Genomic DNA, 60,885 nt, shown 5'->3' with positions numbered 1-60,885 from the left:
GTACATTGTTAGGGATAATTTTTCATGCTGAAATTATAATTTGGAAATAATAAATTTAGTGTGTCATGATAATCTTAGATGTGTTCTAGAAATTAATATTACATATATTTTTATTGATTATTTTAATTATGTCACATTATATAATTTAATAAAAAATAATATGATAATTTTGTTGTAATAAAAGAAAAATTAATCTCAAGAGAGCAATATTTCCCCCTTTCTCATAAGAAAGTTTTCATGAGAAATTAGTTAAAAAAACATTCCCAAAAAACATCATTTCCCAAAAACCTAAAATTTCCAATCTATGATTCTTGAAAAAACAAAAGCTTCTTTTCTACCAAATATCCTCTAGAGGTTAATGGTCACTAAAGGTTTAAGGTTTACACAATAACCTTCGATCTCATTAAATGTTTGGTGCACACTTGGTAGTTTATATTATTAATTGATAATATAGTATAGTTCTTTAAATTCAAATCTTAAACCTCATAACTCAAAAAATTGACGTAATGATATAAAATTTTGTTATATTCACGTAAATGTAAATGTTTCATTAAAAAAAACATATATTTAATTTTTATTGTGTGTAAAATTTTTTTCGACTAGTAACAATTATATACAATAATATTATTTTCTCATCCAATAGGTTGATGAATACCTGATCTCTCTCACCTAGAAAAAAAATCTCAAGCAACGTGTTATGAATATATCGTTTTTTTCACAGGGTGAATATAGCATATTTTAACATAATGAAATTTCTGCCGGGACTTAATATTATTTCTAAGTAAACAAATAATATTTTGTCATTGTATAACTAAACGTAATATCTTAATTAATAGGACACGTTTGTTGAATCTGACCATTCATTCAGACAGAAGAAACCATGAAAAATACTACACCTTCCAAAAGGGCCCCCCAAATATTAATGATAGGAAATAGAGGGCAAAGTTGCCTATTGCTATTTGGGAATTAAATTATGTCTCAGTTGTTGACCGTCATTTTCTGTGGTCTCCTCCTTGACCTTAAGAACAAGCACACGAGCGGAATAGTATGCATAACAGCATAAGCATACTGGTTCAGTTGTTTTTATTTTGTTCATAAACTGATTTAGTTGCATACGCGCATTCTGGTTTAGTTGTTGCTAGTATTGTCTTTAGACTCTGTATAAATAAAAATAATTAATTTTATATTAGTTAAATTTTTTAATTAATATCAATTAATTTTTTAAATCTCAAATAAAAAAATAACATTATTTTTAAAAATGGCTTTTAGAAATTGATGTTATGAATAAAAAAGTTATTGAAAATAAAATATAGTTAAATGAAGAATATTTTAAGAATAATAATATTTAATAAACAAAAATCAAATAAATATTTAAGTCTAATATATAACATTATTATTTTTGTTTATATATGAGTTTAGACGAAATATTTAGTAAAAGCATGTGCATAGAAAAAACCACGCAACCATTAGGCCTTTGATTTATTATTAAAAATATATTTTAATTTAAATAATATATGGATAATTTTTATGTTTATGAATATTTTTAAGAAAATTTAAAATATTATTTATTTTAAAATTTAAATAAAAGCATTTGAAAGATCATAATAAGACTTTTTAATTTATTTTTTGTTTCCTTATTATACTTTAAAATAAAAACACTGTAAATAATAGTAGTAGATAAGAAGAAATTCAATTTTTTTGTAATAATAAGAAATATTCTATTACTTTAATATATTTTAAATAAATAAAAAAATCACAAGGATAACATTAGATAAGGATAAATTTAAAATTTTTATTGATTAAAAAATAATTTATCAATCTAATTTTTGTTACAACTTTTATAATTTTAAATTAAATTAAAATAAAACAAATAATGTAGAATTAAAAAAAAAGATATTCTTTAGAGTACATTACACTTATATTTCTTAATTTTTTTTAACTACACACAACATAGGTCTTTTTTTCAATAATCCTTTTTAATATTTAAAATATTACACCGACATCTTATATACTATACTAATCCTGGTAATTATTTAAAAAATATGACATTTATATTCTTATAAGAGATGTTGTTGTAAATATTAAATAATGAGATATCTAATTCGAAAAAATCTCAAGATTATTAATGTAATTTGGTGTAATGCTGTATTCTTTAACTACAACACTTTTATAATCATATAAACTTATAGTGACTGTTTCTTATCCTCAATTAAAATAATACAATGAAGTTGAAGGAATTATACATACATAAATAAAAATAATACCCGCAAAGTTTTTGAGTTTTAAAAATAAATTTGGGAATAAATGTCAATAAATTATTATTAAATAAACAAAATTAAATAAAGATAAAATAAGCAACTTTATATAAAGATGTTTGTGCAGTCGTATGTCAGTATATAATTTAATTTTAATATACTTATTAGTATCAAAATGGTTTAATGGCCATAAAAGAGAGAGAGAGAAAGAAACTTTGTTCACGCAAGTAAAATGACCACATGCTTTTCATTATTGTATTTGTAAAATATTTATACACTTGAAGGAGAGAGAAAGCAGTGTTTAGTTAGTCGTTATACCAGAAAACTAATTGCTAACCGTATGTAACAGCTGTGCCTAACTAACTCATGATACTAACTCACTAACTCGTACAACTCACTCGTGCAACTCACTCACTAATATTCGTTAAGAGCCCCCCGCAAGCTGGGAATGGATATTCATCATTCCCAACTTGGAACAGAGACCGTGAAATAGAGATGGCGAGAGTGGCTTCGTGAGGATGTCAGCGAGCTGCATGTGGGAAGAAGCAGTTTGAGTAGTCCTTGATTGACCTTGTCTCGCACGATATGACAATCAATTTCGATGTGTTTAGTACGCTCATGGAAGACAGGGTTAGAAGCTATTTGGATAGCGGACTGGTTGTCGCAGTAAAGGGTCGCAGGCTGAATGAAGGAGACCCTAAAATCATGGAGAAGATACGTGATAACTGCTAAATAATTGTATTTTGATAGTAGAAAATTAGTCAAATATTGGCTTGAAATTAATTATTTAGCAGTTATTTGTGATTAAAAGTTAGAAAATTAATTAAATTGAATTTTTGGGTGCAGATATAAAAATTGGAGGTGTAACAAGCAAAAAGGGCAGAAAAATTGAAGAAAAGAAGAAAATTTGAAGAAGGCCCAACCCAATACGCGCGCTCAGCGCGCATCACGAGCTAAGCGGGCCAGGAAGTACATGCGCTAAGCGCGGGGTGTCGCGCTAAGCGCGCCTACGAAGGCCCAAAGCCCACTTCAGCAACTATAAATAGAGAGTCAATCCAAGGGACATAGACACCACGACAGACCCCCCTCCTAGGGGTTTCATTTACTCCCTTTCTTTCTTTCACCCCCCTTCTCATGTAAAGCCTCAATGGCCATGAGTGGCTAAACCCCCTTAGTTAGGGTCTGGCAGGCCTAGAAGCCAATGCGATGTATGATGTACTCTTCACTATTTATCAATGCAATACCAGGTTTTTCTTTCCTATTTTCTTTTCTATTTTTACCTTGCATACTCATCTTTATATTCTGTTAGGGGTTAGATGCTCGGAAGAGGGTAACTTCTAAATAAGATTTAAAGAAGATATGCATGCATTAGTTTTAGGGGTTAGACGCTCGGGAGAGGATAACTTCTAATAGAACAAGAAGAAAAGATATCATAATAAAATCATTGTTAGGCATAGAGTGATTGCATTATGCCCATGCGTCAAAGCAAACATCTAGAATTAGAACTTCATGCATTTTATCTATTGAGTCTTTGCAAAGGCATTTGGGGGATAGATAGGTAAAATAGGCTTGTCATCGTGAGGCATCAGGGGCAAGTAAATGAATAGATGTGGGTGGGATAAAATCACCTGAATTGGTAAAGAAAAAAATCATAAACTCATACATCCTAGGCAGACAAGGCAAGTCAGTTCCTAATATTATTTTATCTAAATCTTTTATCTTTTTTATCTTTTATCTTTTTCTTTATCTTTTAATTTTATCTTTAATTCTTTCATCTTCTAATTTTATCTTTAAATCTTTTATCTTTTCTTTACCTTATCTTCTATCTTTTTTTATCTTTTATTTTAAATTCTTATCTCTTGCTTTTAAATTGGATTTGCATTAATCTAAGTACAAACAAAGTCCCTGTGGATTCGACACTCGGACTTCCGAGAACTTTACTACTTGTGACGATTTGGTACACTTGCCAACGAGTCAACAATACGTGAGCCACTGAAGTTCACATGTGGTCGATGCTAAGGCTCGATATTCTGCCTCAGAAGAGCTTCGAGAAACTGTGGATTGTTTCTTTGAACGCCAGGAAATTAGGGAGGGACCGAGATATACCAAGAATTCGATGATGGAAGGTTGTGTATCGCGACAACCCGCCCAATCGGAGTCACTGAAAGCCTTGAGTTGTAGGGTACCGTGAGCAGCGAGGAATATACCAGAACCAGGTGATCCTTTGAGGTATCGCAAGATGCGAAAAGCTGCTTGTGAATGGGCAGAGGTTGGGTGAGCCATATATTGGCTAAGTTGTTGAACAACATGAGTGATGTCGGGACGAGTATTGGTGAGGTAAATGAGTCGTCCAATCAAACGTCGATATGAGGAAGAAGAAGTCTCTGATAAAGGGGTGCCCGTCGAAGCTGTTAATCGTGTGGAATAGTCCATAGGAGTGGAAGCTGGTCGAGAAGCAAGCATGCCTGAGTCAGACAATATGTCCAAAACGTACTTGCGTTGAGATAAGTGGATACCATGGCTAGTCCGAGCAACCTCAAGACCGAGAAAGAATTTCAACGTGCCAAGGTCTTTGATGCTGAAAGCTTGATCAAGGAGCTTGGTGATATGCACAATAGTGTCGAGGTTGTTACCTGCCAAAATGATGTCATCAACATAAACAAGAACAGTGATATCATTATTATGGAAGTGCAGAAAAAAGGGAATGATCAGCTGAAGACTGTCGGAAGTCGTGGGAGATGAGGAATGAAGAGAGTCGAGTGAACCATTGACGGCTAGCTTGTTTGAGTCCATATAATGAATGTTGAAGACGACAAATAAGGTTAGGATCATGTACATTAAGTCCTGGAGGAAGAGTCATGTAGACCTCTTTGTCAAGATCCCCATGAAGAAAGGCGTTGTTTACGTCGAGTTGCCTGAGGTGCCAGTTGTGAAGGGCAGCAAGAGCAAGAAGTAATCTTACAGTAGTGAGCTTAGCCACGGGAGAAAAAGTATCGAGGAAGTCCAACCCTTCTAATTGTGTGTACCCTTTTGCTACGAGGCGTGCCTTGTATCATTCAACAGTGCCATCAACTTTGTATTTGATCTTGTAGACCCATCGACAACCAATAGCTGTCTTATGTGGTGGTAGCGGTGTAAGAGTCTAGGTTTGGTTCTGATGAAGAGCTTGTATTTCAGCCTGCATTGCCTTAATCCAATAGTCAAACTTAGAAGCCTCAGCATAAGAGTTGGGTTCAGTGTTTACCGATATTGACATAACAAAGTGTCGATGTGAGGGAGAAAGGCGGGAATAAGATAGGACAGAGTGTAAAGGATACCGAACATTACTTGCGGTGGTATCAGCTTGAGAAGTGAGTGCACTGTGGTAATCTTGGAGGTTGGTGGGTGCTTGTTTTGGTCTCATGGAGCGGCGTAGGGAAGGGTAAGTGGTGTGAGGGGTGATGGATTGACACTAGGTGGGATGGGAGAGTCAAATTTATCGGGGTTACTTGAGAAAGGAATTGGTGATATATAAGAATGAAGGGTGGGTAAGGTTTGGTTATCAGGAAAAAGTGGGAAGTGGTCTTCATAGAAGACAATGTTACGAGATGTAGTGATGCTATGGGAATGAAGGTCATATACAAGATATCCTTTGGTGTGTGGTTTGAAACCAATGAAGATGCATGGGTGGGCACGAGGGTCAAGCTTTTGTCTGTGGGATTTGAGGGTACTCACGTAACACACGTAACCAAAGACTCGAAGATTGGAGATGTCACATGGATGCGCATATAACTTCTCGTAAGGAGATTTTTTATTTAAAAAGGGAGTAGGAATGCAATTAATCAAGTATGCTGCATGAGGTAATGCAAAACACCAAAAATTAAGGGGAAGATTTGCTTGAAATAAGAGAGATCGTGTAACATTCAAGAGGTGTTGGTGCTTACGTTCAACAATGCCGTTTTGCTTGGGAGTTTCAACACAAGTGGTTTGATGGATGATTCCCTTTTGAGCATAAAAATCATGTATAAGAAATTCAGCACCATTATCACTACGTATAGTTTTTACTTTTTCATTAAATTGCGTTTCAATACATGTAACAAAGTCAATAATGATCTTGCGAGCCTCAGCTTTTGTTTGCATTAAGTAAATCCATGTAAAACGAGAGTGGTCGTCCACGATAGTTAAAAAATAGCGATGCCCATGCATAGAAACTTTTGAACATGGTCCCCATATGTCTACATGTATAAGATCAAAGATGTTAAATGCGTGTGAAATGCTTGAAGAAAAAGATGATCGTTTATGCTTTTCATAGTGACATGTAGTACATACAAAATTCTTATTATTATGCAAAGAAGGATAGTAAGATTGCATAACTTGCAGTCTTTCATAAGAGGGATGACCCATACGAAAATGCCATAAGTCTATAGGAATGACATTACATTTTGGATGAACAATGGTGGAACATATGGTATGTGAGTTGGGTAGTTTTAAGGTGAACTGATAAAGGCCATGACTCACTTCAACTGTACCAATCTTCGCTTTGGTGTTGGTATCCTGCAAAACACAAGTATTAGAAGAAAAGATTAGTTCGCAATTAGTTGAAGACACGAGTTTGGATATGGAGATGAGGTTAAAAGTAAAGGACGGTATGTATAGAACATCATTCAAGATAATGGAAGGGGTAAGGTGCATTGTTCCTGAGTGGGTAGCGTGAACGTGTTGTTCGTTTGGTAGTTTAACCATGATGGGACTGACTTGGTGATATGAATGAAAGTTGGTCAAGGAAGAGGAGACGTGGTCAGTTGCTCCTGAATCTAATATCCAGGAGATGGAATCTGCTGTTTCAAAAAAGAGAAGTGTACCTGTTGTGGTGTTAGTGGAGCATGAAGAGATGGAGGCAATCTGTGATTGGGTAGAGGCTGAGCTTCCTGAAGATGGCTGTTGTATTAAAGCGAGCAATGCTTGGTACTGCTCTGGTGAAAAGCGAACCAAATCTTGAGACTCATGGCGCTTCATTTGGTCACTCGTGGCTTTTCCTTCTACTGCCACAATGTTATTTGCTACCACTTTGCCATTGCCGAACTTGTATCCTGGAGGAAATCCGTGCTTCTTATGGCATACATCTATGGTATGTCCTATTTTCCCGCAGTGAGTACATGTTTTTCCGTTTCTTGTATTGTAACTTTTGCTTCTTCCTTCATAGTTTGAAGGCACACCGTGTTTCTTGTAACAAACACTCTCGGTATGGCCAATTCGTCCGCAAAATTCGCAAACAATCTTGACAGCATTGATCGAAGCGCTTTCTTTTGATTCAAGGTTGAAGTTTGGGAGGGAATTAGTACCTGATAGCTGACGTTCTTGTTGAGCTACATAAGAGAAAATCTTTGGTATTGTGGGCATGGGTTCCATGAGCAACACATGAGATCGTACGTTGCTATATTGTTCGTTTAATCCTCGTAAAAATTGCGGCTCGATCTTCTAACTTTCGTTGAGCAATGGTAGTGAGGACTGAGCAAGTACATTTAATGGTGCATGAACAAGTGGGATCGGGTCTGAAATTTTCAATTTCATCCCATATGATGCGAAGCTTCGTAAAGTATTTTGTGACAGAGAAGGTACCTTGTTTCATTGATGAAGCTTCCTGTTGAAGGTCAGAGATTCTCAAGAGATCTTCTTGCGCGTATCGAGATTTCAGATCATCCCATATTTCCTCAGCTTTGTTCATCCACAGAATACTTTGTCTTATCGCAACTGATACTGAGTGCACTATCCACGATACCACCATGTTGATGCAACGACTCCATGCTCCATAGGTCCTATCGGTTTTTAGTGGTTCCGGCGCATTCCCGTTTATAAATTCCACTGTATTTTTGGCGCTCAGTGCTTTTACCATGGACCTGCTCCATGAGTGATAATTGCTTGAATCCAAAGCTGGCGAGACAAGGGCTACAACTGGGTTTTCGCTTGGATGAAGGTAGAGATAACTCTTTGTGTTTGGTGTTAATTCGTTCATGGTGAATGGAGTCAAGAAGAAGAGAAACTGAAATGTGAATTTGAGTGCACAGCAGAACTCTTCATGAGAGGAGCTCTGATACCACATCAAAATGGTTTAATGGCCATAAAGGAGAGAAAGAAAGAAACGTTGTTCACGTAGTGACCAAATGATTGCATGATTTTCATTATTATATTCGTAAAATATTTATACACTTGAAGGAAAGAGAAAATAGTGTTTAGTTAATCGTTATACCAGAAAACTAATTGCTAACCGTATGTAATAGCTCTGCCTAACTAACTCATGATACTAACTCACTAATTCGTGCAACTCACTCACTAAATATTCGTTAAGAATTAGTCTATTTTTATTGTCAATTAATTAAAAAATATTCTGAATATAGCTTTCAATATAATTACTATGAAAGATAAATAATATTATGATTTTCCGTTGTTAATTCTTAAATAAAATTCATAAGCAGATCTCTAATTAATTTCAAAACTTTATTTAAGTGTGGTTGGTGGTGCCGTTGTTTATTTATTTTTGTTAAACACTGCCGTGGTTCTTTTTGAAAGGAACACTGTCGTTGTTAATTATCGTTTTATATGCCTAATAATCAACAACTGTGTCTGATCCATTACCATTATTAAGATGCTTTCTCAGAGATCACAAGGAGCAGGCATGATGGACGTATGGAAATGACTGGTAGCGTCTGGTGATGTTTAGAACCAAAAAGAACCCAAGACGATAACGAATTAATTTAAAAAATAAAAAATTTAAATTTGGAAAAAGTATTGTAAATCAGTTTTATGGTTAAATTTGTCAGATTTTTTTCGTTTAATTATTATATTTAAAAATTAATTTATTAATAATTTATATTTTTATAAATTAATTTAATATTAAATTACAAAATTTAAGCATTAAGTTGTTATTAAATTATTCATATGATTAGTTTATCATATTTTTTTCTACATTGGTTAACTAAATTTGACTTTTATTTTATTTTCAGAAACTAACTTATCACTCCACACACATTTAGAGATGAAAATTAATATTTATCTAAAATCGAAATATGTCATAATTTCATATTCCTTTTACGAGTTTAATTAGTCAATTTGAAAAGGATTATTTGTTAAGCAAAAAGTACAAAGGAACAAGTAAAATAGAATTAAAAATAAATTAATAAAGAAGAGCTTTGGTCCATAGGAGAGGTACTATAGTTGTTGTGCCATCAAATCAACTTGGAGACTCTGATAATAAAATGTCTTTTAATTTTAAAGCGCAATATATGTTTTCTGCTTCAAACTCAGCCGAATTATAGCTTCAGTTCAGAACCCATGTCCCCATCTCTGAAAAGAAGAAAACCACCCATCAACCTATTATTCAAGTTTTTTTTATTAAAAAAAATCATTCACAATTCAATTAATTCTAAAATCAATATATATATATATATATATATATATATATATATATATATATATATATATATATATATATATATTGAGGAAGCACGTTTTAACCTCCAAGTGATCGACTCCATACTCCAAAATTGAATAAAAAAATAAATATCAAAGCATAGGAGGAATGTAAAAAAGAAAATGAAATTCATTGCTCAACAAGATCAAGATCAATATACAAGGAGAAAAAAAAAAAGTACAAATTTAAACATAAATCAAATCCATTTACATGAAAACCTTGGTCAAAACTCAAAATTCAACAAGGGAACAAAAGCTTGTGATACAAAGATGTTGATGGAGAATTAAAGATTTAGAGAGAGAGAGAGAGAGAGGGAACAAGAAAGCATGATTTAGTGGTATATTTCTGTCTCAATGTCCAAAATCTAGCCAGAGGGGGGTTATATGTAGAATATAATTAAAATGAAGAGAACAATAATAGTATCATTAATATGTATAATAATAATAATAATAATAATTAGAAGTAGTTGTTGTTTAATAATACAATTCTAAACGTCTAGCACATGAAGTACAAAAAAACTTCCTCTTGATCTTGAAGCACATGGGCAAGAAGCAAAGTCTCCACTGGATCTCAACATCCATGGCCTCAACCTTGCCTTGGCAATAAGGGCATGATCCTGGTGCTTGTTGCCTACCCAGTTCCTTCTTTTCCTCATCAAACACATACATGAACCACATTTTTCTCCTGCTAGGTTTTGATCCAAAGCTTCTCTTTCTCTTGCTCTTGATGTTGGACTCTGCTTCAGCACCTTTTGGGCTTGAACTTGAAGAATAGTTTGGCCTGATGGAGGTGGAAGAAGAGGTGTTGATTGTGAGAGGGCCAAGCATTGGGGTCGAGGGAAAGGTCCCTCTTCGCCTATTTATACAACGTTGGGGACTTGGGGTTGTTGGGTAGACAGAATATTCCCTAATATGACCAATTTCAATGCTTTTTTTTTTGGTATTTTCTTTTTTTACTTCTCTTTTTTCATTTGTATTTTTCAATGTGATTTTCGTGGATTTTACTGTTTTGCCCATGAAAGAACCACAACCCAAATTAGTTTGCCTTTTTAGTGTAGTAAATATTTGTTCTGATAAATGTCAGAGACAATTTGTTGAAAACGTATTGCATTATTAATTAACTAATAAGAGAAATTTAAAATAAAAATGTTAATATATCAGAATTCAACACAATATAAAAATTTATTAAAGATTTAAAATAAAAATCTTTAATTTATTATGAACCTCGAACATATTTAAAAAAAATAAACTAAATATATTTTAATAAAATACACTCTATTAAATATTTTAAATTACTTTAAAAACAAGTATTATTTAAAAAATGTCATATGATAAATGTTTTATTTTTAACATTTTATTAAAAAAAAATTGACTTCTTATAATAAACTTACAGATACATACTAAAAAAATTATATTTTATACCCATTTCGTACTTTTCATATATATATATATATATATATTTATTCATTATATATATATATATATATATATATATATATATATATATATATATATATATATTTACTCATTATATTTATTAATTACATTTTTTTCTTATCTCTCTTTTATTCTGAAAGAATATAATTAGTTATAAAAAATACTCATAAATTAAAAAAATAATTGTCTAGAATTGTTATATTTTAATTTTTTACGGAAGAAATAGAAAAAGAAATAAACACAAGTTATTTTAAGCTGGAATAAATACACATATATCTTATCACTTATCAATATTACAAGCTTTCCTGTCAAGACAGTATGTTTGATTCCCACAGGATAAAAAAAAATCGCAAGCTTTTTCCAAAGTTAATTTATTAACAGTAGTTAACTGATTGAAATTTATTATAAAGGCCAAAAAAAATATTATATAAAAAAATGTATGATTAAATCAGCATTAAAAAAAGATTAAAATATAACTTTGACTCCTCTATTTTTTTCTAATCCACAATTTTGATTAACCTATTTTAAAATAAGGATATTTTACTACCTGTTTGATTCACTTTTCAGCTTTTAGTTCTAAAAACTAATTTCTAAAACAATTTTATGCTACTCATTATTTACATTTTTCATCCAAAATCTATTTAGTGTAAAAAATTAGTTTAAAAAACAAGTCTTTTAAAAAGAAAAAAATATAGAAACTATTGAAAAATGTTTCCCTATTTTCTTTTCTATATATTTTTTTTATTTGAGGTTAGTATATGACACTACACACCCACACCGTGAGTGAGGCTGGTAGCCTGGTATATACTGGAGGTTGGTATATGAGTGCATTTCAGAGCTTTCAGAATTTATATAAGAAAGATTTTGGATTGAGTATTTAGATAATAAAATATGATTGAAAAAAAAATTAAAAATAATCAATCAGATTTTTTTTGACAGAAATTAATGAATACATATAAACAAGTTTAAAAAAATTCATATAAACATGTGATGCAGGAGCTGATATATGTGAAATTTGGAAGGTTGTAATCTGCACAGAACCCAAAGGTTGTTATCAAACTTGTTTTTATAGAAAACTGGTATATGCATATCTGACAGAGATTACAGCGTTGATTTCACTACGGATGCAGGACATATCATGCATCAAACAAGTTTTTTTAATTAAAACTAAAAACAGTTTTAAAAAAGTGAAATAAAACAGGTCCTTAGTCTCAGTTAAAAAAAACAACTTTTGTATAATTATCAATTTTACTTACATTTATTTTTTTTTCTTATATTTTAATTAATTAAATAATTTTTTTACGATATCTTAAATGAATATGTTAGGATTAAGATTCGATTAGATCTAATATAAATAAAATAAACATATGTAAAATTAGACATTGTACCAAAATTGCTAAATTTTAAAATTTGTGAGAATTTTAAAATGAATGGACCAAAATCACATATTCGGTAAAATAGAGGATCAAAATTATATTTTAACCTAAATTTTTTTATATTCTCATTTGTTTAAATTAAATTCATATACAATCATTTTCCAAATCAAAATTATTACTAAAGAGAATGAAATTTCCTATGATGTAGCAGGGAACAACCTAGCATATAAGCTACATCTATTTGTTCTTATTTACTTAAAAATATTGCACAATGAAATTTCCAGAGGCAAAATTATATCGGTGAATGAATTGTGAGAAGAAGGGTACAAATATTTTGATTTCAAAATCAGACTTGGAGGAGTCATATATTACTCAAGCTGTGATAATTTTCAGGGGGCATATGGAAGTAAGTGGAGTTATGCTTTTTTAGTTTCTTAGTTAAGTCTAGCAGCTTGGTTTTCTGTAATTAGTTTGTGTACTGTGGAAGTTGTTGCGGGGGACTTAATGAAGGGTTTAAATGTGTGATGTATTAGGAGAACACACTTAGAGAGGTACAAGAAGGGTAGTTTTCTTTTGGAGGTTAGAGTTTATTTATAAACAAACTGTTTTTTGGTATAAATAATAAATTTTAACCTCTGCATTCCTTTGCTCCTATAATGCTACACTATGTACGTTTTACCTTTAGGTACCTCTGGTACCATTTATTTTATAATATTTGATTGGTTGATTAAAAAAAAACATAAAAATATTGCACATTATATGACTATAATCTGATTTACATAATTTAAGGTGAGTGATTAACAATGACAAAGAATAAGTGAAAGTGATAAAAAAAATGATATTACCTATTTTTTAATTATATATATGAAAGATTAATTAAGATTAGGAGGGAAAATAGGTGTAAACTGAATTAGGTTTACTAGATTTGAGTTAGTCTTGGTGAAAAATTCAAGGCCTGAATTTGACTGAATACTGATATTTACCCATTTATAAGTTTTTAAAGATATATATGCTCTGACCAACAAGCCTGTTTAAGAACCTGATTTATCTTGCCAAAATGTATTGCTTGCTAGTAACATAAATGTCCAAGTGAGTAAGAGGGCAACGGTTTCATGTCTAACAAATTACGAAAAGTGTTTTGCATTGATCCATAATTAGTTGCATATTGCATATATATTGAAGTTGTTTCCATTCCATTTCTTCTTTTGCGTCTCATTCAGGAGCATACCACAACAGTTCCCATAAGAATTTCCTTCTACCAAACTCCTCTATAGGTGTTTTTGTCTGCACAAGAAATAAGAGAAATAAATAGAAGAAAATCATATAAGCCACAAAATGAAGAACAAATATAAAAAATAATAAAAGGGTACGTATTTAAAAGTTTTAAAAACAATGTACGACTTTTTGCAGTCAAAAAACTATGTACTACTTATTCTATTATTCCTTTGGTTGTTTCCCTTTGCTTCAACAGCATGGCAAGACGCATTGATATTAAGTCAAAATTAAGGGGGAGAGTGGGTATGTAATTAAGGGGCATTAATTATAAACATAAACCTTGAACTCAAATAAGCAAAGGAAAATACCGTATAATAATAGCAAATTAAGTATCTAAGTGCTCTTGGAATGAAGTATCAATTCAAGACTAAGGCAGTGTGCCAGATTGGTTACAAAAATTCTTTCAACCTTCTAAGAGCTTTTAGAATGAAGTATCAATCCAATCCTACAATTAACCAGTTTTAAAACCGGTATCAATCATGTTTAAGGGTCATTCGAGTATGGGGAAAGGGTTAGACAGAGATGCAACAATTCAACAGACTTAAGACATGAGCTAAACTATTTTGTGATCATTGCATCGGTGAATGTGTCGTGTAACTTAGTTTGTTGGTGACAGTAAGCTATTTTACAGTGCAGGGTCATTATGTTGTTGGTCTTGTCTGTATACTTTTAGTTTGGAATATATTAGTTGTCTTTAACTTTTGGGATAAGTGGGATTTTTTTTTGTCCTGATGGTTACTTAATATTTGCATTAATGTTAATGTCAAATATGGTACCGGTGTAACCCATGCTAGGATGTTGATTTTGTATCCCTTGCAATGCCTTGGTTTCGGATAGGAAGGGATGATGCAGATTTTGTTAGGTGTTGGGTATATTTTATATTCTCAATATAATACCTGTTTTTTCTGATAAAAAAAAATCGAGAATGGGGAAGTTTAATACTTCTCTATCAATGCAGAAGTTATTAACTTTACCTTTAATTAAAGATCACTTTAGGTTATTAAAAAATTATCCTAAAAATAATAAAATATTAGAAAACAGTGAGATAGATTAACTAGTATTTCTTAAAATATGAAGACGAAGAAAAAGAAAAGGGACAGCTCCCCGCAGGTTCTCAACCAAACCAAACCACTAGAGCTAAAAAGACTAATACGAAGTTTTAATATAAAAATGTTATTTTAAAATTTAATTTATATGAACCAAATAGACTATAAAATCATATGAGAAATTTTTCTGCGTATCATTTTGTTTGTTTATTAACCATCAAGTACTTTTAGTACTGCACTAATTTTATGTGCTGGGTGTGATCTAATTAGTTAGCTTATTTTTTTAAATTTACTTATTGCACAAAGAAATACTTGGAGAGAGCATGGTTATCTATCATAAATAATATTTGTGGTTAGGAGTTTAAACAAGTTAAGTTATTCTTGAACTATTTAAGTTCAATCCCTTAGATACTCCATCGAACTCATTTATTTAATTAGGTAAACAAAACTTAAACTTAAGATTATGCTTAATTTTTAAATAAATTAAACGTAAGTTTATCATTAATAACTATTCCATTAACCGTTCATGAATGACAACAAGAGGCTCCACTCTTGTAAACTCCTACGCGTGGTCTTTAAAAAAAAAGTTATATATAATAATTTGAGTTTAATAGGCATTTATTATTTGTATATAAAAAATTACACTATTAATTTAATGAAAATCATGGCTTTCATAATAATTATTATAAAAATTAATAAACTCAAATATGATAATTTGTGATCAAGGACGAACCTATTTTTTCTTGTGGGTGGCCGACCGTCGTCCCCCTAAAATTTACACTTAGGTAATTACTTTTATTAGTATTTTTTATTTTGAATTTGATTGTAAAAAATATATAATACTTACATGTTTATCTTCTATTTTTTTTTCTTTTTTATAGTCTTTATCGTAGAGATAATAATATTTTTCTATTTTAAAATAAAATATTTGGTTATTATTTATTTTTTTAGTAGTTGTTCTCTTTTACAATCCATTATTTATATTTTAAAAGCTTAAACGATTGCATTAGCTGTCAAGACTTTGTTGGTATTTTTTATATTTATTTAATTATAATTGATTATTAAAGGCTAGCTATTATTTCCATATTCTCTATTTTTTTTTAATTGTTCTTCTTGCTATTGTTTGTGAGGTTCTAACATGTTTTTTTTTATATCACAAGTGTACAAGTCCAAACATGTCACCGTGCAAACCTTGAAAAAAAATATGCTTATCAGGTTACACTGAAGGTCTACCAAAATTTGTTTTCAAAGAATTATCTTTGCAATAACAGAACATTCATCTTCTATTTTCCTATATCGAAGGAAAATTTTTATATAATATATTAAATACTATTATTGTTGTAAATAAATTTAGTTTGTCTCGTGTATAAATAAATTTTCTATTATATATTTTAAAATTATTTTTAAAATCATATTATTAAAAAAATTCTATTTGATATTTATATGTTTATTGGGTGGTGGACTTTAGTTATAAGAATATCCCCCTCCCCCCACTCAATCTGAATCCGTCCTTGTTTGTTGTTTAGTGTAAAAAAAAAAAAGTATTGTCAACATATATTATTTATTATAAGAATTTTATTTACTTCTGGTGAACATTTTTCCGTAAAAATCATGAATTTGTAAGGATTACTGTCCTTTTACAAAAAAGAAAATGAAAGTTGTGTACCCTACCGACAAAAACTGAAAATAATAATTAAAAGTCGTAAACATTTGTCTATTTTTGGGTGAAGGGAGAAAAGATATAGGAAAAATAAAAAAAAATAATTAATAAGTGATGTGATAACTCAGGAGAAGAAAGAAATTAAAAGAAAAATACATAGTTGTAAGAGAATGATATACATAATTGTATAATTATAGTTTTTTTTTAAAAATACTGATATTAAAAATTAATAATATAATTCTCAAAATTCTCAAAAAAATAACACGTGTCTCTTTTTATAATGAGAGTTAATTCTATGATATTTTAGGTACGCTTAATTTACTTGAGAGATAAAAAAAACAATATTTTGATTCCTTAGTTTTTATTTTTATTTTTCTCTCTCTGTGGTGAGTAAGATAGAGAGATTATGCTAGTGTCGAGAAGATGATGTTTTATGCTAGTGGATATAATCTCTTAATTAAAATCACTATGCTCATCAAATAATAAGTGTCTTAAAAGACTATTCCATTTTAATCCATTTACAACATAGAGATCTTAATTAAGAATTAAGGGCATTTTTAGTTACTAGAATAGGACAAGATATTGTAATATGTTATTTATTGTACCAATAAGATATGCAATGTTATCCCATTGATCTTGTATCTTATCACGTTAGTCTAGTATATTTTTTAATCCGAGAGGAGAGCTAAGTTAGGAAACAATAACATTTTCATTTTAGCATAAATCATATTTTTTGTCTCTGAATTTTTTGACATTTATAATTTTGGTTCCTAACTTTTTTACAAATAGTCAACGTGCTCAAACTTTTTTTCCGTATAATACTTTAGTCATCTCCGTTCATTTTGAATGTTAATTGATTATTTTGAACATATTTTGTTTTGAAATAAATACTAAAAAAAGAAATATATATGGTGAGTTGGTTCGCGGAACTAAAGCTGATGACACGAAAGGTGAAGATTGAAAAACGATGGCTAGCTAGTCCACCATGCATGTCAGCGACACGCCATAACGTTAGCACCATGTCTGCCCTAGACATAATCATCCCCAAAACCCATGTTTATCACGTTTTTATAAGTGCAAAAAAAAACTAGACATAGTTGCTTCGTAGGTTCCTTCAAAAGCCATGTTTATCACGTTTTTATGAGTGCAAAAAAAAAAAAGAAAAAACTAGACATAGTTGCTTCGTAGGTTCCTTCAGTCATATTAGTAATGCGGAAAGTTGAAAAACGATCGATCTTAGTTAGCCTTTAAAATTTGCAAGGTCGACAACCCCTTTTTAATTTGATCCATTTCAAATCAAGGTCGACATATGCAAGAAATGCGAGCGAGACAACTATTTTGATCCATTTTCATATATTAATATATAGAATTATATTAAATCACCTAGTATAGCAACAAAAAATTATTAAGTTGCTATATTTTTATGCTTAAAAAGGAACCAGAACTAGAAATGGGAACGCTGTTCTCTTAATTAAGAAAGGTAATTAAAATGTACATTTAATTGATAGATTGTTTAATTAATTAATAACCCAACTTTGTGTCATATAAGACAAGACCAAAGATAGCGCATATCAATGTCCATGATTTTCAAATTAAATTTAAGTGTAAATGTAATAACTAATAAGTTTATAATGTCATGACCATGACTACTGATATGACCCAAATAAATCAATCAATAAACAAACTAACTTTGTGTCTAGATAATCACAAAAAAAAAAAAAGTGTCTAGATCCATTAGCGCGCTAACCTTTTCAGAAAAAGTCTTAGTTAGAGATATATTTTACTTATACTCATTCCGGCCACAATGTATCTACCATATGTTATACTCTGAGATAAATAAAAAAATAAGTGTCCACTTGCCGAAATTGTTTCTTATGTAGTTTAAGGAAAGGGAATAAGTACTATGCACGTGACTTTTGCACGCTTGTGTTTATTTTTTTTTTTTAATTCATGGAAATGGTTTTTAAGAAAAAAATATATTAAGTAATAGAAACAAGATCTTAATACAAGTCAATATGTGTAAGTATATATATATATATAAAATATTTTTTTATCATATAATGCAAAATATATAAATATTTTTAATAATTAAAATAAGTGGATAATATCTATTTTGTATAAATTTTAAAAAATTAAAAATAGTATTATTAAGTGTGTATACTACTACAGTTACATATATTATATTATTTTTCCTATTCTTTAGAATATATAATTTTACTATATATTAAAATATTTTATTTTGATTTTTTTTATTATGTTAACATTAATATGCTTATAACATATACTATCATATAATATCATTAGAAATCCTTCATTTTCATTGAAATATTTTGACACAAAGATTACTCTTTTTAGTATTTATTCCAACAAATATACTTTTATATCATGAGCTAATATTGCACGATTATGTTAAGGATACATTAAGAAAACTTAATAGATAAAATATGTTGAGTTCAAAGTGCTTATATTTTAATTATGGCAAATTTGTTGAAGACAAATCAGAAACCTTTTAAGTTAAAAATCATTGATAAGTTTGCTTAAATGTATTTAGAAAGACAAGTTCAATGAAAAACATCAATTGAAGTAAACTAAAACAACTCACAAGATACTCAAAAAGTTGTGAGAAAGGTCTTAAAAGATTTAAATGTTCAAGGCTATATATTGAGATGAAGTTAGTAAGCTCACTAAACGAAAAAGAAAGTGTTGGTCATGTGAAGGAGTCATTTCTCAAGAACAAGAAGAATATTGCTCTTAATAAAAAATTATGAACACTAATGAAAAACAACATATGCAGCATAGTACTTCATTAACAAAAGGAAATACTTTTGAAGGACTTATCTTGAGCTATAGAAATGAGTTTGAGGTGATCTTGGAGTCTATGAAAATATTGAAGAAAGATCTATATTTATAATGAAGAAATCGTGAATTGATGAAGCTTGGATCATAATCTGAGTATAACTTGAAGTTGGAGACGTTGTTTTGTTTGGATAACATGATACAACTGCAATGTTTTAAACATATTTTTTGAGCTATAAAGGTATAAATGATATCAAACTAGTGCCTAAATTTAAAGGAACAAATTATCTAACACTTTTATGAATAAATCAAAAGCCAATTTGGGTAATAGAAAGGCTAAATAAATCAAATACAATAGCAGACATAACATGCTACAATAAGTTGCATGTCAAAGTGATGGAATATAAGTTTGACATGTTACACCATCAAATTATTCCTACAATAAAAACTTTAATTGCTATCCATGTACATCAAAGATCCCTCTTAAACTATATCATAGATGAAGATGAATACATCAATAAGCTTCACTAGAAAATTGTTGAGAAGAGTTCATCAAAATGTATGCTCAAATGCTTGCTCAAAAAATGTTGTGATACTAGTAAAGTTAAAATGGAATTGATAATGCCTATGTAAAGCATGCATAGCTTGTGCATGAAAATATATTTGAGCATTAAAGTTGAGAAGAATTCTGAACAACACATTTTCTTAGTGTGTACATGATCTTCCACAAATTTTTGACCTTTTGGAGAGTATAAGACCATTTACTTCCAACTTAAGCCAAGAATCACTAGTAGATTCTTCCTTCCAAAGGTTAATCTTTAATGATCTTAAGTTGGCAACAAGAAATTTTATAGTTTAGAATTTTCTTGGTGAGGGGATTTTGGAATTTTGTTGAAATGTTGGATCAATCCGAATGAGAACCCTACAACAAGGCCTTGAATTAGAATTACAATAGTAGTGAAGAGTCTCAACTTGACCTAATGGATGTTGATGGACAACCACCTGAGTTTTTATTGCTTGCATGTACCAATGCTGAAATTGAAGCCATCACACCTATACTTGGTCCACCTGGTACAGAGAAGGAATCAATCAAGAAGGCAAAGTTGGACTTGAGTTTAAAGATCTAAGGCAAAAATGTATAAGAGTGAATAGGAAATATATTACTATTATTATTATTATTGAACATGGCATAGATTATATGTTTTATGGAAAAATAAAATAAAATAGAAAATATTTCCTTTATTAAAAAGAAACTAGCATTTTAGTATTTTTATTTTTTGTTGGAAAATAATTAGAAAGAGAAGATGGATGATGTTCCAGTCCAAGCCAACTTCCACACATATTTACCTTATGACAAGAAACCAAGTAGGGGTTTGAACCTCCTACCAGTCAAATGCGAGTGAGTACAAATTAAAATTAGAAATAAGAGTGAATAGGAAATATATTACTATTATTATTATTATTATTGAACATGACATAGATTATATGTTTTATGGAAAAATAAAATAAAATAGAAAATATTTCCTTTGTTGTAGATTATCAAGAAGCTATTTACATATATAAAAGGATTGAGAAGCTGCAAACATAACTCTTTCATCCTTTATCAATCAACTTGATGCATACTAGGGAGAAGATTTTGAAGGTAATTAAGCTCCTCCTTCTAGTTCTCTATCTATTTTACATTTTTATTCTTTATTCTTATTCCCTTGCTAATATATCTTGCTTGACGATATCAAGCTCAACCTTGCCATACATTCTTTATCTAGCACAATTCCTAAGACTAATAAAACTATGGGGTTTTTCCATCTGCAAGCTCTGGGTTCGAAGGTGGACCCTCCTACCCTTGCTCTTGGTTGACCATCTTAGTCGTAATGAGTAATGGAAGTTTTTTGTTTTTGTGTATCTAAACATGTAATACAGTTAAAAATAGAAAAAATGTATATTTTATAAGTATGAAAATAATTTAATATTTGTTTTTTATTTAACTTAAAATATTTAATAAAGTGCATTTTAATTCTGTCATACCAATGCTCGAGAATTTCGGTTTGGTTCAAGAATGAAATCATATATTATCTGTTTTAGTACTATGACTTCAAATATTTAATAAAGTGCATTTTAAAAAGTTCATTCTAATTTCACGAGTGCTTTAGTACTAGTTCTTCAATTTGCTCCTTGGTAATTTTCAACTTTAAGTTCTTACAAGAATGCCATAACTTGGTCCTGAATTATGTCATTGGACTGTGTTGCCATTCTCACATATTGTAATGAGACATCTGGTTGGAACTTAGGATCAATTTCTCTTTATTTTTTTTAGATTGTTCTATTGTGGCAGTGTGTGGAGTCTTGAGTCTTCATCTGATTTCTTATTAAGAGAATGCCATGAGACAGTCACTGAGGCTTATCATTACTTGCTATAACTTGGAATGTAACCTTGTTGTGAATTGCGTTCAAGATATTAACTCTGCTCAATGCTCATTGACTCTTTAATATTGAAACTGTTAGGCAATGAGAGTACTGTGAGCATTAAAGGGAGTGGTGACGTTGCAGGCATTGGTGAGAGGTCACATTCAGAGGAAGCGCACAACAGAGTGGCTGAAAAGAGTGCAAGTACTCTTACATGCACAAACACAAGTTTCTGTAGGATTCAAAGTTATCTAGCCACCTTCATGTAATTATTATTTGTAAATTACTACTTCCATTAGCCTCACTATCTTTTTTTATTGTAGAATGAAAAATATTGCTTTTCTTTTGTTTTAAATATATAAATTTGACCCTTTTGAAAATCAAAGTTGATGCACCAATATATAAGTTGATATGACTAGGTTCGTACATGTAGAAGTTAACTCATTCTCTTGTTAACCAATATATCACACGATTGAACATCTTTTAAATTCGTCAATTAATGTATGTTGCATGTAAGAGTTATTTTTAATTATTAATTATTAATATTTTTAGTTATTTTTAATTATTAATATTAATTAAAATCAAGGGAATAAAAATTATTTTTAATTATTCATATTTTTTTTCTAATGGGATATCGTTCGGAAAAAATATCAATAATTAAAAATAATCTTTATTTCTAGGACGGTACATACGTAGGCATTGTCTTAGAAAGTTACATTTCAAAGACGACGGTGCCTACGTAAGTACCGTCTTTGAAAGTTTCCAATTTTCTAAGACGGTGTCTTCTTACTCGTCGTTGAAAGTTGACACTTTCAACGACGTTAGATTCCACGACGGTCAATAACCATCATTAAATGTTGTTTTTGATCGTCTTAGAAAATCATTTTTTTAGTAGTGTTTGGATATGTTATTATTTTGAAATAGATTAATTAATCTATTTTATCTCACATATATCCATTTTTGTAGTCATCATTATCTCGCATGTAATTCTATTAATCCACATGTGATGCAATTATAAATTATTATGATTATGATTATTTTTTAAATTAAGTTTATTTAAATTTTTGATTTAGAGGTTATTTTCTTTATCTATATTATATTTCATGTATATGTAGTATTATATATAAAATGTTTTAAGTAAAAACGTAGAATCTTATGATTTGAGTTGTGATCCTCGAGTTATGATCTTTTATTTCTCTTTCCATCCTAATTAAAATCTCGATTTTAATTATCATGGCAATTTGTGATCCCAAGTTTGTCGATAAAATAGCCTTAACACAATTTAAGAAAGTTGGGAGTGGGCGAAACTCAAGGAAGAGTTTAAGAAAGTTGGGCGATGCAAGAGCCTATTCTCAAATCTTTTGATGGATAATCAACCAAATCATACCTAACTCTCTCCAATGCTCACTTATTTATTACATGGATAATAAACCCCTAAAGAAAATCCTCTTTTTATAACTCTTATGCTTCTTTGTTGGACTTCACTCATTAAGTTCAATTGTTTGTCTCTACTTTTATTATCCAACCCTATTCACCCTATCGAATAAAAAATATTAAATATTTTTATGTTTAAAAATATTAAATATATTAACCTTTATATTTAATCTTTAAAAGAATTAATAAGATATTATAATATTAGTGTAACAAATCGTAAGATAGTATAATATTTTTATTGTTGTGTATTTTTAAACTCATGGTGTGACAATATTAAATATATCCTACTAAATACTTTGAATTATATAAAAATATTTTTTTTGTATTTTTAATATAATAAATATTTTATTTTATAAAAATATTCATACTTTTATTATATTATTACGCACATTTAATTGTATCTCACTACACAAGGAAAAATGTATTTTTCTCAAACTAGTATTAGAAAAATAAATATTTACCTAATCAAGACAAAAAAACAATTTGTCATTTTATTTTCCTGATTACGTAGCTCTTCTATATAAAACTAGCTACGTGTACTTAGTTATTGTGCAACAACAATTATGGTGCAATTGATAATGGATCATGGATGTATGTGGTCAACAGGGTCAACAATCCATGATAAAATGAAAGTTATGGTAATGGTTTGGCGTCTAGCAAGCAAAAGAACGACAACTTCAAACAATAGATACAGTAACATAACACTTCTAAAATTCCATTAATTTATTATACTTAAATATATATTTTATTTATATTTTAGCATTTTTCTTTTATCTATATTTTTTTAATTTTAATTTTTACAAAATATGTTTGTTTTTATTTTTTGTTCTTAAAGCGTTTTAAATAACATTTTTTTATTATTTAAAGTATTTTTTTTTACTGTTCAAACCATCATCTAAAACACTTTTTGAGGACAGAAAAAAATAAACATTTTACAAAGACTTAAATATTTTTTTGCAGGGGCTAAATTGAATAAACACTTAATTACATGAATATAAAATATATTTAACCAATTTATAAAATAATACATAGACATATTTGGCTTTTTTAAGTGAGTTGACAAATTTTAGAATTGAGAAACATGAAAAAAGATGAAAAAAAGAAAATATTTTTAAATCTCTCATGAGTTAGTCAAATATCATAACTTATTTTGAACCGATGAATAATTTAAAAATATAATTTACTAAAAATACATACACGTAATTACTTTATTAGACTCAATAACAATGTGATAAGTCATTGGACTACTAATATCTCTATTATGTCATTAGTTAATATTGTTACTTGACAACAAGGACTAAAGCAAAAAAATATTAAATTTTATGGAGACTAAAATCAAAAGATATTTTTTTAAAGGACCAAAATCAAAATGACTTTATTTTTCTAAGACCAAAAAATCATATTTAAGCCTATAATAATCAATTTATGGAAAAAAAATTTGACAAAAGAATTTTTTTCATATTTGAAACCAGGGAGTTGCTATTAGCTCTTACCAATAGTTTAAAACTCCAAAAATACCCTTTCCCATAATGCACAAAGAAGCACACTTCCTCTAGTGGAGTGCGTTGTGCAATGAAAACACAATTTTGTTATATTTTTTTTGCATCCCCACTAGTACAATAGAATCATGTTCCCATTATACATTTGGTTTTGTGAAAAAGATGTACAACAAAATCATGATTCCATTTTTTGGAGGTAAATATGGAATGTACAATGAAAGTATGATTCTATTGTATAGTGTACAACAAAATTATACTTTCGTTGTACATTTTTTTTATAAATCATATTAATTAAATAATTAGAATTTGCAATGCAACGAAATCTTCTGTTGTGCTGGAAGTTATTGTCAAAAAATAAAAAAAAATGAAATCTTGATTCTGTTGTGTTGTCATAAGCGAAAAAAAAGTAACATGAGAAGGGGAAGGATACCTAAGGGAAGGGGGGGGGAAGGAAGAGAGGAGTGGGGTGGGTGCTGGGAGAAAAAAGAAAGAAAAGATATTTTGGTAATTGCACTTGCATGATAGGGATAAAAACAATTTTGGAGGGGCCAATAACAATTCCGTGGAAACTACTGAAAGCGGCCCATTTAGATTCGTATTGGGGCAAGAAAAAGATGTTGCTCAAACCCGATCCTCATAATGCGATGAACTGGGTCGAATCCAGATCCCGGTCTGCAAGTGGCAAGTCCCTTCTTGTTGTTATTTAATTGTTAATTTAAATGAAATAAAATAATAATTATGACAAATTGCATCACTTTTCAAGATTCCTTGAAATTCTTCTTAAACTTCTTCTTCTTCTACCTGGTTCGTTAATTTGAGGCCAAGTGTTCCTGCTTCTTTCGGTGATAGTCTCTCTCATCGCGATCTTTCGAAAACCCTACTTTCTTTCTCTCTCTCTCTCTCTCTCTCTCTCTCTCTCTTCTGAAGCTGCTCGGAAGTTTCGAATTCGATTCCAGCATGAATTTCAGTGAGCTCAATTCGGCGCTGTGATCCGCACAACCATGTGGTTTTCCTTCTGGAGATCCAGAGATCGTTTCACCTTGGATCATCTCAGGTTTGCGTTCCAAATTGCGTAAAATGCCACCTAAATTGGAACACACAAATTGAATTAAAGACAAAATCTGCATTCCTTTTTCGGCCGATCGATGATTCAATTATGCCTGAGACCTGTAGTGTGTGAATTTTTGTTTTAGTTGTTTCTGTTTGTGGCTGGATGCTTGAATTGAAGTGAAGAGTTTGGGCTTTTGAACTTTTCTGCTCTTCCTAACTTACCGTACTATTTGACCTGTTGATTTGAATTATAATAGTTGCAAGGTATAATTTGATTTAGTGCATAACACCAGAGAGCGAGCGAGAGGGACTGAGAAGAACAGAAAATGCTCCATTGGTTATGGTAACTGGATATGTAATTGACTGGTTTTGTTTGCAGTGGAGTGACTGTAACACACTCTATTGTTGGCTAAAGTTTATTGGAAAGTACACAATCAAGAGTGGGTTTATCAAATTAGGAATGAAACCTGCACAATTTTGTGATTCACAATAAATTTTAGCTAACAAGGAATGTGTTGCTTGCATTTTTCTTATTTTAAATGATAAAAATGCACAGAGCTGTGTGTTCCATAGGTATCATTTAGAGCATTAGTTTCTTTTCTGCAACAAATCCCTTGTCGTGTCTCCAAATTTGCCAGGTGCCAATCATGTCCCCCCCTGGTAAAATATATGTATAACAAAGAGAAAGATTGGGGCTCTCTCTTGGAGGCATTTCTTATTTTGTTGTCAGCATTTTATAAGGGGATTGGGAGAAGGGGATAGAGGATATGAGTCTTGTTGCTAATGCTAACTCGGTTGTGATTTCTTTAATGTTGACTTGAAGTTCATTTTGTATGCTTAATGATAATATAAAAAATGATCGGGTAAACTTCACTGATATTTTGTTTATTCATTAAGTGTTGTCTTGCTGCCTTATGGTGCATAGGTACTTAACTGATCAATTGGCGAAAGTTCAGATAGTAAACGAGGTTAATAAGGTAATAATAACTTCATCCTAATCTCAGAACATTCTTTGACTCGTTTTTCATGGTTTTCCTAGTTTTCTAAATTGTGTAATGTGTGGAAGGATTTTGTTATTGAGGCACTGAGATCTATTGCGGAGTTGATAACATATGGTGACCAACACGACCCAAGCTTTTTTGAGTGAGATTCCCTTGTGCTTATGTTACTCACTACTCAGTAAAGTTTGTTTAGTGCTGGCAATTTATATATCATGGCTTGTGGCAGATTCTTCATGGAAAAGCAAGTTGTGGCAGAGTTTGTACGTGTTCTTAAACTTAGCAGAACCGTTAGTATTCCACTTCAGTTGCTACAGACAGTGAGCATTATGATCCAGAACCTAAGAAGTGAACACGCTATATGTATGTTGATTGCCAAATACAGTTCCCTATTATGCAGTTACATTAGTTTCTCGGCTAGATTTAACAACGTTGACGGTCAAAATAATCGTCTTTTTTGTACCTTTTGCAGATTATATGTTTAGTAATGAACATATGAACTACCTAATTACATATTCATTCGACTTTCACAACGAAGAGCTATTGTCATACTACATATCCTTTTTAAGGTTCGTTTTGATGCATCCTATTGTTGAATGAAAGTTTATGATTCATGAAGTCTGTTTTCTGGGGTTTTATTAATTTGTTGATCCTCCTTTGTATAATTTTGCTAACTAGTTCTTTGGTTAAATGTCTTCTGGTCATTGAAGAGCAATAAGTGGAAAATTGAACAAGAATACAATTTCTCTGCTTGTGAAGACTCGCAATGTAAGTTTATTCTGATAATTATTCAGAATTTTAGCTTAAGGGAGACCTGTAAGATGGTCTTAATAACAATAATATTTAAGGCTTTAAAATGGAAAAAGAGTTGAGAGTGATTTTTGATTTATTTTTCTAGCTGTTGGCTATAAAAAGTGGGCAATACATGTTTTAAGGAAGATTCTTTGTGTTGAAAGTTCTTGGTATCAAAAAAAGAAATGAATGGAAGGATAAAAAATTAACTGTTTAAATACAGAGAATAGATTTGAACCAGAAACCTGTTGAACAATTGGTATTCCTGTAAGCTGTAACAGTCCATCTTGTGAGATTATTAATTTTATGGATATATGCACAGTTGGCCATCTGTTTTTGCTCAGTCTTTCAAGCTTAGTTGATTTTTTTTTTTGGTTAAATTACTCAGTTGGTCCCTAAAATATTTGGTAATTTTCAAGTAGGTTCCTAAACTGATTTTTTAAATTGGATCCCAAATTAAAATAGTAGGTCTCTGGGGTTAGTTTATAGTTGCTTGAAACCGTTGGAAAATGACAATTTATGGCGGTTTTAAAAACCCTAGGAACTCAATTAAAAAATATACATGATTCAGGACCTAATTAAAAAAATTATAGTTTGGGTCTTGTAAATTTCCAAATAATCCAACTGAGTAATTTAACCATTTTTTTCAATAATGTTTTTTCTGGGAAGGAGATGTCAGATAATTCTTTGTTTCCTACATCTCTAAATGTTTTTATATTTTTCTATGCATTTAGGATGAAGTAGTTTCATTTCCACTGTATGTTGAGGCAATACGCTTTGCCTTTCATGAGGAGAACATGATTCGCACTGCTGTACGTACTGTGACCCTTAATGTTTATCATGGTAAGATTTACTATTTTACGTGGCCTTCCCCCTCCATTTTTTTTTCCTGAACTCAGTTATCTTATGATGCAAAAATATTTAATTTTCTGACAATTGGCTGTACACTTTTCAGTTGGGGATGAATGCGTTAATAGATATATAACCAGTGTACCTCACACCGATTACTTCTCGAACCTGGTTTCATTTTTTAGGAATCAATGTATGGATTTAAATAGACTGGTCTCTGAAACACTCAAGTAAGACATCATATCTTCTTTTCTCTTTGGCATATTAACTTCAGATTTTCTTCTTTCCTGATAGAGAAATTATTGTTACCGAGACAGAAATCCATGCCCAGATTCAACTTCTACAATTATTGCTGCTGTAGATGAAATTGAGGATAACCTGTATTACTTTAGCGATGTTATCTCTGCTGGAATTCCTGATGTTGCGAGGCTAATAACAGACAGCATTTTGATGCTTCTGATTTTTCCGTTACTTCTTCCTTCCCTGAGAGTAGTGGATGCTAATGTATGGAACTTCTCTTTATGTCTTTCTATGTTCACTTTGATCAACATTTGCATCTGTTCAAGGATCTCTAAAAGATTTTTTCTTGGAGGGATTTTTATTTAATATTTATTATACAGCGTGTTCTTATTAATGTTTAGTAGCACATTAATACAGGACATGCAAAGTGGTGTTGTCACTTCTCTCTACTTACTTTGTTGCATCTTAAGGATAGTCAAGATCAAAGATTTGGCAAATACCATAGTCGTTGCTCTTTTTTATCCCTTAGAGACCTTTACAAGATTTTCTAGGGGTAAAGTCAATGGCTATATCTCTGAATTTGGTCTTACATCCATAAGCCAAGAACCAGATGATGATAATATTGCCAAGGGCAATGCAGGATGCTTGACAGTGAATGTGCCAAACTCTTCTAGTTCTTCAGGTTTCGACCCAGAAAGTGTTATGTCAGAAGATAATTGTAGCAGTTCAAATTTGGCTTTAAGGTAAAGGTCTCTCTTTTCACCTGAATTTAAACTTGATTTTTGTTGATATATTAATAGATTGAAAACAGTTCACTTGTGTTTTCTTCTTATCTTTGGATCTGGAAGCATTTGTAAACTTGCCAGGCGAGCTCAAATTATTATTCCTATAGTTTTTACTGAGTAATTGAAGTGACAACATGCAATTTCTATTCTATCAAATAAAAAAGTAGTATTCTAATTCTTGGACTTTTGCTAACAATTCTGATGAATTTTTTGTCATCATGTCTACTCTAATTGATGTAGGGAGGTTTTGCTTTCATATGTTACTAAAGGGGATGATGTACTAGTTTGGGGTTCTTTGAGTGTTCTTGCCACTCTACTGCAAACTAAAGGTTGTGCCAGTGAATATCTGTTTGCTTTACCATTGCCATCATTTCTGTTTTCTTAATATATCTTGTTCTGTAGAACTTGATGAATCAATGCTAGATAGGCTTGGAATTCTTCCACAACGCAAACAGCACAAGAAACAGTTATTGGTACGTTGCATCTTCCATTTTGCCCATTTTATATTTATAAGCATTTGACTATTGGTTTTTGCCTCCATTTGTCAATATGGTGCATCAGGTAGGATTTCTACTATTGATATCCACAGCCCAAATTTTTGTAATAAATTATCCCACAAGGTTATATTGTTGCTGCTGTAGATGATGTCCCGTATTCTGTATTTTAAGATTTGCTGGCCATATTAAATGTGGCATTTTATGCCAAATATGCAGAGAAGTTGAGTATTAGAGCTCAGGAAGTGATATTATTATTATTATTTCTTTTCGTTAGGACTTTATCCTGACTAGCATTTTTACGATTACTGTTGAATTTACCTTCAAGTGCCATTATTAAAAGATCTGCAAATACAGCAACCTATAATGTAGCCTTTTCCCACTAGATTCTTGGTATCCCTGCCTCTAGAGATTAGGCTACCGTTTGTATGATCAATTTCCCTAATTGCAGCTTCTACAATTATCCTACACACATGCATGAATCGCCCAAGGCAAAGTTCTACCTTTTTTGTATTTTTTTCTATTCTACGAAAGGTACTACCCCAACTTCCTCAATAAAAAATTATTCCTAATCTTGTCTAGTATATCCACTTATCTAATGCAACATTGATTTTATTCTATTGACTTTTTACCGCCCAACATTCTGTGTCATACAACATCCTAGGTCCTATAACTGGTAAAAAATTTCCTTAAGTTAGAGTGGTATCTTTCTGTCATAAATCATAACACTAAAATCACTCCATTTCTTTCTCCTTTCTTGAATTCAATGGTTTAGATCTCCATCTATTTCTTGTTTTGTATGATCCTCAAAGTTAGGATTGGTGTGCTTCCTGCTAAATTTACATTCTACTTCTATTTAAATGAGAGCCATATTCATTCATCACTAACTTCTCATTTATTTCCTTTCTCGACTATTTTCAACTAGGACTATATTGTCTGCAAAAATGAGATGTCGAGACTTTCTTTTAATAGCCTAAATGGCACATATTAACATCCCTACTATTCTTTGATGTGATATTCTATACATGTAGTAGAAGTTGCTGGAGAAGGCTTCATTCAATGCTTAGAGTGCAAAGGAAGAATAAGAAAGTTGTTTTGTGGATAGAAAAAAGAAAAGGGAAACAATTGTTGATGGCAGCAATTGCAAATTTGAAATACTAGTAAAAATCAACTATTGACTTGTGTTTAGAATTTATCTGAATTAAGTTTTGGCAAGGAGCTTTTGTTTTGAGGAAATAAAGTTAGGATGTGTGAAAACCTGATCTACATAATGTCTTGAATAATTATCTTAGGAAGGTATTCTAATCTCTTTGGTTGGTGGAAGAAACAATGATATGGTGGAGGATTTGACATGTTTACCTAGGAAGGTTATTTGCCAGATAGTTTATTGATTTTTTTTCGTTCATTTTGAAATAGGGCTCATTTCTGTAGTAGGGGAAGATAGCTCATAGTTTTAATCTAGTGAAGTGGTGCTTCTTTCCACTTTTGATGAATTTGGTTTATTGTTGTATGTTATTTGATTGATATTGTATATTTCTGTAGCAAGCTTTGGTTGGTGAGGCTTCAGGTGAAGATCAACTTTTTTCTTCTGAAAATAGCTTGATGAGGGATGGCAGTGGATGTGAGCTTGATGTCTATCTTGAAAAGATCAAGGTTTGCAGTCCTTGTTTTTAAGTGTTAGTAGCAGTCCTTTATTTGAAAAGATAATATGAGACAAGATTGGGTCAACCCAATATATTCACATAATATATTAATATTAACATTATGTTTAACTAAACCATAGAATTAAAGAAGTATAAAACCCAATTAAGATATATTCAATATATATTTCAAAACTAATAATATCAATATAAATATAATATCATGTTATATAAAGCTATTCATTAAGTTTAAAAGTTTTTTATTAACACATAATTGTTAAAGTATAAATTTTTAAAAAATTGTAGGACACTGATTCAGGTTGGGGTTGGGATGAACGAATCATAATTGACTTTGGCTCAAGTGGGGATGAAACAAAATATCTTGTCAAATTGGTGGGATATTTTGTTCATGGGTCCAGACGGAACAAGCATCTGATATGATACAATACTTAAAATACTGACATTTTTTTAAGATACTGGGAGAACATTATATATTAGTTATTAAATAAAATATGTATATCATATGTGTAAAAGAAACATCTGCACGTGATTGTCCCATCCTAGACTAAGTTTCAAGTTATCCATCTCCCGAGTCCATATATTATAATTTTGAGGTTGGCAAGTACTTTGAGGGTGGTGGATATCCAAAAATAAAAGCATACACCAAAAACACAAATGCAGGTGAATTATGAGTATCAGTTTTGGTATGGATGCGCGAGCCTATTTGGAGTATCTATGTATCACAGGGTCAATATAAATACTTACTAATTGGCTATTTGAAATTTTGAATCTGTTTTGATAATTTCTAATAGATTCTATCTAAATTGTATTAATGTTTGATTTGATTCACTTAATTTTGTGATGTATTTGTGGAGCAAGTTATATGTTCCATTGTGTTTTTCTTACTAATATTTAGAAGCTCCTTCACATGATATTAGCTTCCTTAGTTTTTGTTTACCATGTTTTACAGGAGCAATATGGGTTATCTTTTCTGCCTTCTGATTTTCTTATGAGCCCTCGTGTGCCTAGATTTCAGGTACGTGTTTGCATCTCGTTGAGTCTTGTTTATGTAATAGTTCCATCTATACTTTGTAAAAGTCCTTGACTCCTTATTGGTTGGCATATCTTTTCATTTAAGATAATGGAACTGTAGCACTTGCATAGTTGGCTAACTGGCTCCTTATAGTAGGTTGTAAATTTGTAGACTCCACTCAATGATGTCTTTTTTTTTTTTTAAATAGAAAAGGAATTATATTAGAGAGAAAGGAGGTAAAGTACAACTGGGGAAAGATAATATATTCTCTAAAACATAAGAAATTAAATACAACACGGAGCATGAGAGAAACTCAAGAATGCAGCAAAGGAAGGCTGCCCAGTGTCTCTTCATATCAGAAATAGCAACTTGAAACAGCCATTGACCAAAGACCCAAGAGATGGCATAAACTGATAAACAGAATCCTACCTTGGAGGCTGTAGCAAGTTTAAGGGAAATAAGACTCAAGGATGTGTTTGTTGATATTATATATGTATAACATAATATTGATAACTTCATAATAATACAAATTAAATTTCACTTATAAATGTCATAACTCATGACACACAATATTCAAAATTAAATATGAAATTAAATCAAATATGTCATAATATTCATTGGCAACTGCAATAGGAAACTAAATAAATATAATTGATAAAATTATCAATCATGATAATAGTAGGTAAGAATTGTATTAATCATCATAATATTGGTTTTTCTTATAATAAATAAGTATTTTTTTCCAGTGAACTGGTTATGCTTGGTTTGCCCGATTTAACTGGTTTTTGGGGTTAAATGAAATGATCTAATGTCTGGTCCCAGTTCTACCATCTAGTCTGATCTAGTTTTGACAACATAGATGAATGCTTTACATAAACATATAATGATTAGTTGTTCCTAGTATTGTTAGCAATACTTTTATCTCTTTCTGTGTTTTTTCTTGCTGTTCTACAAGGCTACTCTGAATTTTAGAGTTGGTCTCCATATTTACCATTTCTGCAATACCAAGTTCTATCACATTATGTTTAGTAATTTAATTATGTATAATGTGTGTGTGTGTGTGTGTGCATGCATTTTTCAGGTGCTCGATGCATTAGTGAGTCTCTTTTGCCGTTCTAATATATCTGCAGAGACACTGTGGGATGGTGGTTGGCTTTTACGCCAGTTGCTTCCTTACAGCGAGGCAGAATTCAATAGTCATCACCTGGAATTGCTGCAAGTAAGAACATATTAGGCTTTACCAGCAGCACCCACAGAATTAATGCATGCACCTATTGTATATTGTTTGTATATATAGGATGTCCACCTCTTTGCTTAGTTTATTGAAGTGATTTTTGAGTGCGGCACAAGGAATATCTTGGTTCATTATCTGTTTTATGTTCTTCCAGATGTATAACTTGCGAAGACTCAATTATTCTTATGTAGACCTTTTTATTGAAGTTGCTGAATATTTCCTCAAATATGGTTATTGCTTACTATTATGAAGTTAAAATTTCTTTCTACCTTTCCTAATATCATTTTCATAAATCTTTGAAGGAATTTAAGAGTAGTTTGAGAGAAGATACTGATACAAATTACACAAAAAGCTTTCATGCTTTTCAAGTATCGCCATCTATGATTTTTTTTTTTATATTAATCCTAGTTTTGCCTTGGTGCAGCGGTAAAGTTGTGCCTTGGTGACTTGTTGGTCATGGGTTCGAATCCGGAAACAGCCTCTTTGCATATGCAAGGGTAAGGCTGCGTACAACATCCCTCCCCCATACCTTCGCATAGCGAAGAGCCTCTGGGCAATGGGGTACGAAGTTTTTATTAATCCTAGTTTTGGGTTGGAATTGTGAATAATATTCTTGAGAATTTGATCTTTAACAATGGTGTCGTATGATCTATGTAGCCAACTTCACCAAGTGGGATAAAACTTTCGTTGCTAGTTTTGGGATGGAATGGGGGTTATTTCTAAATTCCAAAAGGTTCAAGTTTTTAAAGTGAATTATGGTTCTTTGATTTGCAAACCTAGTCAATGAGTGAGTGAGTGACTCTGTTGATGGTTTGTATGATGATTGCTTGCATTGAAGCATATGTGCCAATGGCATATATGAAATAATTAATAGTCAATTAATATGTTGAATGCATGGGTATTGACATGAATTTACCATATTTCCATTTGGTTATTATCAATGCATTCAATATATGAATCTCATATCTGCTATTTGCATCTCCCAATAGTCGTTGCATCTTTTTCCTCCCAAATACAGGTTTCATACAAGAATTCTGCTACTGCTCTTGTAAAGGAGGTTAGAGGTTTCTGGCCCGATCTTCTTATTACAGTTCTTTGCAATGAGTGGAGAAAATGCAAAAAAGGTGATTTTATAACTTATCTTGTGCTTAATGGATTTCTATGTTCAAGTGTTTTACTTTTGTGCTATAACCAAATAGTTTTCTACCTGTAGCAATGGAGTCATCATACCCTCCTAAAGAACCAAAGTGCATACTTTTTCCTTCTCAGATGCTATCTTCAGAAGGTAAGCTTGTACCATCAACCATGGAGCTGTTACAATATTCGTTTTTTTCCTTTGGCTGGTGGTTATGGAGAGAATAGTAAGAGTGCCCTTAATTGATGTTTCTGTTTGTACAGAAGATATACCTGAGGGCTCATCATTTGCTGCTGGAGAAAAAATGCATGAACTAGTGAAGGTCTGTACTTATTCTTTGCCTGTTATTTTCTTTAAAGTGCACTATAGCATACATGCTAACACTGTTGGACTTTTCAATTCTGGTTTTTCATGAATTGCATGCCCCACTCTTTCTTTTAGGTATTTGTAGTTCTGCACCAGCTTCAAATATTCACTCTAGGTAGACCTTTGCCTGAGAAACCTCTTATTTATCCTCCTGGTGATCTCCCAGCAAATTCTCGTGCCCAAACTTCTGGACTTGATGTTTCAGGCCCAAAACCAGGAACTGAAGTCAGCCTTGGTAAATGTTCATAACTGGAGTTTTCTGTATTCTCTCTTGACTGTTTTTACTTTTTACATATGTTGAAGTTATTACTTAGACATAGGACAGTTCAAATGGAAAAAAGAAGAAAGAAGAGAAGAACCTGGGGATTTTGGTGTGTGTTGCGAGGGGACAGGGGAGCAGAATAAACTCTGTAGTTATCATAATTGCATAACATAGTTTGAGAGCATCACTAATAGTAATAAAACATGACATGATAATCAAGTACTCCTGATTTGAGATGGAAATTTATAATTTGTGTGCTATCATTAGAACTCCTAATTCTGATGGATACCCTATTTTGAATAGTACCAAAACATACACATATCTTATATTTCCAAGATCCTATTATTCATATCCCATGCAGCTGGACCCTATGCTGTATTCCCTCTCCCTTTTCCTTTAGACAGGGGAAAAGGGGGAATAATTTGGTTTTCCTATTTTGTTTTTCATAATACTGTGCCTAAAATGAGTTTTAGAAATGGTATGTTGAAGAGCTGTTTTTCATGTGTACTGGAGGGTTAATGGCCTTATAAAGCCAAGATTCTAAAATGCATTATAAACATGCTATGTCAGTTTCACCAATTAATAGTTACATGAAACCAATACACATTGTTTGGAAATAAACCTAACTGCAGAGAGAGAGAGAAAATTGTGCCCAGTTGAAATGTGAAGGAATGTTGGCAATTTTCTAGAAAATAATTTATTGTGCAAATTGTAGTTTTATTTTTCTCTCTTGATGGTACTCTTTTTTATAGGAAACCCTCAATTTGGTCTGCCAAAATCAGTATCATGATCACCTCACCACATTAGTTGATAGGATTTGAAAGTCCAGTGTGCAAGATAAATAAAATATACAAGATAAAGTAATCAAGATAGGGAAGAGAGAAATGCAAACTCAGTTTATCCTGGTTCGGCCACTTCCTGTGTCTACGACCAGTCCTCAAGCAACCTACTTGAGATTTCCACTAACTTTGTAAAAATCCTTTTTACAACTTCTAAACACCTGAGAGATCTATTTCCCTTGTATTCAGGAAACTCACAATTCAAGAGATGAACAACCTCTTGATCTCAATAAGTCTTTAAAGAAAGTACAAATGTTTTTCTTTTTTAGAGAAGAAGATACAAGATGAAGTTCTTAGAAGAATCCTTAATTGATTTGCAAGTCTTTGGCTAATGATTCGTTTTTGAGAGGATAAGACAATAAGGTTCTGAAAAAACTCTCTAAAAACTTTCGTAGATAAGTCACATATTTATAGACCTTTGGTGGTTTTTCAAAAACTTATGAAGGGATGTGACTTTTCAGAGTAACTTTTAAAATTTCCCTACTGGTAATCGATTACAACTCTTTGGTAATCGATTACACAGTTATGTAAAGAGGAGTCATGACTTTTCAATTTAAATTTTTATAGTTCTGTTACTGATAATCGATTACAGACAAGTGGTAATCGATTACAGCTTTCAAATTTTAAATTTTAAATTTCAAATTTTCTAAAAAAGCTTTTAAAAATAATTTTGCTTCTGGTAATCGATTACCATGCCTGGTAATTAATTGTCAGTGGAAAAATGTCTTTTTCAGAAAACGTTAAAAGTATTTTAAAACCTTTTTATAATCAATTTAAAAACTATGTTGTGAGGTCAAATCTTTGCAATCACTAAGAGACTCTTTTAAACAAAGATAGACTAAGATTTAACTTTCTTCTTGATCTTTGTTTTCTTGGTCTTGATTTGGACTTGAAATAAAACTTATGTTGCTTTTGTCTTGGCATCATCAAAACCTTCATACACATACATTCACAGGATGTAGAATACTGCAATGTTGGGATAGTCGTGTGTTTAATAGTGCAGGACAGTTATGTAGTAGTTATGTGTCTATGTATGAAGGACGTTATCAGTTATATAGCAGCCATGTATTCCTAGTACATGATGTAAGTAGGGGTTAGGAGGCAGTTATTATGTGTGTATTTGGTAGTTTGGACAGACTTCATTCTCTCTGTAGGAGTTTCTCAATTCTGGGACCATTCATACTTTACTTTCTGTAAAATTTTGTATTTAATCATAATAATAACAAACACTTATTAAACATCGTTCAGTTGGTAGTATTTCATTCTTAGTAACCAAATTAGTCCCTCAGATTCTTTGTCTCTTACTACTTTAGTCCTTCATAAGGACAACCACACTGACATTTTAGATCTTTTGAGAGGTTAATTTGATGACAAATTTTTTAGAAGACTTACAATTGTGTTACTTTGGAGGACTAAATTGAGGGTGTTTCTTTCTCTCTTTTTATTGTCTGTGAATATGTTTCTTTACTTGTAACTCCTTGTTAGAACAGAGTTACATAATATTATTGTAGGTTGACAATCAACTGTTTTTTGGTAAAATTGCTCTTATTTTCCATTGGCAGTTAATGCTGTGCCTTGTAGAATTGCTTTCGAAAGGGGCAAAGAGCGCCATTTTTGCTTTCTAGCAATCTCTGCAGGAACATCTGGGTGGCTTGTGCTAGCAGAAGAGTTGCCAATGAAGAAGCTCTATGGAGTTATTCGGGTTGCTGCACCTTTGGCTGGGTGCAATGTATGTATATTTGTTTGCCACCTTTGCATTTTTATTTTGAATCAAGTAGTTTGGTTAGCCGACAACAATGGCACAAATTTTTGTTGTTGGTTTAGAGTTTGACAAAGAATGAAAGAGTGAATTGGAAAAATTGAATTTTACAATTATTTTTACTTTGATGACTCAGTATATAATTTCACAATAATCTTGTCTTCATTTTTTAGCCCAGGATTGATGATAAACACCCAAGATGGTTACATCTGCGGATCCGACCATCTTCTTTACCTGTTCTGGATCCTGCCAAGTTCAACCCCAACAGGAAATTAAAGACAAAAGCTTTTGTCGATGGAAGATGGACATTGGCGTTCAGGGATGAGGAGTCTTGCAAGTCTGCTTTATCCATGATTCTTGAAGAGATTAATTTTCTGAGTGACGAGGTTCACAGAAGACTAAAGCCTTTGCTTAACCTTGAAACCGCGTTGGATTTATCAGGCCCAGAGGAGGATTCCTCTTCACATTCAACAACACCTCCCAATTCGGTGTAAGGTCTTTGACTTTATTTGCAATAACATGTGGTTTTCTATTCAAGGGGTGGGAAATTATTAAGTCGGTCACCCTTTTTTTGTATATCCTCCAAATAGACATACCAAATTTGTAGATTAGCTACTGTGGTTTAGTGTCATTCTTTTTGTATATTAGTCTTTTCCTTTTGCTGCCTTTCATTCTTTAGGAGCTCTAACCTAGGCCCCATATTTTTGTTTGTATTACATTGTTGCTAAGCTCTGTAACAAATGTATATTTGAGGGAACCCCGTAAAGAAAGTTTTATTCCTTCTTGTCCAGACAAGTATCTATTTATTTTAACGAGCTATTGCTTAATTATTTGGATTATGGAATGATGATAGGTCTGGCTAGCTAACGATTCGTTTCATATCATGAGGAATTGCTGATGACTTTGAGTTGAATTGTCAATTTGTCATACATGGATGAATTCTCTCTCTCTCTCTCTCTCTCTCTCTCTCACACACACACACACACAAATCATATTCTGCATTCACACATACTCTAATCATATTCTGCATTTTCTTGCAATGTTGAAAAGTTGGGAAATCACTTAACAGGATCAAACTAGATTCGGTCGAAAAGTTTTTTGTGGTTTATATTTAACTTAATGGAAGCCTCCCCAAGGTTTGAGCACGCAAGATTAATGAACAATTGTGCACCATATGGAAGTATTATGTTAATAGCAACGTAGAAATATTGTGAGAGTATTGATTTTTTTTTTTTTAAATCTCGAAAGGTCTGAATAAGAATAAGTATAAAAAATGCTTTGACAATGCTCTCCAAAGAACACTGCTCACACGCATTCGTATTTACCAGATAAAATTACAGAGATAAGTTGGATTAAAAACACTAAATTGAATTTACTCATGTTCACACTCCACTGTTTTGTGCACTTATTACGCCGACACCGTGTGTCTGTATCATCAAATGGGGAAATTATTTTAGTCCTCTCATAGTACATATTCTTTTTCTTTAAATAGAAAGACCCACTTTTGTATGATTGGTTTCTCTCGACTTAAAAAAATATTTTTGAACTAAAAAAAGTTATCAAATGAAAAAAATGTAACTGTAAGAAAATATGTACTAACTTAGGAAAAACTTTAGTGGTAGCTCCTCGTAGTCCCCACATTGTCCCTTTGGCGACATATAATTGGGGTGATAGGAATGAAGATGCTGCTGCTAGTGAGGAGTGTCACTATGATTGATGGGGTAATGCATGAAACACCAGGAATTGTTGGGCTCCTGTTTCAGGGCACATTCCAATATCCAAGCATAGTTTCAACTTATTTAATTTTAGAATTAGACATTTTTTTTTATACAAAGTTGTTCCAACTTAACTATTGACACGAAATTGTTCTAATTTAATCTGTGATTTTGATTTTGAGTTTTTGGTATGTATTGCGTTAAATTTTTAGAGAGGTTGTCTTCCAATCCCATATTGATCTTAAAAAGTTCAAGCAAAACAATTGTCTTCCTTAAAAGATACATGTGGGATAGACAAAAATTCTTAAAAAAATATTTCTATTTAAATTGGAAATATCTATATGTTTGGTTAGTTTTAGTGTTTTTTTTTAAGTATTCCTATAAAGAGTACCCGTGGTGTAGTAAAAAAAATATTTTAAAAAAAGTAGTTGTATAATTTAAATTGAGAATATCTATAATATGTTAGGTTATTTTTTTAATGATTTTTTTAGTTGTGACATTCTATTACTATTTAAAATAATCAAATACTTGATTTTGAATCCGTTTAGTTTTTCTTTAATTTTATTAAAAGATAATAGTAATAAAAATAATAATGACATTTTTTAAAAAAAATTATGGAATAAAAACAAACAGTAACTAAAATTTTGCTCTGTCTAATACACTCCTATGGACATACTCTTTTCTATTAGTTAAGATAATAAGACGCATATAATTTCTAATAAATTTTAACAAATAATAAATAGTGTGTTGCTACTATTTTTTCACATGCAATTTCAATTCTTGCTTGCAGTACATCCCTATATATATATATCACTGTGCATTCTCATTAAGACTGTAGCGTGGAAGGGTGAGGCACCTTACTTTAACTCAGAATTTTGTTTTTGGAAGAAATTCTTGGACATTTTTTTAAATTTTCTTTTAGACCTCTTTCGTTTAGGATTACAAGTATTTTTAATGGAAGGTAATTGTCCTTGAGCCGAAATTTTTTACAGTGGTGGAGGTAGTTCTTTTAGTAGGATTTTTTTTATTCATAAAATTTAAATACAAGATTTTAATTACTTAAGGAAAATCAAACATGAAACACTCAGACACTTGAATGGACCACGCATATTAGTTTTTCTACAAATTTAATTATTTTAAAGCTAATTACTATAATTTTTGTTTTAATTTTGTATTAGATAGTTGAGAGGGCAGAAATAGTACCAAGAAAATGCCAAATTAAGGAAAAACAAAATTGGAAATAATTATACTAATCAGTATGTTAAGTCTAGTAAACTAGTATACTCTTTTATCTTAGCTCCAAACCCAAAACATTCTCATAGCAATTCGTGAGGAGAGCTTCTCGCATGGCACGGTTACATCACATTTTGTATTATTTTTTCAATTTTCATTTGGTAGGCATTTTAATCATCTTCATAATTGCATGAATTAAGTTTAACTAAAAAAATCATCCGTCTATATAATCTTTATATTCTGATTATCATTGACAATTTGCCTTAATTTTAAATCGGCTATCTACCTTTATCCTAAATCTTGTATTAATAAAAAATTATATACATCACTTAAGAATTAAGATAAAGCACACCAACACTACAACCGTAATGATTTCAGGCTTATTGCGCTAATTAATTTTTATAGGTTATTCATCCTCTATTCTTTTGAAAAGGTTTTAACTTATTGCATTCTCAACACTGATGATTGGACAAAACAATTATATCATTGTGTACACTTTTATTTCCAACTGAACAACACCATTGATAGCTCTTTTAGAGCACTAATTCAATCAGAAAGCGAGGGACCCAAAACAATGAAGGTGTCCTCCCTATAACATCACAAAAGACACCAAAATGGAGTTTGTAATTATGAAATCTTAGTAAGAGCTACACATCTTTTGGAAAAACTCTACCCTATCACATGCTTTACTATTTCTTCTCATGGTTAAAGAAGAAAGTGACAACCAGAATAAAACCATGTAAACTAAATCAAATGAAAACGGCAGAGTCCCCCCCTATCTATTTGATCGTGATTCATATAATCCACTTTACGCGTTTAAACTGGACTTATATATAAAGAATTGAACAATGTGGTTTAATCTAGGGAAGCTAAAAATTACCTTTACTTTATCTTAAAGAATTTAATTAAAATGTATTGATATTGTATAAAATTTTACATTGTCTTTCATTTAATAATAAATCGTCATAAGCGATAAGATTTTTTTTAATAATTAACTAAAATAATTTCTAATTAATTGATAGTATATAATTTTTTTGCACTGATAATATATATATAAAATTAAACAATTACCTTAACCATTGTCTATAATAATCCTACTCAATTCTAAGTTAACTAATTGAATGTTTAATGTGGTATCTGATTACTAAATTGTAATAAAATATTTTTAAATGTTAAATGTTTATTCTTGTATTCATTTTTTACTCAAACCATAAATATTTTTTACAGAAATAGTTTAAGCATTTTAAAAATAAAATAAAATTGAAGGAGTATTTTTTTAGTGAAGATTTAATAACAGAAAATACTGTAATTAATTTCTAAAAAATTAAATTTTTATATGTTTATTAAATCTCAAGAAAGGTATATATACGATCTACTTTTATTTCATACACAGCTTGCAGTTACTTTAGTCACATGAAATGAATTTAGTTTGCAACTTTTTAAAATGGTGTAGATTGAACATATACTGTAACGTATACTTTTTTTGGGTACAACTGTAAATTATCATTTTATTATTGTTGATTTTTTTTTTTCATACTGCAAAATCTGTATTTTGTTCTCATAGAATGAAACTACTAATTAATTATACATGGTCTCGTAATAATTTTGTTTTTAATCTCCATGTAGAATATGTTTCCTGCTGTGGTCCATTATTAATATGGGCCACACTGTAATTCAATTATATTGAAGAGATATCTATCATTCAGCTATCATAGAGTAACTTTACATAATTAAAACAGCAAGACACTCAAGTGCTTTTACTAAAGAAATATAAAAATTTTACGATCATATCTTAATCTAACGCAGAAAATCAAAGGCATGATGGTGTTCTAAGATGGGAAGACAGGACCAACATACGCCGTTCAATCATGCAAACTTTAAGGTCAAAGCAATGATAAAGAATTTTGAAGAAATAAATTGGAACCAGAAAGCGTCAATGTCTTGTAGTAGTGGAGTCTTATTTTTGGTTTTCATTGGGTTGGTGCATATATATTTGTGCATGGCCGAAGGACATGGATTAAAAGCAACAACACAAGAATAATGGGGGAAAATTAATAAAACTCAAAATAAGAGAATCTATATATTTGCATTTTTTTCCAAACATAATTAATGTTTCTATAGAAACTCGTGAAATAACATATTCTTGGAAATATTTATCAAAATACAGTTATTGTTGACAAGTTGATTATTTTTTTAACACAATTCATGTGAATTACATGAACTGCATTGATGTAATTAAAGTGAATGGTTACAATGTGATTGGTAGAATCTATAGATAGAGTGTTTTTACACATGTTGTAAAGTGGTATTTTTACATCAAATGTAAGAAGAAGAAAAATTGAACCCAAATAATTAGAGATCAGTTGCTTCAAAAATGTAGATGCAAACAAATGGATAAATCATCATGTGATGCAAGATTTTAAAGTGTGGCTACTCATTGTGAATTTGTGATATTTAATATTATAGTAAATTATAAATAAATCCCAAAAACCTTGACATCGTAGCTGAAATTGCAGTCGCAAAGCTTTAGTTAAAATCTTAATATGACCTACTCTAAAATTTAGATTATATTAAACTATAGCATATTAAGGAAGAAAATATTTACAAATTTATATGATAAAGTCACGGGTGAAACAAGATGACTAGTTTGTCCCTTACGGGCCAATGGTTACTGAATATGGATCACTTACAAACTCTGTTTATTATAGTGGTTACTTAATCTACTAGCTACAGCTAAGTACAATAATTTCGGCACTGTTTCACAATCTCAATGATTTGCAACCTAATAATTGATTTGCAACCTCAACAGTGACATAAGCGAAGATCAATGACTTTTCAAATTCCTTCAAAGTTTTTGGTAGCTCCAATTCTCTTCTTAACTTAATTAAGGTTACATAACCTCCCACTTTATATATGAGAAATACAAGGGTTGAATCACAATAGAATTTGCTAATGGAATAGGTAAACCTTTACAATGTGTAGTTATGTATTTCACAATGGTCGAGGAGAGTGGACTCCTCTAACTAGAGATGCACATGCTATTTGGAAGAAACATTATGTGGATGGATCACTCTATTGCAGACAATCATTAGCATAAAAAGTCCTCATTAAAATTATTGTCAAACAAATGATCATATTTAAAAACCCATGTGCAAGAAATATTTATAGTACACTGCAATCTTTATATTGTTCCATATACCAACATAAACTGTTCATACTCACCTGCAAATTTTAAAACATGGATTGAGGGGATTAATTCAGCAACTTGAGGACAATATAAATTGGTCTCCTAAAATAAGCAAATAAAATTGTATGCACCTTAAATTTTTAGGAAATTGAGATCACAATACATTTTAAATTAAATAAAAAGCATCATTAAAGACAAGATCATTTTAGAAGAGCACTGCCTACATTTTAATGGCTCATATATAGTTGTGCCTTAATAAGACATGACCAAGTATGTGCAAATGGACAAACTTCATCTTTAAGTCCATGATATATAATGTTACCTATAATTTATAATTTTTTTCAAATACACCAGCTCCTCAAAATATAAATTCATTGATGTCATAACAAGATGCTGCTCATAATTGTAAAGCATGCACTCAACATCTTCAATTCATGGATCAAACAGCAAGACACAGTATTATTCCAGACACCCCTACCTTTATTCCCCGACAGACTTGGATTCAGTAACATTCCTGACAAATGGATGAACAAAACCATTGGATTCTTATATATTTTGGCAATTATAAAAGAGTAACTAGTATTTGCACATTTTAATAACCCCTTTTATACTCATATCCAATCACAAAATATTTAGATATGATAAATTTATTCATTTTTATAATAATTATCATAAAAATCATATTTATTATGATTTTTAATTAATCAAATGACAGTCTAAACTTAGAAGATGCATAGAAATTAAACTCACAGTAGAAAAAGAAATTCAAAATAAGTGCGGTAAGAAGTGATTGACAAAAAGGTTTTGAAAGCAGAAGAAAAACCAAACACATTCTATAATGAAAATTAGCAGTTACACAAAGCCTATGACTTGCATTTTACATTTTACAAAGAAACCCCCCACCCACTATCCAAAGTCAGTCATCATCATCAATCCATGAAGTAGTTAACTTGGACATTCTTGGGCAAACATGAACCCATGAACCCATCACTATCCGATTTCCTATCTCCTTTACCACCCCAACAAAGTGTAAAACCTATACCCCTCTCCTTCCCCCCATCACCAAAGTTAACAACTGTCTGTAATAAACTGCTTTGAAAAATGTCTTTCAGCCATTTCTCAAACATGCTGTTAGTAAAATTACCAAACCCCACACCAATTTCCTCTATCACCCTCTCCTCTACAGTAAAATTCACCACCACCCCATCACCATTATCATCATCATATACCTCCTCAAAAGACTCTTTTATCCTTGACAGAAACATTTGTGTCACCTCCCTCTCCCTCTCCCTCTCTGGACCTTCATTAAACTCAAACCGGTTCTCAATTAACTCAAGTTGATCAACCACTGTTTCCCTTGTCAAATCACTTGATATTGGACTACTTCCATCATCATCCTCTTCTTCATCAGCTTTCATGTTCAGGTCAAGGTTGTTGAAGCTTGAATGCCTTGAAAAGACTTTCTTACCCTCCTCTTTCTCCTCAACCCTTGGACTCTTGACATTGGTAAACAAATCCAGTACTTCAGCCCTTCTCTTCTGACCCAAACTAGGTGATGAAGACTCCAAACTAGGTTTGGTTTCACTTATCTGCAACACCAACTTCATCACTGAGTTATTGGTTTTCTTCTCTTCATTGCTCCTAGTGTCACCATTGGTCAATATGAATATTGCTTGGCCTGAACTCTTCTCATTCATGCTTAAATTTCCAAACTTTGCAGTTTCAAACCCATCTGCAAGAAACTTCCTGAACTGGGCATCTGCAAAATCCAAACTTTCTATCAGAACCACAACCTTTTCATGGCTTTTCAATGCTCCAGCCACTATATCAGCTGAATTCTCTTTGTTGTTGTTTTTCAGCATGTCCAAGTGAAGGAGAAAATCAACTGAGCCAAACACTGATTCTGCAATGGCACGTGCCAACCTTGTTTTTCCAATAGAGTCAGTTCCTTGTAATAAAAGCCAAGTAGTGGAACTTTGCTTTGCTGATTTGGAATCAACCAATGCCTCAGCTATGGAAGGAATTGTCTCAGATTGCCATGGAACATTCTCCTGCAACAGTTTACAAATATGAGCTCGTCGCAGTGTTCTATCAGTAGTAGTTATGATATTTTCCACCGTTTGCCCCGAACCACCACCGAATGTTGAATTTCCAAGAGCAAGAGTAATCTTTACTTCACTACTATTATTACCTTCCATGCCCTTGAGAGAATCCAAGGCTGTTGTGGATGGCTTTTTCTGAGTGACATCACTGAAATTGAACTCAATGGTGCATGATTGCTGGCGCCTGAACCGAGGCACAATGTTGTTGTTGGAGCTATAAGCTGGTTTTGGAGGTGAATCAGCAAAAGATATGGAGCTTGAATCTGTGAAGACACTAGTGCCTTGGTTTGGCCACCAGGGATATGATGAATTGTAATGGTAGATCTTGTTGCCATTTGAACTGTGATAATTGCCATGTAAAGTGTTGCTCCAATGGTTCTGAGGCTGCTTGCTCTGGTGCAGACAGTGGCATAGTCTGTTCCATTTCCTTTTCAGCTGAGCTAACTCATCCTGAAAAACATTGAATTTGTTCATAAGACACTGTCTCAAACAATAGAAACAAGAATGAATAGTGCATCATCATTCATTCAATCGCACAATGTCAGGTATAATAAATTTAACAAGTTTGTTGACTTTTATAATTTATAATAATTATCTTATGAGTCATGCAAATAATGATGTTTGATTGATTGAGAGTGTAAAACTTTTAAGTACATAATGTATTAAATTCTAAAAACAAATTTGTTCATATTGTAATATACTCCCATTTGTTTTCTAAACAGAATACCTCAACAAATTTTTAACTTGGATTTGTTATAATACTTCTAAAAAATTTGTAATTTGCTAAGATATTCTACAAGGAATATATTAATACATCGTCTATGATAAGTCTTGATAATTAGATTTTATTATAAATAGTTAAGATTGAAACACAAAACACACAAGTCCTAGTGTTTTAAAAAGTGACTTTTTTGTTTTAATCTTAACTACTTATGTGTTAATGTATGATTATATCATTCAGATTCAAGGAAAAAAAGTTAAAATTTTGCTACCTTTTGATGGGCTTCGGTGGTATGAGACTGAAGCCAGGATGGTAACAGTTTCTTCTGGCCTGGTTTGAACAACTGAGCTTCTTTTTCATAACTGGAGGCACATTCTTCACAACAGTTGAGTTTATCCTGTTCCTCCTTTTTGCTACTGAAGAGCTTTGTTTCCATCATATTGGATGGATTCTGGGAGATTGTCATCTTTGAATCATGAACACTGCAAAAATGAGTGCAGAAAGATTCAATGAACATCCAACAGTAACCAAATAGCACTTTTGGTGTTTTGAATATATTCTGCATCATCAGAAGCTAGTTGGTGTACTTTACAATATTCTTGTAACATTTTCATGCTACCTTCCAAAAGGTTACTGTAAAATCATGTTTTGAGAAAATGAAACGTTTGTAATAAAGGAATAATATATAATTATATATAACTCATTCTTCTTTCTTTTCCTTTTGGTAAAGTATAACATGGTTCCTTCTACACAACACCATGTGAATCTGTAATGTCAAGAGGTTCTATATATACTGACAAAAACAAAGTTGAAGCAGAAAGGCACTGCTTCACGTCTACCTTACCAGCCAACCATGCTTTTGACAGTGTCTTCTGGCACTAGTCCAGAGACCGTACGTAGTACTTAGCAACAAAATGCGAAGCAAATTAACCTCTCAAATTAATTATTAATTACATTTTTTGGTATTAAACTAATGAAACTGAGTCAAGGGATCTTCGTTCAGCAAGATACTTGAGTTTTGATGTAAATTTTTTGATATTGTCTTTAATTTCTACTGATGAAAAAACTAATGAAAGTGATTAAGCAAGAGATTAATTATTACCTTGAAGCATGAAGACTCAAGCCAAGTCCACCTGATGGAACAGGAACAGCTTGAAGAGACCACTGAGTCTCAAGAGGGGGTTGCCTCATTTGGCACCTCATGTATGTTTGATAACTTGCTGTGGCCAAAAGCCACACCTTAGTAGTGTTATTGGAGTCACAAAACAACTTCCCTATCTCAGCAACGAGATGATCAACAGGGTTATAATAATAATTATAGCCACAAACATCACCACCTTCCTCTTTTTCACTTGTTCCTAATTCCACTGTCCACTTCAAGTCTCCAACATAGAAAATGGCTCCTCCTCCACCTGATACAACAACAGAATCCACCTTCCTCTTCAGTGCAGAAAGACTCATCTCCACTTCATCCCTTTTCATGAACCTCAAAGAAACCGGTGATGCAAGCTGAAACTTGATGAAATGTGTTGACTTCAACTCATCAGGAACCTCTCCTCTCTCCAATTTCCCCATAAGCTCCCCCACAAGACCTTCAGTGAGTGCCAATGAATCACCAACTATCACAGTGTTCCTCTTCTTCTTCCTCAAGAGAACATCAAAAACAACCTTGATATCCTCCTTAGATGAAGAGGGTGGTGGTGACTCAATGATGGGAAACACTGAAGCCTTCTTCAACAAAAGTGAAGAATTAGGAGAAGTACTACTAAACTCATTAGAAGTGTAAGCAGCTAAGAAATGGTTCTGCCTGAAAACATTATTCTTCTCACTGGGAGAAGGTGAGCCAGGAGAAGAGAAAACACCACCACCAGAACTGTTGTAGAAAACAGAAGGTGCTGAAGAAGAAGTGTCTTCAATATTACTCTTAACAACAGTGCTTGAAAAACCAGCTTCTCTCATAACCCTACTAACACTAGGGTCATCAAGGATAGAAATGATGAGCTGTTCAAGCTCAACCTTGATGGTGAGAAGAGGTGGTTGCTGTTGTTGCTGTTGTTGCTCAATGCACCCCCTTCTCTGGTGAGCCTGTGCTCTCTTGAGAGCAGCAATGAGAGCATTGGAGAGAGAGGGTTGTGTGTGGAGCAAAGGGCCAGGAGTTGTAGGGAGCCTGTTGAGGGCAACATTGAAGCAAAGCTCAAGGGCTCTGCACTGAAGAGGGTGGTGTGAATGTGTTTGTGTTTGTGGTTGAGACTTGAGACAAGCCCTTCTTAAGGAACTGGCTCTTAGGGTGAGCAAAGTTGCAGCAACATGCAGAGGGGTGACCTGTGCATGGCCCCTTCTGCGTGCCAACCCGAGAGAGTGCTTCAACACTGAAGCAGCCTCTGCTGTGAGGGTCTGTTGCAATGTACAAGCTCCTGAGCGCATCACCGGTGATAAAACCCCACCCCCCACACCCCCTTTGTGTTAAAAAAACCTTTTCTTCAGAACCACACTAGTTCTTCTTTCTCTTCTTATATTTGTTCCTCTCCAAACACCACCACCACCCTTTTGAGTTTTAGACCTCTTGTGATTAGAGGAACCTCCTGCTGGAACTAACTCAACAAAGCTAGTTCTGAAGGATGAGAAGAAACTTAAAGTGAGAATGAGAATGAGAGAAAGAAAGAAAGATAGAGAGAGAGAGAGATTGTATTACAAAGCTTAGAGTAAGTAGTTTAAGTTTTAGAAACACCAGACCAGGCCTCACTACTTCTTTATAGTAGTATACTTCTTGTCACTCCTTATTTATTATATTATATATTTTTTGGTTAGAATGATATTGGACTTCATCACTTTAAATAAGTTTTAATTTTGAGTTTTATAAAAAAAAATTTTAAAAAAAATCTCATTAATGGTAATCATTTTGATTCTTCAAAGGAAATTAATTATGGATAAAATTGCTGAACACTTCGTACCAGTAATATCGTTAAAAAGAATATTATATATACTTTTTAATTCCATTTTTTCCTTTTACTTTTGTTTAATTCTCTTTTGGTTTTAGCTTAAAGCAGCAGCTTTTTCGCTTAGCTTTTTATTTCCACTTCATTGTTCTCTCTCTCCAGTTTACAGTTATAGGTGCAGTCCATAAACTATACTATAATCTAAATAAATGTGTTACTGGTGTGGTGTAATGAGGTATTATCCGATTTTTAATACATCAAGCTTAATTATTTTCTTATTCATAATTAGAATGCCGGTTTTCTAATAATGTATGGCTTCACTATGTTGAACCTTAATAAAAAAAAAAATACCAATTGCCCCAATGCACATTATTGCTGAATTTGAGCTGTGTCAATCAGGGATTGCATATAAAAGGGTAAAAAGCTGTAGATAGCAGTCATCTGCTCTAGCTGCCACAGCAATATGCATGCATGTTAAAGGATCATATTACAAAAGGGTAGAGAAACTATTTGATTCCATTTCCAGATTGATTAATTAGATATGATATACTTAGAGTTAAACTATAGTCTTTCTTATGCAATGTGTGCCATTTTTGTGCAAATGATCAGGTTGCGTAAGAAATTTGAGAGTACAACACAACAAAAGGGACCCACAATTCAAAATTGTTACTTGGAGTCACAAAGCTTCCCTCCTTCCACATCATCCTTTGAATAGCCAGACAACCCCCGCAGAAATTCAAAAAAAGGTAATAAAGTAGAAAGTTGGGAAGGTGAAAAGAGATAAAAACGGGAAAAAAAGTGATAGATTATATGTAAGCTATATTATTCTTATTTCTTTCTATCACTTTAAATACTTTACTTCATATATATTTATTTTCTGGCCTCATCTATCTTTTTTATACAAAAATATAATTTCTTATTTGTATTATATTTTTTTGATATTTTTTATCATAAAAATAGAAAACACAACAATTCATGTATTTTGTTCCATGGACTGACCTAAAACTTCTTGATTCTTACTAGTATTATACACTATTTCAGTATTTGAACTTTGTCTTCTCATTCACTATATGAACATTTATAGCTACAAAACCAATGACAATGAGGTTGTTGTGAAGAGAGTAGAGATAGTAGTAGCAAAATAAAAGTAACAACACACTCTTTCATTCTCTCTCTTCACGCCAATCCTCGTAGAGAGACAGCATTTTATTCCCCAAGTACCCGAAAAGCAACTCTCTGTCTGCTATGCCTTCACAGCATTATTGGATCTTTTTTAGCTCTCTCTCTCCTCTCTCCTGCTGCTGCAAACTGCAATGACCTTTTTCTATTAATCTCATCTAATTTCCAACCAACCCACTTAAAAAAAAAACCTTTTGTGTTACCAAAAAAAGGAAGCAGAGAACTGAAATATACTGTTATTATGCACACCCATTTGTGCTCCCATTTCGTTTATACAAACACTGATGCCTCATTTGTTTTTTCTTGCGAGCCAGAAAACATTTCTGTAAGAGTTTTATTATCAACTTTCAGCTATGGAACTTTTTGACTACTTTCATAACATGTTTTTACCCTTTAAGATTACTCATTTCAATATATCAAATATATTTAGTTATTTAAGTGCTATCCTCTCTTCTTGCTTTTCTTCATTCTTTCTTTTTGGGGTGTGAGAAAGAATATTTATTTTATCTTCATTGTAAGGGATTCTCGTCGAGATGCATGAAAGGTAGCTAGGATCTGTTGTGATCTTGAGATAGTACATAGCATTTATATAATTGTACTACTTAATTGCGAGTTAAGTTTCATATTTAAATATTTAATTTCATGCATGCCGACAGATTTTACTTTTAATTAGGAAAAGATATGCAACTTCAGCAATTAGCTTACTTTGATGAATAAACAAGACCTGGTAATTAAATTTACAGGAACAAAGTGCAAAATAGTAATACAGAGATAGAGTCAAGTATTCAGTGACTTAATTACTATAATTGATTAGTTTCTTAATTTGAGGCCATAAAGCATAAAATTGATCCACAAAAATAATCATATTTCCTGAATTGTAGTATTAACCTTTTTTATTTGTACTCATATACACTTAATATGAAGTTTTATTAAGCAAAATAGTAGTAATCAGTAATAACGCACGATTAGAAATTCCTTTGACCATCTGAATAATAAGGAAGCATATGGGTCCTCACGTAGTCACATTAATCTGACCTTGCAAGATTCGAAGCATGATGAGAAATTAATCATTATATACCTTTACTTTTAAATTTATCATTTTTTTAAAGAGAAAAAGGGAGAGATAAAAATTAAGGAATGTGGAGAGGTAGATTTTGGAAGTATATATATAGCGTAGATTCCAAGGTTAGGATCTGTTTAAGAGTTTAAGGTATATTTGAAGAATAAAAAGAAACAAAAGCAGAAAAATAATATAGATCAAAAGCATATATTCTCATAATGCAACTTTCTTATTCCCCAGTGCATTAAAAGAGCCAAAAAGAATCTGCTAGTTAATTAATGCCCTATATATCAAAGGAAGTGCTTCGTTTGAAAGTGAGTGGAAAGAACATTCAAATTATACTAAAGCTTTCAATTGCGATCAAGTAGCATAGGGATGATTGAACAGAGAATATTATTTCTAAAATAAAATTATTTTCATAAAAAATATATTTAGTCAGCACTGATCAGCAGTTCCTGTGACGTTTTAAACTTTTGAGATTAAGTAAAAGTTAATTAGCTCCTTTTTTGCAGTCAAATTCATTGATACATAGCATCCGATGATATAATACTTTTCTAAAAAGCTTATTCATCGAATAAATCATATAATTAACATGCCCTTTTGAGTTTAATGTCTCTTGTCGTTTTTACACTTTCCTCATGATTGAATGCTTCATATACATGATCAGATATATAGCTTACTGTGAAAAGATAAAAGAAGAAGAAGAAGAAGCAGCAGCTAAAACAAATGAGCTATATCATAATATGTGATCAGGTGGGGGCATGTATGTTTGTTCTTTGAGCACTCTTTTCTATCCTAGCCTTTTCGTATAATTCAAAATGGAGCACCCCTAAGTAGATAATTATAGAGGCTGGCATGCCTCATTTTGGGGTCATCAATGTCCCCCAATAACCCTTTTAAAAGGATATATGGTTTTGATTAGAAGGGGGTGCCCAAATCATTGGAACATTATATTTGAAAGTTTGAAAAGTGGTGAAGACAATAGGGTTTCTCTACTTAGAAGAAAAGGATCCCCTTTATGCATTGATTGTAAATGTGTAGTTTTATTTTTTCTTTCATTGTGATCTAATGAGTCCTACTACATCTATGGACTCGATCAAATCATTTGGTGTGCATATTCCCTAACAATTTTTCAACAAAGAAGGAAAGTGAAAAATTTGAGGCTTCATTAACTGAGACAGATCAGGCCCACTTACGTAACAAATAAGTTTTACTATGAGAGATATGTGAGACAAATGTGAAGGGATTCAACATTTAATTAGGAACTTGGATTAAAAAACAAAACAAAAAAAAAATCGTAACTTACATGTTCACAATTTCAATTGTGCGAGATAAAAGGGGGATCACCCAACATATGAAGACGTTGGAATCGACGGCTCCACAAGGGTTATGTATACCCAGCACTTATTTACAGCTGGGAGCACTTATCTTATGGTATGATTAATTAGAAACAAAACAAAACCAATTAAAAGACATGCTTAAATTATGCTTGAATAAAAATCAAATTTTGTGTCTTCTAAAGTGGAATTCACCTTAAATTAAAGTAAAAAGTTATAACTATTGTTCTCTCACTTTACCCAAAAAAAAGGTTATAGCTACTAATTACAAAATTAACTATTAAAACTATGATTAAATGCATCCGCATAGATGGTATATTATGAGCATGTTTAGATTTCAAAAGTTGAACTTGTAATTAATGATTATAACTCACTTTACTCTTTAAAGTGAAAGATTCATTTTAGATGAGTTAAATCAAAATGGACCAAGAACTTAGAATAAAAAAAAAAAGAGAGAGAGACAATTTGATGACCATCAATGCCAAAAAAGTTAAGTGACGAGTGAAGATATATATTGGGAATACCTGGAATTATAATCAATATTGATGATTTCATTCCTTATTAGATTAACAGATCCTGGATAATCTTTAGGTTGCCATAGTCAAAAGAAAAAATCTGATAAAAAAGTAAGATTAATAAGCTCACATATCAAGAACATATGTAATAAGCATGAGTTGATTTCTTATATCAAGATGATCCTTTATTTTAACTATTATACGTATCCAAATATAAAGGCTGTGTACAATGGTGCGCAAATACACTTTTAATAAAGTATCAAAAGGCTAAATTTTGAAGAAAATAATCGTTGAAAAGTTTAGTTGATATTGATGAGATTAGTCTTATGACAATTCCTATAAATATGTTTCAGTCAAAGATTTTTTTTTTTTCTTCAAAATATTATAAAATCCATTATTGGGGGAGATAGGTTTGCACTCAGATAAAGTGTCATATACTGTATCTTCATATATATATATGCGCATGAGAATGAGATTTGTATTCTTATGGTAATTAACTTTAACTCTTAAGTGGGAAAAAGAAGAGATTATATAGGTAATGAGGCATGTTAATTAGATGAAGTTTCTTTTTCATTTTATCTTTTCAATGACACATGGTCTTAATTAGGCAGCCGCAATGGCACCCTATGTTGGGTGATATGATCAAACGAATCTTATAAAATTAACAACATTCTTAAGAGTGTTCACATGATATTATTATATATGGTGATAACGAGGATTCATTTGTACAAGAATATGTATGAACAAAGGCTATTAACAGAAAAATGAGAAAGTATAAAATAAATTCTTTTAATTAGCATCATGCATGTAAAGGAAAAAGTATCGTTGAACTGCTACATCAACAAGCAACTCGTATGACAGGTGAGCATCGTACATCGTCAAAGACCTAATAGACTGGCTTGGCTCATGTGATTAAACAAAACAGTATATTTAAGAATAAAATTTAGATACAGTATCATTAGTATTATTAAAATTATTTTATTTGTTATAAGCAATGAACATAAACTGTGTCTTGTAATTAATTTACTCTGTTTTTAAATTTAGTTAAACCTTTTTCTGTTAAATATTTATTTATTTTGTTTGTTTTATTATCAGGACATGAAATACAATTTTGTTATAAGCACTGAACAAATAATTATGTTTTGTAATTAATTTACTTTGTTTTTAAATTTAGTTAAACTTTTTCGGAGTATTTATTTAATTTGTCTGTTTGTAACTATGATATGAAATAACAATTTTGTTTAATTAAAGTGTTAACAATAAGTTTAGGTAAGAATATCTAGGTAGCTATATAATACAAGAGTATGGGTACTAAAATTACTAACAACATGTGAATAGGACAGATACTATAAGCTATAATCTATAACACCCAATTATTCAAACCCTATTTTTTCCCAACTCTAAGTACTAGTTACTTCAACTAGACTCACTCCTATTTAGTTAACTAAGGAACTCATTGGTATTTCCCTTACCAATTTTATGAGATATATGTGATAAATCACAAAGCATGTTAGGGTAGCTACATGGATAATTTGGATGGGGGCTTCTATGATCAGTGATCACGTAGCAAAAAGGTTTCACATATACGGAGTACTGGATCATTATTCATTCATAAGTTATAACATGACCTCCACCTTTCTGAATAGTGGGAATGTGAGAAAAAAAATTAAAAAGAAAAAAGAAACAAGAGGGAATGTCGGATGGGTCCCACGGGCAATGGAACCCACAAGAGTTTTGCAAAGAGCCTTTGATTCTATTCTCGATCATATTCACTCACATCTCTATTCTCCACACAACAACAACTCACCAATAACTCACCAATTTCCCAGTCACACCTCACTCAAAAAGTTGGAATGTATAGAGAGAAAGATTTTCGGGGAGGTGAAAAGAAGACCTAGCGTGCTACTTTATACAATAAAATGTCCCCAGAAACACACACTATTCTGTATGAGATGCACTCTCTCTCCCTCTCTCATTCACTCTTTTGCTTTTCCAATTACACTTCTCCACTCTGATTTACGTACTCACTCACATATCATTCTTCTCCTCGGAGAATGTGGTTTCTAAAACCTCCACTTATTATAATATCACAATTCTAGCATAGGTCATTTTAACAACCATTATGCATGATTAAGATAATGGTTAAATAATTAAGTAGAATTATTCTAGAAAAGTAATACTATTAATTTAATGTGACCTATGCTTTTTAAGTACTATAACTTTTTTTAACAGAAAATATTTGTTATTCTTTAAAGCCATGAATTTAATAATGGCTAATAACATTGCGATTATATTTGGTGCTTCTATGCTTGAGATATCCTCGTGCTTGAAATGCAGCATTCTTCCTTTCATAAAGGTGTAGTAGCACTAGTGGCTCTCAAAACTCGTACGTTTTTCCATTATGTTTTACTAATTAATTTAGCATTTGTAGTAAAGCGAAGCAAAACTATGAATATCAGAAGCAGATTAAAGGATATATGTAATAACGGTCAAAGAAAGACGGAAATTTAGAAAAGTGGCATTCAATTTTTTATGTTCCAAAAAGAGAGGCGATCATACCCAGAAAAGGGTTATCCTTCCACCACCAAAAAAAGCTTGTGATCATAATTTTCTTTTTTGCTTAGTTGATGAGCGGAAAAGGAAATAAGATAGGATAATTAACTTGTAATATTATCATTTATCATTATATTTTATTTCTTCTAAGTCTTGCAACATCTACAATGGAAGTTGCTGGATGGGTTGTTTATAAAAAAAATATTATTTTAGCATGTGACATAGATTTTAAGTTGCTTAAAATTAGATAGTTGAGTTGTTTAACATTTGCATTAAATATTGGAGAGAGAGGAGATACTTGTGAGTCAAACAATTTGTTAATACAAACTCTTATTTTGGAGAAAAAATTTAATGAGTTGCTTAAAATTGAGGTAATATAAGATGGGTTGTTTATAAGAAAATTATAAGTTTCCCATTTTAACCGGTTAAAATCGGCTTGCATAATTTAAGCTCACTTTGAGGTGATTGTAAGTTTATAATTGTTTATTTTCAAACTTAAATTCAAAAATAAAACTTCTTCAGATAGGTAAGAGTTGAAATGATTTTTAAATGCATTTCAAAATTATTTTAACTTACTTTGAAAACTTACCAAAAAAATAGTTGTAGTTTTAAGTTTTTGGAATTTATTTTGTTTTGTTCAATACTTTTCTTCACCTCTTGTCTAATCTTCTTTACCTCTTAATTTGTCTTCGTTAGAGGTGACAAAATGAGTTAAATTAGTCAACATGGTCCAAACCCATCCAATTAAATGTAGGTTTGGGATTTTCAATGGGCTTAACTCACAAAAGAAGGTACAAAGTCAGGTTTTCACTAGGCTTGAAACTCATTTTAGAAGTTCAGCTGAACTCATTTTACTTGACTCATTATAGCTTTCAACTTGCATTAAGCTTGGAGTGCCAACTTTATGTGAACTCTTCTAGATGAAATGTAGGGCTTGGTGTTTAAATTTTAAACATGAATTAAATCTAGGCATTTTAGCCCAAGTTGATGATGACCCGATCTAGGCTTAGCTTGCAAAAAAGCTCATACAAACAAACCTTGAACCTCATTTTAGTTAGAGTCCTAAATTGAATTTGAGCTTTTTCGTTGACTCATTGTGGCTTATAACCTACACATTGAGCATATGACTCGAACCCACCTGATGAAATATTGAACTTGACTTTTGAACGTAAATTAAATTTGCCTTGATTTAGGCTTAGTCCACAAAAGCCTATGTAAACAGAGCTTTCCTTTGACTTGGACTTTGCCTTAGAAACTCAAATATAATGATGAAATTTTAGTTTTTGTGGTCCAACCCACCACATCAAGCTCACAACTAGCTTGACTCAAACCTATTCTATGAAATTTAAGGCTTGAACCTTAAATTTTAAGTACAAATTAAGTGGATCGATTTGATTGTTGGCTAATATGAGCTTAGCCAACAAAAGGCACATACAAATTAGACTTTTGCGACGAGCTATTTTTCTAAGTCTGAACAAAATTTGAACCTTTTGGAACCAACTTATAGCCCATGGCACACGTCAATCCCATAACTTGTTCATCCCAAACCTGCCTGATGAAATGTATGACTTGAACTTTAGACTTTGAACATTGATTTAATCTTGACTCTTTAGCTCAACCTAATCATGACCTCATTTGAGCTTCACCCATGAAAGTCCATAAAAACTTAAAATATTTTCTTTCATATTTTCTTCATCTCTCATCCTAGATCATTTCATCACAGCCTCATATGTCAAGCTTATATTTTGTGTGTGATAACATTTTAAAAGGAAAATTATACAATGACAACAAGTCAGTTTTTTAAACTTAAAGCAAAATAATAAAACTACGAACAAGATATAAAAATTGAAAAATTAGTTTTAGTTTTTTAAAATTTAAAAACCACCCCAATGGAGCCTTAATTAGTTTATCAACCAAGCCATTATGTAATCATGTTCTTCACTTTTAATAAAGGAAATTTTCTTCCATTTTCTTTTCATACTAATAATTATGACAACAATAATGATACGAAAGTATTTTCACATTACTTATATGATCTAAATAACATGTTTGTGTTGTGTCAAAACTATATCTATGGAAAGACCATTCAATTATTTTTATTTTAGTTATACTCGTAGTTTTTCTTGATATTCATTCAATTATTAAACTTTGTTCCGAATTGGATCAAGGGCCCAACTTGTTGTCCAAATTGTAGGGGTTGACGGGAGGTAACTAACACCTAAATGCAAGATTCTTAAGATGCACTAGCTAGTTGTGAACAATAAATCATATCTTCACCCGAAATAAAGTTACTTTTTTGTTAAACCAAAATGAAGTATTATTGCCCCTATGAAGCCTTGAGCCTTGTTTCAAGAATCTAACTGATAGCAGCAACACTACACAGGAACCATTACCTGAAGCAAGACCCAGAAAGAGGACAACCATTCCTGCTCACCTCAGGGACTTTGTTAACTAACTTTGTTAAGCTGCACATCCTGCAAGGGGCTCACCACTACCGCACCATGCTTGTCTGCCATTTGCTTGTGCAATCCCAATTTTGTTAGGATAGGATAGAGCAAAATCACAAATTCTATTATTCCAATTAGCAATATAAATAGAGAAGCAATGTAATAAGGCAAATAACAATGAAATTTCCCTAAGTTTATCCCTTCTTGTGTCTGGAGGTTCTGGCCCTCGAAGCCAACTTCTTTACTATCATGTATCACTAACCCAACTTGAATCTCCTATAAATACAACATTAATGTCATTTTTGAAACTTAACCGATATCAAGGATGCCAACTAATTTCTCTTTAAGATATCAAAGGACGTATTTGACTTTGATAGACAAACTTGTCCTAAGTTTTCCAATAGTGAAGTTGAGGTCGACCCAAGGTTTCCTTGAGAAAAGGACTCATCATGACATAATCTCGTCCATGATGATGGAGGTTCTATGAAAACCTTTGTTGATCTTCCATTATTGTCCTCCTTCGCCCCATTAAGATTAAGCATAGTAGGTGTAACATCCCATTTTTCGTGAATTAAATTAAAAAGGTTTTTCATTTAAAATAAATATAGTTTTAAAAAATGATGAGGCTTTTGTAATTAAATAAATAAGGAGAAATAATTTTATTAATTAAAATAATGGTTTGAGAGAAAAAAAAAAGTATTTTATTTATTCATTTGATAGAGAATAAAATAGAGTTCTTTTTTATAAAATAATAAAAATAAATAAATAGAATAAATAATAAGTTGTAAGTAGCCTAGCTATAAATAGAAACATGTTAGGTCACCATGCCTCCTCTTACTCTCAATTTCGTTTTTTCCTCTCCTCCTCCCAAAACCCTCTCTTTTTCCCGCATACAACCAAACCTATCTCAGAGAAACAACAATCTCAGACTCATTCATTGTTGGATCATTGTGAAATTTAAGCACCAGGTTCGAAACTCAACTCCGAGCCTTCTCACTGTTGGGAATCACGAAAAGATGTCGGAGCTGATAGAAATACCCTTTGGATTGTAACTTTTTCTTTCCCATAGAAATTCAGAACTGCCTCGATAAAACTATGATCCCAAACTTGTTAATCGTTGGATTATTGTGAAATTTTGATATATGGTTCAAGATTTAATTGCCCACATCTTTACCATTGGGATTTACAAAATAATGCCCGTGAACAGAGAAAGATGTATCGCACATAGGACCATGGAATGGAGGCTTCAATCCCTTCTCATTCTCTCTAACGTTTGGGAACCCTAACAGAAACTGGAGGAGGAGCTCTAGAGAGCACCAAAAACGCCACAATTGATAACGGAGAATGGTTGAGTGACTACATCAAGGTAAGGGATGAGTTATTCACAATTGGAGAGTAGTGAGAACATGTGTAGGGATCTTTAGAGTATCAATTGGAATGAGTTTTGGGGTGTTTTTGCAAATTTTGATTCTATCCTTACAATTATAACTGTGAATTATATATGTTTGATGAACCAGTTGATGTCTCAATGAGAAATTGATGTGTTTTTGTGTTGAGTGTGAACCCTTAAAAAATTGAGCTTTTTTTTATTAACGTGAATTATATTCTAAATAATATTATTCAATGACTTATTTTATACAAATTATTATATTGTTCTAATTTTTTTCACGACGATGATCAACATGTTATGTGTATATATTTATTGTAATACTAAAATAATAAATTAAAGAAAGTTGTAAGGTTAATGCCTAATGGTAATTTCTTTTGATGTAATATTAAAATAATTGTTATAAAACT

At 31.6% G+C, this 60,885-nt stretch overlaps 3 protein-coding genes across 5 annotated transcripts; 1 reads left to right on the top strand and 2 right to left on the bottom strand.

Moving 5' to 3' along the window:
* Positions 1 to 9,867: 9,867 nt before the first annotated feature.
* On the bottom strand, positions 9,868 to 10,551 carry LOC100819590 (uncharacterized). The gene has a single exon (XM_006586937.3). It carries the CDS (start codon positions 10,527 to 10,529, stop codon positions 10,176 to 10,178), a length of 354 nt encoding a protein of 117 aa, XP_006587000.2. The 5' UTR covers positions 10,530 to 10,551; the 3' UTR covers positions 9,868 to 10,175.
* Positions 10,552 to 25,353: 14,802 nt separating this feature from the next.
* Positions 25,354 to 38,893, top strand: LOC100786267 (protein TRANSPARENT TESTA 9). Of its 3 annotated transcripts, none has more exons than XM_006586935.4 (21): positions 25,354 to 25,681; positions 26,603 to 26,654; positions 26,744 to 26,820; positions 26,905 to 27,038; positions 27,148 to 27,244; positions 27,386 to 27,443; positions 28,202 to 28,310; positions 28,423 to 28,546; positions 28,634 to 28,820; positions 28,974 to 29,299; positions 29,582 to 29,670; positions 29,744 to 29,814; positions 31,378 to 31,488; positions 32,446 to 32,511; positions 33,590 to 33,727; positions 34,761 to 34,866; positions 34,956 to 35,027; positions 35,141 to 35,199; positions 35,319 to 35,478; positions 37,907 to 38,073; positions 38,277 to 38,893. In XM_006586935.4, the coding sequence occupies exons 1-21, from the start codon at positions 25,629 to 25,631 to the stop codon at positions 38,595 to 38,597; spliced, it is 2,577 nt and encodes an 858-aa protein (XP_006586998.1). In that variant the 5' UTR covers positions 25,354 to 25,628; the 3' UTR covers positions 38,598 to 38,893. The 3 variants fall into 3 exon arrangements, with proteins under 3 accessions (XP_006586998.1, XP_040861331.1, XP_006586999.1); XM_041005397.1 differs by having other exon boundaries at positions 38,282 to 38,465; XM_006586936.4 differs by having other exon boundaries at positions 25,366 to 25,681; positions 35,144 to 35,199.
* A 6,147-nt stretch (positions 38,894 to 45,040) lies between these two features.
* On the bottom strand, positions 45,041 to 49,791 carry LOC100785754 (protein SMAX1-LIKE 4). Its single transcript, XM_003534857.5, has 3 exons — positions 48,164 to 49,791; positions 47,333 to 47,543; positions 45,041 to 46,790 (listed from the first exon to the last, which is right to left on the bottom strand). The coding sequence occupies exons 1-3, from the start codon at positions 49,483 to 49,485 to the stop codon at positions 45,168 to 45,170; spliced, it is 3,156 nt and encodes a 1,051-aa protein (XP_003534905.1). The 5' UTR covers positions 49,486 to 49,791; the 3' UTR covers positions 45,041 to 45,167.
* Between the last annotated feature and the right edge of the window lie 11,094 nt (positions 49,792 to 60,885).

Source organism: Glycine max, chromosome 9 (genome assembly GCF_000004515.6).
Source record: "Glycine max cultivar Williams 82 chromosome 9, Glycine_max_v4.0, whole genome shotgun sequence".
Taxonomy (NCBI): domain Eukaryota; kingdom Viridiplantae; phylum Streptophyta; class Magnoliopsida; order Fabales; family Fabaceae; genus Glycine; species Glycine max.
Note: the sequence above shows the minus strand (reverse complement) of the source record. Positions and strands in the feature narration are given on the sequence as shown.

Coding starts and splice junctions, on each gene's coding strand:
- LOC100786267 (XM_006586935.4), top strand. CDS start 25,629: ATGTGGTTTTCCTTCTGGAGATCCAGAGATCGTTTCACCTTGGATCAT. Junction 27,444..28,201: donor TGCTTGTGAAGACTCGCAAT/GTAAGTTTATTC, acceptor CTATGCATTTAG/GATGAAGTAGTTTCATTTCC. Junction 28,547..28,633: donor CTGGTCTCTGAAACACTCAA/GTAAGACATCAT, acceptor TTACCGAGACAG/AAATCCATGCCCAGATTCAA.
- LOC100819590 (XM_006586937.3), bottom strand. CDS start 10,529: ATGCTTGGCCCTCTCACAATCAACACCTCTTCTTCCACCTCCATCAGG.
- LOC100785754 (XM_003534857.5), bottom strand. CDS start 49,485: ATGCGCTCAGGAGCTTGTACATTGCAACAGACCCTCACAGCAGAGGCT. Junction 47,544..48,163: donor TTGAGTCTTCATGCTTCAAG/GTAATAATTAAT, acceptor TCATTTTTGCAG/TGTTCATGATTCAAAGATGA. Junction 46,791..47,332: donor CCACCGAAGCCCATCAAAAG/GTAGCAAAATTT, acceptor AATGTTTTTCAG/GATGAGTTAGCTCAGCTGAA.